The 71,031-nt window shown below is 46.5% G+C and overlaps 1 protein-coding gene across 1 annotated transcript; it reads left to right on the top strand.

The window, feature by feature from the left end:
• The first annotated feature begins 25,342 nt into the window (after positions 1-25,342).
• SLC6A1 (solute carrier family 6 member 1) lies at positions 25,343-69,152 on the top strand. Its single transcript, XM_042026738.1, has 15 exons — positions 25,343-25,630; positions 50,500-50,904; positions 51,857-51,988; positions 53,361-53,461; positions 54,848-54,957; positions 55,067-55,199; positions 56,459-56,593; positions 56,711-56,814; positions 57,030-57,154; positions 59,117-59,229; positions 61,284-61,415; positions 61,895-61,997; positions 63,253-63,353; positions 64,726-64,893; positions 66,770-69,152. The coding sequence occupies exons 2-15, from the start codon at positions 50,670-50,672 to the stop codon at positions 66,872-66,874; spliced, it is 1,797 nt and encodes a 598-aa protein (XP_041882672.1). The 5' UTR covers positions 25,343-25,630; positions 50,500-50,669; the 3' UTR covers positions 66,875-69,152.
• The last annotated feature ends 1,879 nt before the right edge of the window (positions 69,153-71,031 follow it).

Here is a 71,031-nt window from a genome sequence, read left to right as displayed (position 1 = left end):
AGCTGAGATTTACTCCAAATCAAGCAGCAGCTTCCTAAGTGGCAGTGGGATCCACACAGCCCTGGCTTGGAACTGTGACTCTGCTGTGGCATTCCCACGCTGCAGACTGGGATCAGCACAGCAATGAAGGGAGGAAAGGGCTGAGATAAAGATGTTTTCAGAGGTGAAGCAGCAGCTAAGTGCAGAAAAAAGCAGAGGAAGGAGCTCATTGCCTGTGTCCCAGAGGTCTGGCAATTCCCAGGAAAGCAGAGCTCCCTCTTGCACAGTTTTGATTGGGAAGACAAATAGCACAGCTCTGAATGTTTCCCACCCCGTCTCCTCCTTTTCCCCGGCTTTTGTTGCTGAGCATGATGCCCTAGGACATGGAATATCCCTCTGGATAACTGGGATCAGCTGTCCTGGCTCTGCACCCTCCCAGTTTCTCTTGCACCCCCAGTTGCCTTCCTGGAGGGCTCAGAAGCAGAGGCGGCCTTGATGTTCTAGAAGTGCTGTTCACCACTAACTCAATCATCCCTGTGCTGTCAAAACTGGGGCACAAATCCAAAAACCAGGTACTGTGATGAAAATTAACTCCATCTCAGCCAAAAGCAGAACATGGGGAGCAATTACAGCTGCAGGGAAAACATGGGGCAGGCGGAACGGGCTGGAACAAGGCCAGAACAGCGGGGCTTAATGTTCTTCCTCTTGTGAAAGGAAGAACAAAAACCACTTTCACCGCAGCACCAGGCCCTACTTTGGCTTCTTCTGAAGCACAGCACCTCCCATGGCACTGTTGTCAGCATTTTAGTTGCCACAGGCTCCCAGGGAACTGGTCCCTGTTGCCTTCTGGTCTTTATTGCCTTAGGTTTGAAAACGGGGGGGGAAAAGCCAAATCAATTCAGACCCAAACCCTACAGCACACAGGTGATTTTAAGGGACTTGCTGCCAAACTTTAGAGCACAGCACCATTGGAACAGGGGGCTGCTGCCAATCCAGAGCCTGCAGGTGACTTTAGAAGTTGTTTGCACATCCTACCGGAGGAAAAAACAGGCTGGAGAAGGAGTAATAAAAAGAAACATCAAAATATTGGAAATATTGCACCACTGAGCTAGAACTAATTAATTTGCCTAACTATCCTGAACAGACGTGCAAGCACAGCACTGAATGCAGTCAGAGCGCCAGCAGAAAATGCAAAATGCTGGCAGGCTCCTAAAATGGCACAAAGTGCATTAAATGGCTCTGCATACAAAATCGCTGTTAATATTTAAATATTTGTATTTTTGAGCACAATTAAGGCCTGACATTAAGGCCTGACACAGGGATGAGGGTATCCAGTCACCAGAAGACGATGGCGGAACTTCCACTGGGGAAGGGTTTGTCCCAGTAATTCCAATGTAAAGCCTGAATTAAATCTCTGATGGTTTTTAATCTCTTTCCAAACAGATCTGCTGGTGTGTTTGGTTGATAACTGAGGGTATTTTTAGCATTCCTGTGAGTGTCTAGCATTGCTTTGGGTGTTACTCAGTTCTGCTCGTCAACAAGTTCACACAGCACAGCTTATGTGGGTTTTTGGGGAAAAAGCGATTGGCACAGACTTGAGGACTCCCTTTTCAAAGGTCTGTTAAAGGTTTTTGATGTCAGTGATTATTTTAACTTGGGAGCTCGTTAGGAGATAAGGAGGGATGACATTACCTCAATTCTTTGTACACACTGAGAGCCCATTTCTTGTCCTGGTTCAGTTACCCTCCCCTTGCTAGGAGATCTCCTCTGAGCTGGTAACAGAAATGTTCTTTCTCACTTCTCTTATGCACACAGCTCCCCCAAATAGTGCCTCAGTCCCCTGGATTTAGTCCCAAAAATCCCCTTGTCTCAGAAAATCAGGCCCTATGCTCAGATATGTACTTGGGGATCCTCCTTTTCTTCCAGCAAACTGGTGTGAAGCAGAAACTCTTATATTTAGCCTTACTATATCTTTTAAAAAAATAAAAATGCATTTGATGCTTTGAGAGAAGAACTTGATTTCTTTTTTTTGTGGTGATATCCAGCTCCTCGAGGTGTGAAATCTGGAGGCAGATTTGTCAGCCATACATTGAACAAACACCACCTTCATCTGCAAGGTGCACCACAAACTGAGGGCTTGGATGTAGAGAAGTGTTACAGGAGTGAGGGGAGGTTTGCTTTCATCTCCTAGCGAAGAACAAGCTCCTTGACAGAATAAAATGTTGCTTCTTGCATCCTTAAACCTGTTCAAGAGCAGGTGAAGGATGGATCCTGTGCTTCTGCAGTCATCCTTCTGGGGTTTTAATGCTTTATTTCCCCTCTGTGTGATCAAAGAAAGCAAAACTCATTCACACCAGGAAAGCAAACCTCATTCACACCAGGAAAAATATATATATTTATAAATATATATGTGTGTGTGTATATATATATATATATATATACACACACATACAAAGTTTCTGCTCAGCAAATCACACTGCCTGAACACAGCTTGCTATCAGTTGCACAACCAGGAGGAAATGCTGATGAGATTCAATTAAGTGGTACAAAAGAACTCACTCAATTGACTCAGTTCGTTCCTGAGCCCATTTCCCACAGATGAGAGGCAATAAACCCCCAGAGGGCAATAATCAATGAATTGAGTACAAAGCCCTTTGGGTTTCTCCAGTTTTCAGTGTCTGAAACAGCTGGTTCTGAAAGATCTTGGAAAAATAACCTTATAGAAGGGTCTGCACAAGCCCAAATCCTGGCACAAGCACCCTGCAATCAGGAAATCATGTATTTCAAAAGGTGTGTTTTGTGGGAAGAAAGGTCTGAGGTCTCACTGATCCCTTTGTGCTGTTCACTGATAACCTAAGAAGGAATTTAAAGGTGAAAAAATTAAAACCCCTATGTGGAGCTGTGCTCTTCTTCCCATGACTTTGAGGAGTGAGTTCTCCTGGTGCTGTGTCCATGAAGATTTTCTATTTTCCTCCTATGAACAACTTTTATAGATTTTTTAAAGATTTTCTCCCCAGAATTTGTGTGGCACTGGGGCCATGGGACACGTGGCTGCAGCCACCTCTGTGTGACATGCCTTCCTAGACAGCAAAGTCCTCTGGCTTCCAAATAGTGCCCAACACACTATTCTGGCAGGAGGGAAAAAAACCCAACCCCAGCTTGTCCCAAATTAATCTGACACGGTTCGCAGGACGAAAATAATGCTAACTGCATTTGAAAAATAACCTCCTCAGCTGCATCAGTGAGCTGTAGGACCAGTGAGCTGTAGTGTGAGGGGCTGCTTTCAAGCAGAGTGTGCCAGAGGAGGAAATTTTGAAAACTTTTTTGGACAGCAGGAAACGCTGGCCCTGGCACCAGCTCTCCCAGCTATTGTCCCTGATGAAGCTGGCTTTTGCCACTTCCTCAGCCACACAAGGCCTCTATAGTCCCTCTTTTCCCTTGGCTCAAAGCTGTGATGAGAGGTTCAAGTTTTTTGTCCCTGCTATACTTAGTCCCTCTCCTTGATGCAAGTTTTATATCCCCTCCAGATGTTGTCGAAGTCCAATAACTGCTCTTGAGAGCCAAGACAGATGTAAGCTATTTTTTAAAACACAGCTCGAGCCAACTTTCTTTCTTTGAGATGTAAAAATATAACAAAGCCTTATGAATGCCTTTTAATGCTATAGAAATGCAGAAATAAGTGCTGCAATAATCATTAGATTATTTCTCATCATCTCTCAAGGCCAAATCATAGCTCTGACAGAGTCACCGTGGCTGGGCTCCAGTGCAATCATCACCAGGGACCTGCTCCAAACACCATTGTCAAAGTCAACGAGAAACTTTTTCCCACTGAGTTTGGGGTGCTTTGGATCAGGCTCCAAACTGCCCAAGCTTGCAGAGGCTGCCTTTGGTCCTACCAAAGCCAATACAAACACAGAGGGTGGAGATGTTAAAGACAGAGATCTCCTCAGCACTGCCCGGGGACATTTGGGCAACAAGTTCTAGAAAGCAGGTCACTCCTTTCCTTGTTAACTCCTCTGGCTGTGTTCCTTTCTGCATCCCAACCTCAACAGATCCAGTTCTTGCTCTATCCCAGCCCTGAAAGGTGAGGGGAGGCCAATAAATCTTCCTATAAGGGATAAAGAGTACCGATTCCATTGTAACAGCTTCAATACTTCCACATCAAACCCAGCTGTCCCAAAAGCCTTCACTGCTGCCTGACCCTGGGAAACGGGAGCTATGGATAGTGACACACATTCCTGCTGCCTTTAATCAACAGATAATTAAGAGGAAATTACAATCATAATAGCATATTTCATCCCAAAGGCTCCGAGAGCTCTCGATAAAAAGTTGGCCAAATGCTGTGCTTAATTACAAGTCCAGATGAGGGTGAGTGCTCTTTAACCTCTGCAATGCAGCCCCTTCCATGAGGGAACACTGCACCTGAAGGAACATTGGAAAGACTGGACCTGCTCTCCTGAAGTGCTCTGTGCAAGGAGAAGGGCCTGGAGTAAAGACTCTCTGAAAAAATCAATGGAATCACCCAGGAATAATTGGAAATTATTCCTCAGCTGGAACCTGGGTGAGGGGAATGGTCTCTTAGCTGGTACAGACAGCATGGGCAGGGCCTTGCTCACCAGAACCTGGGGATTCACTGGGTCCCCTTCCAACCTTCCCTACAAGCACCTCTCTGCTCAGCCAGCAGTGTCACCTGTGGGCTGACATCCCTTACCCAAGCCCTGGCTGGCCATGACTTCACTGAACTTCTGAGATCTGAGGATGTACAGCCCACGATGACCACAAGTGTTGATAATTTAGCACATTATCAGCAGCAAAGAATCTGCTTGAATCTGGTCCATTATTCAGTGCTCTGAGTAAGTTCCTGTCTGATATCCAGCCATCCAAAGCAGCAATGTCAAAACAACAAAAAGCAAAACCAAGAAACAGCCCGCACTGACCAGGAGGATGTGTTTTCCTTCCGGCAGAAAAAGCAGCTACCTTTTGGGAAGAGATGACACTCTGGAATTGTTTCAGCAGTTGACAAATGGAATGATTGAAGCACCAGTCTGTTTATGTGCCACCTAGAACAGCATCACAAGTACAGCACAGCAGCAGACACAGACAGCAAGGGGTCTTACACCTGCCAGAACCAGTGCTGAGGTGCTTTGTGCTTGTCAGCACCACTGCTGTCCTCCTTCAGGCCTGCGGGGAGCAGCTTCCAGTTTACTCTCATTTTTTGAAAAGATGTCTAGGGTTTCAGCCCTCAAACCCCCAATATTGTCCTTAGGTTGCTAGAACAGTGCCTGGGAAACTTTTCTTGCCAAGACTGTCCAGGTGACACTGAACTGCTGCCTGTAACAGCTCAGTCCTATGAACAGCCCTGCCCCACATGGAGTCTTGGATCTTTTCACAGAACTGACAGCGGGATGCTCCAGACTTCTCTCTCTCTCTCTCATTAGCACCTGCAGCCAAGCCCATGCCACCCCAGAGTGTCCCTGAGGGGAGCCAGCACCCAGTCACACCCCAAAGGAGCCAGGCCTGTGCATCCAGCACCCTCCATCCAACAGATTCCCTGAGAGATGAGCTTCTGACTCACCAGCTTGCCAACACAGCAGGAGAAGCCTGGCACATTTATAAATAATCTGGGGGAAACTCGGGGGAAACCGGAGTTTTCCTCCCTCACAGGAGCTGTTTGCAACAGGAGCTCCTGTTTCTTGGATGTTTTTAAGGAACTCTGCAGCACAGAGAGGCATTCAAATCAGGGTGTTCAGGGGACAGGCAGGGTTCCACCTGCAGGTACCCAGAGCAGCACAAGCCTGTGCTGAAATCCATGCCTTGATCTCGTGGCTTTTAGTCTAAAGGTAGCTTGGACACTTCTCTGCGCCTTCTGAGCCCCCAGATCTCAGAGTTAGGATGGGAGAGCTGCAGATCTTCCTCAAGTCAATGAACTGCAGCATGACACCCAATTGTAAGCAGATCTTCCCACTGGACCATGTCACAGCTCTGCTCTCAGGTGGGGCTTACAGGGAGATTATGGCACTGCCTCCAAAACCCAGCACAGGCTTAGTCCTTTCCAAATTCCCCCTGGCACAACTTGGGACTGTGTCCTCTTGTCCTGTCACTTGGGAAAACAGACTGACTGTACCTCCCTACATTCAGGGAGTTGTGGAGAGAGGTAAGATCTCCCCTGACCCTCCTTTCCTCCAGGCTCACCCACCCCAGCTCCCTCAGCTGCTTCTCCTGTGTCTTGTTCTCCGGTATCAGAACAGGATTATTTTAAATCTTCAAATCTCTCATGGATCAGACCAAGCTGAATTCAGATGATCTTGAAATCTGCTCTCTTAATACAGATCACAGCACTGGCCAGGAGGTCACGAGCAACAATTTGGGACCCACTGTGTTAGGGGTTTGAGGGTTTTGGTCTGCACCTTGGTGGCTGTTAGTGTCATTTATTCCCTTAATTCCCTCACAGAACTGATTCCCTTAATGTCAATTTATTCTGCAAAACTGGAGCTTTCCAGAATGAATACATCTAAGCTAGAGCAGTGCATCAAAAACGTGAGAAGAGCTTCTCCCCATGGCTGCCAATGCCTGGGTCATGTAGTTTTCACCTTTTCCAGCAGTTTTGACCTCTCCACAGTAAATTGCCACAGAGACACAAGACAGCCGACCCCACTGCACTGTCACCAGAGCTCATGGCACATCCAAGCCCAGAGAGAGGCACCTCTCCTGTTCCAGATCCAGCCTCAAGGGAAATGAAGTGTCAAATTCTGAACAACCGAATAGATCCTGTATTTTAAAAAAGCTGGGTCAATCAGCACCAATCCTTAGCCAAAATGCAAGCACAAAGGGACTATGATGAAGACAAGGACTAATCAAGTGCTAATCAGTGGCAAAATCTATAACCTGAAGTAATGATAGAGATGCCAGAGCAGGAGTTGCTCTGCTGTATAAATCAGCTCAAATATCATTAGCTATTGCTTTTTGAAGCCACATAGGCAAAGAAAATTCCTGATTATTATGGTGGATTACAGGGCAATCCAATTATTATTCTCAGCACAAATACTCCTTGTAATTAATGGGCAACAGAGTTAAACTCTGCTGACATGTTTTCTCCATTAAAGCTTGTGAGCAAGTCATTGAAGGTTTCGAGCAATCTGGCAACCTCTGCACCAGTAGCTGGGTTTGGAAATGGTAATTTGTAAGCCTGTTTTATGGGATGAAGCCTCCTGATCCGTATGTTCCTGATAAACGTCAGTGTTTGTGTTGCTGTTGCTGTGCGATTATCATGTGTTAAACACCGGTTCACATATCACCCTTAAATTCGCCCTGAGACATGCAGACATCAAGAAGATAAATATCTGCCACGGGTTCATGATCCACTGATGGCGTAAAAGCCAAAAACTCCTTCAGGCCTGCTGGGGATGGAAAGGAGGAGGCCAGGCCCTCCTGACTCAACAAGTCCTTGACAGTGCAGTTCATGTGGCTGGTTTTGTTACTGATTTGGTGTATTTTAGCACAAAGATTGCGAGTGTCACCTCATGCTCTAGGCTGTGTTTTCATGCAGCGAGACACAGGGCAAGACAAGATTGATTCCATCACTGCGATGGTTGCTTTAATCCTGCCACAAGAGCAACCAGCTTGCAACCCTCTCCAGAGGGTGTTCTGTGGGTTCAGCCCTCTGGGCAGCTGTCCCTGCCTGTGACATTCCGGCTCAGCTCGATGTTTCTTCTCCCTGCTCCTCACCTTCCCTGGGTGTCTGGGCTGGGGCTGTCCTTGGGGTGGCTCAGGTGACCCCACCTACCCCTGTCTGACTTTGGATCTTACTGAGGAAACCCCAAACTGAGCAGGATCCCAGCAACGGGGCCATTCTGGCCACATCTTCCTATGCTTAGGACATTTTTGAGGAGGCTTGGGAACACATCTGCCTCTCTCCACGTTCAAAACACAGCTCTAAGCACTCCTGTTTGAAATAACTTCCAGCTTGGTAGCACACATGACCCAGATCCCATCAGAGAGATCTCAGCCTCCAGCAGCTCTCCAAACCTTGGTCAGCTTTGGTTCACTGGGGCTGAGGGGAAACCAGCAGAGTGGGAACCCATCCCTGGATTGGGTGTGCCCGGCACGATCCTCGAGCCTGCCCGGAGGAGGATGAGGGGCAAGGGGTGAGCTGGTCCCAGGTGTCACCTGGCACTGTGACACGGGGCTCAGCCTGCCACCAGCCCCGAGGGGACCCGCCGGTCCCGAGGGGGATCCATCGGCCCCGAGGGGACCCGCCGGTCCCGAGGGGCGGTCCGGGGGCGGGCGGGGGCGGTGCGGGCCCGGCCCCCAGCCCGCGCGGGCGCTGCCGTGCGGGGAGGGCGCGGCGGAGCGGCGGGCGCCGAGCTTTAAATGAACATTAATATCGCTCGGGGAGGGCAGCGCCGGTGGCTCGGGACGGGCGGCGGCGGCGGCGGCGGCAGCGGCACGTCCTGCTCCTCTTCCTCCTCCTCCTCCTCCTCGGCCGCGGCGGCAGGTAGGCTGTGCGCCTTGGACCGCGGAGTGCAGCCCGTGCCCGAGCCCTGCGGTGCTGCCGTGCCCCGCGGGGGAACCGCGCCGTGCCCGCGCCCTGCGCGCCCGGGACGCTGCGGGATGCAGGGATGCTGCGGGATGCTGCCGGGGCGCAGAGGGGGACGCGGCCGCCTCCGGGGGATGGAGACTGAGGCGGCGTCTCCTCGGAGGGCGGCGGAGCCCCGCGGAGAGGAGCGCGGAGCGGCCGGAGCGGCGGAGCCGGTGGCCGGGGGCGGCCGCCTGTTGCCGGCTGTCGGAGCTCGGGGCTGGCGCTGAGCCGGCCCTCGGGGGCTCGGGCAGCCGTGCCGGGCTCTGCGGAGCTTTCGCCGGCCCCTGTGCGCTCCGTGCGGGCGGCAGAGCCGGCGGTGCGGGCTCCGCGGGGTCCGCGGGCGCTCCCGGCAGCGCGGGGCTCTCGGAGCCGCGGAAAGCTGGACCGGCCTCGCCCCAACAATAAAAGTTATTTGCAGAAGGCGGAGTGGTTTATTTTCTTTCGTTTGCTCCTCAAATCCATCCCGATGCTCCGCTCGCCCGCAGCGGAGCGCGGCTGCGGAAACGCGAAGTGTCAGCCCAGCGCTCCGTTTCTGGCTTGTTGGTAATGGATTTAAAGCCTTAGTTATAATTTCAGTTCATCTGAGAGCCTCGCTCGGTTGCTTTAGAACTCGTTTAAAACTGTATTTTCAACGGAGACGAGTGAACTTTAAAGAAAATCAGGTCAGCCATAGATTCCGGGCATCAAACCCTTTCAGGTCCCAGAAATAGCCACAGAAGTAGCGTGACCAATTCTTTTTTCATGCACAAAGCTCTTTCTTTTTATTTTGGTTGGAATTTCTGACAGATACCGGAGCTCATCAACTGGATATTTTCAGCTTACTTTAATGAAATAACCATGCTTTCTAAGCTTGCTGTTTTAGGCAATTATATTAGTCTCCCTTGACTATACGAGGTTTGAGTTTCTGCTAGAGCTTGTGGTTCGTAAAATAATAAAGTCCGTTTAGCACAAGGTTTTTCTTTGTGCGTTTTTAGGGTTTAGATCTATGGGAAGGTGAGGAAGAAGATGACTGAGAGGGAACATGGATATGAGCTGTTATGGGGTAAAGAATATGCGTGGATATTGATGGAAGAGGTTCAGGGGGAACGTTTTATTTCTAATATTCTGCCCTTGAAACAAAGCTGTTCTGAAGTTGTTGCATCTCTTATAAAGTCTTGAAACCAGGATTGACAAATACTTATCTTGCAGTAAGTGGGTCAGATGATAACATCTTCCACCGGATCTCTTACTTCTGTATTGGACAGCTTTGGTTTCTAAGTAGCTCTGAATTCCTAATCCCAAAGTCAATGATGTCATAATGACGTCATCACATCCTTTCACCTGATTGATTCTCAGAAGAGAACAGTAATGAGATTTGATATACATGTCCCATCTCTTTAATATTCTTCCTCTGCTTCAGGGGATTTCCTGACCTGCCTGGCAAATTCCAATGAATCACACTGAGCTCTAGTAAAAAGACGTTTCTTTTGGAGACGAGGTGGAACATTAAAGGGACAGTGGCCGCTCCTGGTCTTTTCAAAAGCTGAGGAACTTGGCAGCTTGTGTTTCAAATGTGGAGCTCTGGATATGGAGGGCAGTGATTTAAAACTTGGACTTATTAAATTCGCGTGCAGGTGCGAAAGTGGCTCGGGTTTCAAAGAGGATCAAGTCACTTAATGTGTGTGAGTCTGAATGCTGGAGGTGCTGCAGGGGGCACAGAGACAACAGGAGCTGTTTCAGCTGCCAAAATACATTTCAGTTCTAATGGTAAATGCATGAAACCTGTCAGGAGTTGCCATGTTAAGAACGGTATTGAATGGCACTGAAGACAGCTCAGAATTTATTTATCTTTCTAATTAGGCAACATAATTGGTAAGTTTGAAGGATTTTAATAGCAACACTGCCATCACAGGGAACTCCTTGTAAGAGAGTTTTAAATCTTTTGAGTGTGTGGAGTGTGTACAGAATGGATGGGTTTGGTTTCTTCTGAGGTTAAAGGCACAAACGGTGTCGTTTGCTGGTGATCAGCAGGGACTGCCGGTTTTTACAGCTGGTTTGTGTCGTGTGTGTCCATAGGAGCATGGTCTGCGTGAATTTCAGGTGGTCGTTTTCCTCCTAAATAACTCTGTGATCATGAATTTCTTCACAGACAGTGAGTTTGAAAGATTCCAGTGTGTGTTTTAGGCGTGCAAACCTTCCTGCTTCACACGGAAAAGGGGGAAACGAAGCTATTCCCGTTTGTTCTGTGGAACGTGTAGTTTTGTTTGGTGAAGTTAAAAGCTGAGCCTGTCTCGGAGCATTCAGAGGCTGCACAGACCAGCCTCGCTTGTCTGATGGATGTCGTGGGTTGCTTAAACATATTTCAGAAGTAAACAATGATTTGCTGGCGTGGATGAGTTGGTGTTAATGTATTTACTGAAGGCACTGATTGCTGATTTTATTCTGCTAAAGAACTGTGGCGTTGATGGCACTATTAAGTCTAACAGAGTAGTAATTGAACATGAGGAGTGGGAACGAGTGGGAAGGTGGTGGGGGAGGATGTTTTTGGCTGTGTGTTGGAATCTATTCACCCTGTGAGTGCAATCCAAGCTCCAGATGCAAAAGAGAAATTTCTAAATAATCTGTAAGAGTTCTGCACTCCTCGTACTACATGCAGTGACAAATTTCCACAAGCTTTAGATTCTTTCTGGGATGACTCAACTACGAACAAGTGATTTGGAAAAAAAAATATATTATCTCTGAAGAGAATCCTTGGTGACAATTTCTTTTCAAGTTATCTTAGGATTTTCCACTTACCATGATTTCTTCTAACTCATGTCTGCCTTGAACGTGGGAGAGGAGAGATGAATTTGGACTTGGGGATATATCTGTGCCTTTCCAGTGCACGTTAGGGGTCAGCTGTGACATTTGCATGGTTGTGCTCTGAATGTGGTGACACACTTGGTTACATAAAGCAGAGCACCTCAGAGCCTCCCCAGTGCTGGCAGGGCAGGGGTGATGCTGCAGCAGCCCTGACCCTCTGAGCAGGTGACAGGGAGGGACAGGGCCGTGCTCACATCGTGGCAGAGCTCACACACAGCTCCTGCAGGGGCTCAGCAAGGCACGGACCAGACAGCCACGTCTCCTGTTGTGCCAATAGCAATGAGAAATTCAATCTTCAGGCTTTTAAACCAAAATCAATCTGCTTCAGAACCTGACTGAGACGTTTGGTCTCCCTGCTTCCAGTCCTGGTGCTGTCAGGGTGAGGAGAGCCCCAGTTTCTGCTCCTGTCCTCAGCTCTGGGTGAGGACAGAATGAGACACCAACCGGATTACTGGATTTACTCTTTTTCTTTTTAAATGTAGATCCATGAGGGGAAAATAATATCTATAACAGCTTCACAGCACACTTGTGTGAGCCTTTTATAAGGGCAACACCAGCAGTTGGACGTTTGAAATGTGTTTTGTTCAGTCAGCTGGAAAGGTAATGTGATACGTGAATTCATCTGCATGTGGATCTTCTTTATTGATGGGGAAAAATCTGACAGAGCATGGACAGGATTTGTCCCTTATGAACTAGGAAGTAAAATAATTAATAATCCCAGTGACCTGCAGCCATCCCAGTGACCTGCAGCCATCCCAGGGATCTGCAGCAATTCCATCCCAATGATCTGCAGACATCCCAGGGATCTGCAGCAATCCCATCCCAAAGATCTGCAGCAATCTGACCCCAAAGATCTGCAGCAATCCCATCCCAATGATCTGCAGCAATCCCACCCCAAAAATCTGCAGCAATCCCAAAGTTCTGCAGCAATCCCATCCCAAAGAGCTGCAGCAATCCCATCCCAAAGATCTGCAGCAATCCCAGTGAAATAAAACACCCCCTGAAATGAATAAAATCACCCCAGATATTGTAGCTAACATTATCCAGTAGTTATGAAAATTCTTTCTGTTTAAGACATAAATTAAACATCCTGAGGTATCAATTGTTCCAAAATGGTTTTTCCACTCAAAATCGTTTCTGAAAGGATTCGTTGTCCAAAACCAGAAGTTATTTAAAAGTAATTCCTACAGTGAATTGTTAAGATGGAAAATTTTAATTTGATTCCAGTTTTGATCTTTAAGTTATATTTCAAAAGGAAAGTGATGTCAAGAGCAAACTCAGAGCTGATTTTAGTCTGAAGTGCTGTCTTAGAGTAACCTCTGTGTAAATGGAATTTTTCTGTGCAAAATAACAATTATTTTCGTGTTTCATTAGAATGATGTTACAATGAAAAGCACACAGTGAAAAATCAGTACTTTTTATACCAACTGTATTCAGGAGTTTATCAAGCAATGCCTCCACAGCTGAGGTTCATTCTGTAGTGTTACAAAATTGTGTAACAAGACTAAAATCTGAGATGGAAGAAAGGAAGAAAAAGTCCTGTCAGAGGTGCATAAATACATCACAACATTTTCTTCTGAAAAATAGATGCTTTCATTTACCAATCATTGTATTCCTTTCAATACAAACTACAAATTTCTAAGGAAATTACCCCAGTCTCATCCTGAACTCTGCTTGTGCAAGCAATTATGATTTTTCCCTCCCTGCCCTGTCTTTCTGAAGTAAAGCACATAAAACTCAAGATGCAAACTCTTTTCCCAGAGAGGTTTGCTCGGTATTTTCATCCCTTCACAGCAGTGTGTTATGGAAACCCTTTTAATCTGAAATAAGACTTCTAAGGTGCTCTGGAAGGCAGAGGGTACCACCAGCATCCAGTCTGGGATTAGTTACTCTGAGTTCTGTGATAGCTCAGGAAACCACTTTGCTCGTTGGGTGCTTTATTTTGGGGGGTTTTTTCCTGGCTGGGGCACAGTGGAGACTCCTCTGACAACACAGAGTGCCCCAAGAGCAAGCCCTTTGCTCCGCCCAGGTGCTACTGCTGTCTAACACCTCCCTTAATTCCAGCCCCCGCTGCCTCCCCCGGCACCTGTTTGCCCAGAGGAGCCGGGATGAAAGGAGGCAGCTGGTTAAAAACCGGGACCCAGCGATGAAACACGGCCTCCAGTCGCGGCCACAACAAGGGGGGCACTGTTTGGTGTTCTTCTCCTCCTCGGTTGTTTGTACAGGCCAGCGAAAGCCGAAGGAGACGCTCAGACAGTGGCACAGCACAGAGCCCCGCCGCTGCACTGCTGCTGCTGCTGCTGCTGCCGCGCCTCGGTGCGCGAATTTTGCATTCTGCATCCTTGTTGCCTCCTGTAAACGCTACAAATAGCAGGAAGGGATGGATAAAACACACAGATGCTTTAATTATGATTTGATTACAGAGCGAGCAGAGGAGTCTATTCTGAGGAATATGCAATTAGAGAAAATTCTGAGGACTATCTAACCTTCCGAAATTAAAATTAACTGGGATTATTTCAACGGGGTTTGAACATCTCTGAAAAAAGATATCATTCCTCAAGGATCCTGCTGCTCCTGGGTGCTGGATCCTCTCTGGCTTAGCAAATGGGCTTCAGGGTAACACAATGTCATCTTCCTCAGCTGCATGGGCTGCTTCCTTCACCTCCCAATCCCATTTTATTCCCATTTTAGCATCCCTTGCTGGTCACATAAAGGAGGGCAACACAGAGCCTGGATGGAAACAGCCATGTCTGGGTTGAGGAACAAGAAAAGAAGAGCAGTTTAAGCATTCCTGGGTGATCAACAGAGGTTCTCCATCCCATAAGCAGGAAAAATGGAGAGGTGCACACTTGTGATGCACGTTCCAAAGGGAAAGTGTGCATGGAAAATTCCATGCCTTTTCCTCTGGCAAATTATTTAATAGCAGGAACCTATATGATTAAATATGTTAAGCTTCTCTGTGGGCTTAAACGGTACTGAAATGGCCTGAATTTAATTCCATTGATTCCACTGGCTGCCAAACATGAGCAGAATTCCAAATCTGCGCCAGGGCCGACGAGCAGCACGCCTTCAGCCCCAGTGTAAAACCCCTGAAATCTTATGGAAGCTCCATCCTGGCGTGGGAATGATGGCTTTCTTTGTGTCCTGAGCTGGGCTCAGCCAGCTGGGCAGGCAGCAGCAGCCCTGGGGCTGGGGGAGCAGTGGGTCAGCCTGGGCTGGGGGCACGAGCAGGGCACGAGGCTCCGGGGTTGCGAACTGCACCCAGACACGACCCCTGGCAGCAGCTGCAAACCTCTCGTGTTGCATTTGCTTTCCCTCAGTGCTTAACACGTTCATGAGTCAGTGGGAAAAGGGCTTTTTTTGGGTCTTGTTTTCTGCAGAAATTTTCAGTGTTTATCACTTCTGCTTGAAAATGGTGCTGGAAGCGTGGTGTCAGTTCTCCAGCCTGGCAGAGCAGGGCCTGCCAGGACCCCTGCCGGGCTCTGCTTGGGGTGGAATGTTTGCTTTGTGGCTGGTGTGGAAGGGAGGATGGCTCCCACCTCAGCCAGACCTGCTCCTGCACTGGTTGAAACCTGGGAAACTGGGAAATGGGGCTTTGGTGCTGCCTGGCTGCTCTGGGGATGGATGGGGGTGGTGAGAGGGGCACAGCTGCTTCCCTCCACCTCCCTGCTCCCCGTGGGGATGACTGACCTTGCTTTTGACCTTGCTCACCTTCAGCAGACCCCAGAGCTGCCCTGACAGGGAATGTGGCTGGAGCAGCAGAGATGCTGCTCAGGACACTCAGAGAATTCCTGCTCTTCCCAACAGGTGCTGAGCACAATTAAGCTCAACTCAGCACTCTGTCAGTCTCCTTTGTCACTTGTAAGGACATTTTCTGGCATAGTGCCTTATTTATTTATTTTAACATCTCTTTTTAGGAGCCTTCAAACCCTCCATCTTCAAAGCATTTGTGTTCCTACTGACCCATGTGTATTTCCCAGGGATAAACCCCTGGCTGGCAACTTAGGGATGATTTGTCAAGGGTCGCTTTAGTAATTGAGATTATTTATTTTCTGCCTGAAGTTCCCTGGTTGGTGACTAAGAGAAACTTTGTATTAAGCTGTGCAGAGCATAATGAGGCTGCTGTAATGCTTTGATGTGGAAATGCTTAAATGCCAAAAAAAAAAAGGAGAAAAAAGTGGTGTTATTGGTAGAGCTTGCTTAAGGTATCTAGGGACCGTTTACATCAAGCAAATATAGATTATGCTATAAAGATTATAGATTTTGATAATGGCCCTTTAAAACTTTAATAGCAGACATCATAAAAAGGCCAAAATCAAATTATTTTCCTGGGCCCTGCAGCTGGTGGTTACGAGCTGCTGGTGGTTATGTTTTTCAAAATCAAGACCTGTGTGATATCAATTACAGAGGCATTAATGTTACAATAGATGTGCAGGGAGATTTTATTTCCTCACACCTATTACAAAGCCGTTCCTGGTCACCAAACTGGCTGAGCAGGCTGTTAAATTTGTGGAATTAAAAGGCTGGAGTGGGTTTGCAGCACGTTAGTCTCGCCTAATGAAGGTGGTTATGTAAGAGTCCCTTCCTCTCAGCTGCTGGAATTGTATTTCCCATGCCACTTCTTGCTTTCCATGTTGCTGATAGATTAGAAAAACAGACTTTGCTGCATTTTCTTCTCTTCTTCTTGTGTCTGTTCTTGAGGCTTATTAGCACAAAGTAGCTCTGAGCCATGGCTCGGACACCAGAGATTCTGGAAGCCTCAAACAGCCATGATAATGGAGCTGGATGAAGGATGCTGGTTGCCATGGGAACGGTGCATGTGCCACACAAGATAATGTAACTGCTGTAGTGCAGGGATCTGTGCTGAATATTGATTGTGAGATTTCCTGGATTCCTTGGAAGTGCTGGGCTTTGTGCCGGGTGTTCCACCTGGCAAGGGAGAGCAGCTCCTCAGCTGGGCTCGGGCCAGGGAGAATTTCCTCCTCCTCTAAGAGCTGACTTTTGCACAGGATGGGAGAAGAAGGGGCAGGAATTCCTGGGGAGAATTGTCAGGGTCACAGCTTTTCCTTGGGGAGCTCACAGTGTCCTGGGGGTTAAACTGGAGGACTGGCACTGAGGTGCTCCAGGTGAGTGCCCTGACTTGACGTGACAATAAAGTGCCCCAGGAAGCTGAACTTTCACCTGTGTGATGTGTCTTGTGGTGGTTGTCACCTGGACACCTGCACAGTGTCACTGCTCCCCTCTGCACCCCTTCACTGCTCCTCTTGGTAGCACTGAAAAGTTCATTCTTGTCCCAGCTTGTCAAGGATGAGTCTAACTAGTGGCAGAGCTGTGCAAAACAGTGGGATTAGGGAATATCAACTCATTGGCAGCCAAACATTATTATTTTGGCAGTATTGGCCATTTTCCCAAGCTGGGGGAAGGTAAAACATGAAGGTTTTAATCTGGGGGAAGGTAAAACATGAAGGTTTTAAATGGGGCAAGGTAAAACATGAAGGTTTTCACTTGGAGCAATTCTGTGTGAGCAGGATCACACTTGATGCTGTTTTTCGGGTGAGATTGGGATTCTTCCATAAAAATGAATGAAGCAGGACTGGTTCTGCTGTAATTTTGCAGCCTGAAGTTCTGGGTCCTGGAATGACAAAGAAACTCTAGTTATTGCTCCTCTAGCCCAGATCCTCACTGAAATAAACCAGCAAAGCTTCCCCAATGCTTTATTGACTTGGCAAGAGGCAGCTGGGGCCACTGTTGCTCCGCAGGATTGTGCAGATGAGGTAATGCAAATTAAATTCCTGTCCTTCTCATGTTTTCCCCCCAGGCAGGGTGATGCCACAAACTGCCGCTCACCTTCAGCAGGATTGCTGGCAATTGGCCACCTGTTAGAGAAAATGTGTAATTATGGACCTTACCAGGTTTTGGGAGATGATCTCCAGGTTTTGGGAGATTATCTGTGTTGTTTCATACCTGCCTCGTGCCGTTTGGATCTCTGGGTGTTGTGCCTTAGAAGTGCTGGGCCTTTAGGAAAAGTGAATTAGAGAGGGTTGTTTTGGCAGCTCTAATAAGATGCTTATCTTGAGGCAGAGATGGGGAAGTCAAAATGTATCTGAGGTGTTATTTGTCAGAAATGTGTCTGAGAGGACAGAATTAGAAATTCTAGGCTGTTGTGCCCTCTGGGCACGATTTGCAGGTTTGTGTGACTTTGTTCTCCAGTACAGGTCATGTCCAATGTGGTGCTCAGAGAGAAATTTAGTTTATTCTTTACTGCTGATTTTGGGTTTAAATCCTGCCACACATCCCAGCAGAGCTCCTGGTTTTCTTGCCAGTTCCAAATCCTGATTGTACAGCATCCAGCTTCTCTGGGCTTCTGGGGTTTTTGTACAGCCAGGACAAACTGAGACATCATCTAAGACACCTTTTTATAACCAGGACACCTGCTCTGTAATGCACAGAAAGCTGTATTTTAGAGCACTTAAACACAGTAAGGAACTAGTGGACTTTGGTACGTTTAATTAAAACCATTTGGGCTTTTTTGGTTGGTTGGGATTTTTTTGGTTGGTTGGTCTTTTGGGTTTTTTCTGTAATTCTTTAATGTTTTCTGAGTTTATGTAATAATTTTGCAGGTGAAAATCTTAGGGTTTTTTAAACACAAGATATATTTTGAATTCAACAATCGAACCAATGAGTGAACTTGGACATCGGGCATGGCTTTGGATGTTAGTAGGACCTCTGCCTGAGTGAAACCTGACTCTGGTGGTGGAGCACCATGCTCTGTGATCCATCCCTCCACGTGCAGCTGCTGTGCACAGGAGGATTGGCATTCCTGCCAGGTGGCAGGGATCAGCTGGCCAGGTCTGCATGGAAATGTGTAAATCCACCCCCCACCACCACTGGTGTGTGTGAATACGGGGATACTCCACAGCCCTCCCCTTTTTCCTGTGTCAGGGAGGCTCCTGCTCTCACCTGGCAGCGTTGGAGATGATTTCTGGGGTTATGAGGTGCTTCAGTTCAGGTGGAAGTGAACAGTGCCAGCTGGAGCTTTGCTCTGGCCTGTGCTGTGCCATAACGAGGTGACAATGTCCTTCTGAGCCGACCTGCAGCAGTGGCAGGTCACTGATCATCACTCATCGTCACTCGTTTGTCCTTGGGCTCTCTGGGCTAGTCCTGGACCAGCAGCACCTTGAAGAAAGCCCAGCTTTAAGTATGGGGACAAGCAGAACTGTCTGTACCCATGCACAGCAGCCTGGCTGAGTGCCTGTGGGGTTTTATGGGGTTTTATGGGGTTTTATGGGGTTTTATGGGGTTCGTGGCGTTGATGCCTGTCAGCCTATTGCACTGCACCCAGGAATTTTCTGCACCAAAATGGTGCTAAATTCGATAAAATCAGGGGCTGTGATATCTTTTCAGCTGCCATTTTTCTGGAAAAGTGGACTCTGAGGGGATAGATACCAAAGCCATGTGAAAGCCAGGGAATCTGGCACTGCTGTTCCATGGAAAACCATCCAGTCACCCAATTCCCACCTTCCAGGTGACCCCTCAGGTGACCTCTCTTGGCTGCCCTGCCCTGACCCCGGGAGCTGCTGCTGATGGCTGAGGTGTGGTGCACAACATTCTGTAATTCCACCTGGTTCACTGCACTAAAACTGGGATTATAAAGTACAATTAACTCCCTGCGGCTGGCCGGGTTTTAGGAGTGCAGGTGGGAGAAAAAATGTGGCTGTCGCCCCCTCCCCAAACCCACAAAAGCTCTGCTTGCTGGCTTGAACACAGTAATGTTCCCATGATCAGCCTGTGGAGCTGAGAGGGGAATCAGAAGGAATATTTCTGGGAAACCAGCAGGGAAGGGAGCCAAGTGTGTACCTTGGAAAGGGCAGTGGCTTGAACAGACCAACAGGAGCTTTCCCTGGTTGTGAATCTGGCCCTGGTGTGTTGATCCCTCTCCTGAGGAGCACAGGGAGGCTTCTGTTGGATCTCAAACACCAGCAAACGGGACTGGCTGTGGTTTATCACCCAGAATTCCCTTTTTAAGTGTTCTCTGGAGGCAGCTTTGCCTGCCAGTGCACGGACACACGGTAGAATCTCATCTTCAAGGCTGGCTGGAAGAGGAGATTGATGGCTGCGCTCCCCAGCCACACTGGCAGGGCTGTGGGGAAGGAAGATTGTTCTCCCACATTCTCCCTCAGCCACTCCGAGGACATCAATTTCCACTGAGCACGAGGATGATTTTGCTTTTAAACAACAAGAGTTTCCAAGGAGGCACTGGAGTGACAAAAGCTGTTGCCAGGGGTCTCCAAGGGACTTGACAGGTTTATAGAGTGATGATAAACTGCTGGAGTGGTCGCAGTGGAAATTGGGCTTGATAGAAATAATAAAGAATTGGAAGTGCTCAAGGACATTGTTGGAAAGCAATTTGGAGAGGCCGTGGAACATTTGGATTTGTCTCAGTGTGGTCCCTCCCACAGAAGGGAGCTGAGCTGTGACTGGTGGGATTTATTACAGCTTTTTACCTTTTCATATTGAAAATTGAGCTTCAGCATGATAGCCTGCTCCTGTCTTTATGCAGATTACATAAAAATAAATGGGTAGCTGATGGAGGTAATGTCTTGGGGACAGGGAATTTCATTTCCAAATGGAAATTCTCAAAAAACACCTTTTATTTTACAGGAGCCTGTATATCTTAGCCAAAGTGGTTTAGTGATGGACAAATATGCACCTGGAAAATGCCTAGATGGGCCTTTAAAGATGTCCCAGAATTTCCTAGGTAATTTTTTTAAAGCCTATTTGAAACAAACCACACACAGTACTGTGTGCAGCTCACATCTGTGCCAGCACTGACAGTGTTAGAAAGGCAACCCCATCTAGTTTCTTTTGTTCTTTAAATAAGCACTTGCTGCCTCATCTTCTGGGCAACACAAAAGCTGTTTTATTTCCAAGAGACACACACTTGCTGAGTGAACCCTGCAAGAGATTGTTTTCCTCTCATGAGACCACTAAATTTTCCTTTGGCCACTATTTTTGAAGTTGTAGAAAACCTCAACAGAATTCCACTGCCAAGGCAGAGCTGCCTGTGTTGGGATTTGCTTCAAGAGGTTAAAAAAAGGATTACTGAGATATGTGAGTGTCCCTGTACCTGGTGGTTAAAATCCAGGTGTGCAGTGGCTACAGGTGAATTATTTTCATTTATAGATGTGCTGATGTTAGGGGTGAGATGGAGGGGCAGGGGAATCACTGCCTTCTTTAAAGGTGGAGCAGTGTTGTTTGAAATTCTTTGTATTCAGACTCCCTGCAAAGCTCATTTTTGGCCAGGACATATTGTGAGGATTAATTGCATTCATGTCAAAATTAGCTGCATCCTCCTTCCACTCAGACAATATAAAACCACGCTGGTGATGACAAACAGATAGTAAAGCATGCAGAACAAAGGTGGGCAGATTTCTGGGCAGGTTTCTCCCTGGGGGTGACCAAGGTGTGCAGACTGAGGGCAGCTGAGCTGAGGGGAAAGAGCTGAGAGTGCCCAGAGATGTGTCAGTGGCACTTCCCTCGGGGACAGGAACACGTGGAAATAATTAACACTGCAAGGGAACGGCCACAGAGAGGGGAATTCAGAGTTGTCCTGCTTGGGAAGCAGATGGGAACCATCAAGGCCACCCTCCCTGCCTGCCTTGGCTGCTCACAGGAGGTTTTGGCAGCAGTGCAGAAATATTTGCTGCTTGGTCCGGCAGGAGTGGTTGCTCCCTCTTGCATCCTCTGGGATTAAAGAATAGCCGAGGAGCCAAAGCCTGGGTGGTTTTTTGTCCTTGTGCTCCATTTTATTCCACTTGGCCTGCTAATTTTTGGTAGCAAGAAGTTCTGCTCCATGTAATCCAGCTCTCCCCAGCAGGTGCAGGTTTGGGAGCTGGGCCCAAGAGTTTGCAGCTGAAGAGTTTGAACAGCAGCGGGGAAAAACCTCAGCTTGCAGTGCCTCAGTCTGCTCACTGCTTGCTCCTGGATTAGCAGTATAAGCAAGCAAAATATTCTGCAGAATGCTTTAACCATCGAGAAAACCCCAAACAAACCAGGCAAAGAGCAAAACCCTTCTAAGAATTGTTTCAGAAGCAGCCCTGGGACACGAGAGACTGCTTAGCAGCTGGCACGTGTGGCAGCCTAGCTCGTGTGTGAAAGCAAAATATCTGTCTGTCTGCAGCTCGTTGTACTCATCAGGGCTGTATTCATGCATTCCTGCAGAGAATGGTGCTGTAAGGAGATTTGCATGGGTGCCATCCATCCTGCTGTGCTTGTACTACCAGTGATTACGCCGGGATGGTTTCTATGGGAAGCACGTTGCGAGCCAATCTGTGGATCTGCCACATCCCCTTGTCTTTTCTGCTGGGTTGGGCTGGTTAAGACCACACTGCTTTGTTTATTTATTATTTTTTAAAGTTATTTTCTGTGTTTGCATATGAATTGATTGCAAGGGTTTGTTCTAAGCTTTATTCCGAGCTGGAATGGTTGTACAGCAGCTTTTTCTCCATGGTGTTCCTGCCTTCAAGACGGAGAGTTTGCACACAGCTGCTGGAAATGAGAGGAAGCTCTTGGAGTTGAGTTTGGGCAGCTGGAAGAGAGAGGAACGGGGCCTTTGCAGAAAGCCATAGCTCCACTGGCCTGGATGCTCTTACAGCAGTGGACAATGCAGTTCTGTGCATTTAGATGGTTATGGGGAGCATAAAATGTTGACTGGGTGGCAGCTGAGCTGCTGTGACTTTTTGTGTGGGAGGGTCCTTATTTTGCCCAGGAAAGCTGAATTGGTTATTGTTCTCTCTGGAGGATGGGAATCACAAAAGAATGCTGCTTCCATTTATTCTTCTCGCAGTTTTAATTCAGTTCCAGCTACTTCATGTCAGTGCTGCTTCCACAAAATGTTTCCAGTTCTGGAAGAGCAAATTAAAATAATCTCCATCCAATTTAAAACAAGGCTCTATATTTTGTTTGTGTAATGGTGACAGCTTCCTTAAAACCAGAGTGAAATTCCATCACCGGAATCACTCTGAAATACACAGCACACCCCTGAGTGAATTGTGTGTGGGGGTGTCTAAACTTGCAAACAAATGTCTCCACCACCACGGTTTGTTTGTAGGAGCTTTGCTTTGCAGGAGCAGGGTTTCTCTGTGCCATGTAGCAGTCAGGATTCACAGCTTTCCTGCCAGATCTACTACTCCAGGAATAAAGAGTTCCTTTGTTTACAGGAGTTGGGGGGGGGAAAGGCACCCTCCAGGCTGTTGTCTCTGGCTCCTGACATGTGATAGAACACGAGCGCGCCTTCGCCTGTGGGATCTCAGCTTGGCATCCTCGCAGGGAGGGGGGAATCTTCGAGGGGAGCTCGGAGCTGACACTTCGTCATCGTGCCGTGATAAGCCCTAAAAAGAGCTGCTGAACACTGGAGGATGTGGTGCATAACAAAAATCATCATAAAAATGGCATGCTGGGAGAGTTAGACACAGGGGTTTGTATTCAGGAGCTGAATTATGCGAGGTGTGGAGCGCTGTCCTGTGGGGAACACTCGCAGGTAATGGGAATTTCTTTGCTAATAAAAGGCTTCAAGATCTGGTCCAATGGATCCTAAAAATGGCAGTGCTATTTGTGGAAGCGATTGGCAGCTGTAACCCCTCTCCTGCCCCCATCCACATCTTTCCTTCCCTAGTCTGAGCCAGCCATTAGACCAAAACATAATTAAATTTAGTATTTCAGACCCAAACTAGACATTAATCATCCAGCACAGGGGTTTTTAATTTTTCTTGGAAGTCCAAGGGAGACAGGCACCTCCATCCCACTGAAATGCACACGTGTGTATTTTTGGCTCCTTTGAAACTTTCAGCCAAGCTATTCAATATAATCCAATGGTGATCTTTTAGCAACATATTCTTAATGACATATAAATATTTGATATTTGATGTTCCCATTGCCCATATAATGGTTCAAAACAATAATGCTCCCACAGTTGTTTTTTCTGTCTATTTAATTTTACCACGTGATACCCACAAATGCTTCCACAGCTCAAGAGAACCCGACTTTCCTCAGTTTTCTCCTTGTCTCCCATTGAGGTGGGCAGTGAATTGCTGTGGATTGCACAAGTTTTCTTATCCTGAACAAACCTGAAGAAACAGAACACTATAAAAATGTGCAAATAGCGTTGGCCCTGCTCAAGTGTGACAAGGTTTAGCCAGCTTTGCCCTGAGTGTTACCCCTTCAGGATTACAGGGAGAGTTTGATGCTTGTGTTGATAAAACATAAAGGTCCTGTGGTTTGAACAGGATGGGAATGATGGAAGTGCAAAATCTGAATGGTGGGAGGCACTTCAGCCAGTTTACACCAGCAGGAAGCAATATTTGGAGCCTATTTGCTCCATTAAAAAATAATAAATAAATAAATAAAGGCAGGAGGATTTGTTCTGCCCTCCCTGATGGAAAGCTTCATCCACAGCAGCTGCCCCCATGGGCCTGGCTTCCCCCAGGATCTCTGAGCCACCTCTAGAGATGATGGACATCTCCAAAATTTGTGGTGCACCCTCAAGAAAATTTGGGTTGGGAAAAGCCTCTGGAGGTCACCAGGCTCATACACGAGCACTGTGTGAGCTGGGTTTGCTGTGTGTCTGCACTTGCCCAGGTTGCAGAAAAATAACAATAAATCAATAAATTATGCACATCACTCACTTTCTCTGCTTCTTCCAAGCACACAAATGTTTGTAGCCACAGGGAGATGAAGATTCCTCTCCTTACTGCAATAACTTTATACCATGGTGTGCTGTTTGTTTGTTTAGGCTGGTTAAAATTTGCTCTCTTTAGCCAAAAACCCTTTTCCTTCAAAGTGACACGGGCTCCCGGTGGAGGCTGAGGATATTCACTGCTTTCCAGAGCCAAGGCCCCTGTTTGCACAATCCCTGCAGTCTGGCAGGATATTTGGAGTAGGTCCACAGCTGCTTTAGACTGGCTTAGAGCTCAGTCACAGGGGAGAACTCTTCACTCAATCTGTGCCGTGCAGATAAGGACTGTGATTTTTCTGTGGAAAAATCTGACTTGTTTTGTTATTTCGTTGCACTCAGAGGCTAAAGAATGAACTATAACATGTCTTATTCTTGAGGAGTCCCCATTGCCTGGTTAATACCTGGAAGATGCAGCTCCAGAGGAGCTGGGATGTGTTGCTCACACTCAATATTGTGCAATACTGAAAGATTTCTGTTCTTGTGGAGAGCCAAGGAATTGCTCATTGTCTAATAGGCAGAAACAGATTTTTATTTCTACTTCTTTGGAAAAAATGCATTTTGGAAAGGAGGTGACTAGTAAAGAATAAAGAAATGTGGAGCCATATAAAAGATAGCTTTATTATTTCAATCCAGGTTTTGTGGTGTTGGGCTCTGGTAAAAAATGAAAGAACTTTGTGCCTTGGTATGAACAGGTGCAGCAATTGCTTTTGCAATGAGTCCAAGCAAGTAACATTAAGTGCTCATTTTACACCTCAGTGAATGCTGTGCAAAGAGCAGAACTTCCCAGCAGCATAAGCAGATATTATCCCATTGATAGCTTTGGCGCCGGGCCTGTTCACTTAAAGCAGCGGAGTAGTATCTGCTCATGCCTCAGTAAACAAAACCTATTCTATTATATAGGTCAGGATTTGTTTTGGGACAGTCCTCAGCCTTTTGAATGCTTCCCTTTCCAAGGTTAACGCTGCGTTCCCAAAAAGAGCTTCTGTTCCCCCAGCCTCCCGCTCCTGGGGCTGCAGGAACTGTGGGGCCGGCGCTGCCTCCCCTCAGCTGGCCCTGAACAATGGGAGCAGTATTTGGCTTCCAATCCCTCGGAACTTCCCTCCCAGAGTGGAGAGGGAAGGGCTCCCAGGATGGATGGGTGAATGCACTCCTGGGCCCGGAGCCTGAGGAACACTTTTGGCTCCTTTAGAAACACGGCAGCTCTGTGAGACCACAGTGTTCCCAGCTTGAAATCAGGGACAAAAGGGTCAGGGGACCTTCCAAGGCCGAGTGCTGCCGTGGGGAAACATGGACAGCTCTGCTGCTGCTGGGGAGGTGAACGAGCCGCTGGGGAATGGTGTGTGCAGCCGCCTTTAGCTGGTGAATAGAAAAGTAATTTGGAAAAGGAGTCAGGGCAGGGTTCTGCGAACTCGTTGTGGATGGGGCAGAGAGGTGGTTTGGTCCCAAAGCTGTAACAGCCTCTTGTGAATGAGGAGCTGCCTTGGGATTCTCTGTGGCAGGTAAGGAATATACATATTATATATATAACATTCTGCCTGCTCGCTACTTCTCTCCTTCCTTCTCTTCCCAACCAGGAGCCAGGGACAGTGGAGGGAGCAGAAGGGATTTTTCTCCTCTATTCCCTATTCCTGTAGCTCTTCTCCAGGAGCTCTGCATGAGCAGGGCAATGCTGCTCGGTGGTCCTGCCTTAGGCTCAGCATTATTTTCGGAAATGTTGGTACTGAATATTATCTTTTAATTTTTTTGAAAGAATTCATCAAAGTAAGATCGTATTTTGAGTATTTCTCTCAGTGTTCCCAGGCACAGGACCCAGAAAAGTTCAGTGCTCACTGGGGTTCTCTCAGCTGCTGGGAAGCCTTGAGCCAGTTGGGAACATCTCAGCTGCTTTTATATTTTGCTTTTTTTAATGGAAGCATTTGCAGCGAGGCAAAGAAAGGACATTTCCAATAACAGAGCCATCTCCTCCCTGGCAGGTGTCTCATGGAACCATGGCTCAGTGTTTTCCTCCTGCTACTCAGCTATGTTAAACTTCTGGGGTGTTACCTTAATTTCCAGCATCAATCTCACCAGTTTAAAGCAAAGCTTATCCATGGTAGTGTAAAGAAAAAAAAAGCACAGAGGGAAAGCACGTAATTCTCATCAAGTGTTGATTACAGTTTTGAATAAAATACGTTTTTCCTGTGCCATCACTGCTGTAGATTGTTAATAAAAAGAAAAGTAAAGCTCAGCTGTGTTCTCCTGGGGCTGGAGGAGGCAGCAGTTATTTGCTTCCCATTAGGAAGGTGACATTCCCAGAGAGATGGCCTAGAAAATTGTTTCCAGAGAGCAAGAAAAATTAGTCCAGGAGGGTTATTGAGCATCCAGCTCTCTGCTTTGCAACAAATTGCTGGGTACCTGGCAGCACATGGCTCTGTGACAAGTGTTCAGCCTGGGGGGTGGGGATGAGGGAGGAGATGCTCCAAACACCTCTTCCCTTTCACATTCTGGCTGAGCTTGCAGAGCTACAAAATTCCCATGTTTGGGCCTTTTGGGGACATTGATAAGCTGAGCAAGGACATGCCATTGGTGTACAAGAAATATGGGGCCTCATAATAATGCTGGGTTTGGGTTTCTGCTTGTGAAGTGCTTTTGATAGCATGTTGTGCTCATTTTCAAATTGTACTAATTAAATGGACCCTAAGACATAGGATAGAAAGATATTAGGCATTTGTGGGGCTTTCTGTAGCAGTTTCCATGTGTGGTCTGTTTTTTTTTTACCTAGAAGAAGCTGTTCTGCAATTGGCTTTTTGCAAATCAAATTGTTTTGGTTTACTTTCGCTCCTAAATGTGACAGTGCACCTTATAAACCAGTGCAAGGGGGAATAAATCCGAATTCATTATTCCAAAACACATTTCACTCCCCTTCAGATCTGCTTGTCAGCGTTTGGCACTGTCACCCCTGTGCCTGTGGGACTGTCCTTTCAGCCAAGGCTTGGAAACTTTCAAATGGGAAGTAAGTGAGCACTCCCAAGCTGCTGCTGTAGGCTGAGGGAAATGAGGTTTCGTGTGCCATTTGTATTCCCTCTGGGTTTCTGACCAGCATTTCGAAGAGAAAGTGAGGAAGAGATTTACTCCTGTGATCCCTGTTGAGCCCAGCTATTGTGAAGGGATTGTGGGAGCTGAAAAAGAGCACCTCAATACCTGTAGGGACAGATCCATGAGAAATAAGGCTGATAATTATGGTGCTCATTATGAAGTTTGTTCTTTGATTTAGCAGCTTCCTGGAACCTGGGACAGACTCCCAGTCACATCTGGGGTGGAATTCATCAGCTGTTTGTTAGAAAAGAGCTACTATAGGTCCACAGCATGCAATTGCCAAAGCTGACACCTTGCCAGGACTCTGGATTTACTTTTCAGAAAGTGCCAAGGCATCTTTCATAGTCACAGATCACGACTCTCACCTTTGGGATGGGACACGAGGCTGGGCTTGTTGGGAAAAAATGGTTGCAGAAATAATTTGCCCAGTGTATAAACAGCATCTGCATGTGGTTGTGCTCCTCAGGAGAAGAGGGGGAGCCAGCTGAGCTGCCAAGCAGGACAGATAGATTGTATCTGAAAAGGAAAATATTGGTTGCAGGAGGACAGAGGTAATTGGGACCATGTGTTCCAATCTTTTCCTCAACTGAGCAGTCATGTATTGCAGTGCAAAGAGCTGAAACTGCTCCACACTCATCTCTGAGATATTCTGCATGTTCAGTGATGGCCTTGAGTTCTTTGGGGCTGTGCAAGTCCAAAAATCTTGGTTGTTCCCTCTTTCAGCAGGAACCGGTGGCTAAGCTGGAGAAACAAGAGCCAGAGGTGAACTCGGCTGGTGAGGTTTGGGAGCATCAGGGAGCAAACAATGCCTTGGATACTGACATCAAATAGCTGGATAAGGTTTAGAAGTGATGGAAAAAGGGAGCTTCCTTCAGTTCTACAGGAAAGGATGCTGCTCCAAGTTCTCTGTGAAGGGAACAGTGTGGAATGGGACAAGAGGTGGAAATGAGGAATGCTAGAGGTGGCACAGGAGTGTGTGTGGTGCATGTGAGGGACTGTTCAACTGTGCTGTAGAGAGCACATTTGTTCCAGAAAGTTACTTGAGAATGTTGTGCTTTTTAGCAGGAAGCAGGGAATGTTCAGATATGAGCGAGTATTCTGATTTTTCTATGTAAATTTGACCTCTGGCTTTCTGAAGGCCAATGGAGCAGGACTTTGCAAGGCCCAGGAGGCACATTAGCAGTGAGCAGCATCCAAATGACATTTCAAACACTAAATACAGCAACTCCCTCTCCTCTTCTATCCCATCTGTCATTGTTCTGTCTGTCTGGCTAATTTACTGGAGTCTTGTCATATGACAGTTTATTTCTCCTCATCACAGACTTATGTCATGTATCTAAGATTTCCAGTTTGGCTGCAGGGAGGAATATTGCTGCAGTGCAACTCTCCACTTGTCTGAGAGATAAGCTACCAAAATCTCATTGTGCTTTCCTAGAGCAGTGTGGGAGTACCCCAGAGTAGTTCTTGACCCTGTGCCTTATCATTAAAAGCCACAAATCATCTGCCTTCATGATTTGAGAACTGAGAGTCCGTGTTGTAGTAGAGGATCAGTGTTATTTATCCTGCACCTGTCCTGATAAAATGTTGTTCTTTGATGGTCATTGCACATGAGCTCCTAATTTACTTTTGTTGCCTTTCCTTATTTCTTCGTTGCTGTTGTTATTTCATCTCTGTTTCTTGTACATCTTTCCTGCTTGGCTTCATAAAATGAGATTCACAAGGGGCTGGAATGATCCTTCCAGCCTGGGAGAGCGTGGCCAGGGTGGGAGCTGGCTGGGGAGAAGGAGTTGTTTGTGCTGCGTTATCCACTTGGTAGATAATGCAACAGATGCTGCTCCTCCTTGCCTGGAGATCTTTCCAAATCCAGCAAGAAACAGGGACAAGGCAGCACTTCTGAGCAGAGCTAATGGGTGAATAACTACATTCAGAACTGGAAATTCATAATCCAGGGGATTTCCCACACCACAAAACACGCGCTCCTAGTCCAGCCTGTAGTCACCCCTGGCTGTGCTATCCCAGCACGGAGAGGGTGTCTAGGGATGTGTCTCTGCCTCCCAGTATGGCTCTTGCTCCCCTTTTTCCATCACTCCATTTCCCGGCAGCAAGGGGGGTGTGGAATTGCCATCCCACTGTCCCGAGAAGGAGCTAATCCTCTCTCTCCCACTGTGGTGTGTTTGACAAGTGTGAAGTGGAAGCAGGGGAGAGCAGGAGCAGAGTTTCAGCAATGCCTGTTCTGGAGCCTTTTATCAGCGACGTGGGGTTTCCTCTGCTGAGAGAGCCCCCTTTCCATCCCCCAGGCTGCTGAAACGTGACTGTCTGTGGGAGTCTTCTCATGCTGAGCACCGGTGCTGCTCTCAGAGCTGCTTTTTGGGCTTGTCTTTGCCAGGGTTTCTGAGGCAGCCTCTGATCTCTCAGATAGGTCGAGTTTGCCGATGGAAGCTCTGCCTGGGAGCGTTCAAAGTGTGTCTGGCAGTGGCCTTTGAGTCGTAAATAATGAACATTTCCCAGGATAAAGTTTGGAGAAAGTGGGTGGAGGTGAATTTTTTGGCTGGGAGGAGGAGTGTGTGTGGTTTTTTTCTTTGCCTTCTCTGCTTTTTCAGAGCACTGCGCTGCCTAACTGGAAGATATAATGGCTGTATGAATTGCTATTTAATCAGGGATGCTAATTAAGTCTTAGCTCTTTAATGCTTTCATGGGAGAGCTGTATATGATTTGCAGTGGCTGGAATTGCAGTTGCAGGCAATTAAGCTGCTCTTGGCTTTGTAGGACCTGAAAGTGCAATTTTCTGAGGGATATTCAGCACTTGGAGAGATCCTGTCACCTTTAACATTTCCCTTGGTCTGAGGGTAGGAGATGTTTGGAAAAGGAAATACTCTCAAGCAGTGAGGCAATGAAACAATACAATTTTGGATTTTAAGTAGCTTTTTTTCAGTGCATAATGACAGTAGTACATCCACTTTTATGGCACAGTTAATATAATTGAAGGTTAACTATAAAGCCCATCCCAAAAAGGAAATCTCACTTGTTTTTTTTCAGCATTGCTTGTTTTATATTGCAAATGAGAAAGGTTCTGAGCTGGGGCTATCTGCTGCCTTATCAGATGGCACCAAAGAGTTCCCACTTCTGGATCTGAGCAATCTTTTCCAAATGAGTGGGTCCCACCAGCAAGTGAGCGGAGAAATTTAAAGAGTGGGGCAAAAAGTGTGGAACACTTGTCAGGCTTATGTAGAACAATCAAAACCAACCCAGGAGCTAAATTTTCAACTGAGAGCAAGCAGGTCTATTTGGGATTAAGAACAGGCTGGGATTTTTAGGGTTTGAGGAGTTTTAAACCCCCAAACATTATATCTTGGTAGCTGATATCAGTGATACCGTGTTGTGGTCACCATAATTTTGATCCTCTAGGAGCTGTTTCAGTAATCATGTCCTAGCCTGTCATCCAATAGTATGCCACTTCTGCATGGCAAAAGGGACAGAAGGGAGAAGAAAAATGAAGAAAAATATTCATATTTCTCTTTTTTGATCTGAATGCTTCTTGGAAAGGCAGTCTGCCCTTAAGAGAAGGGTAATTCAGAGAGATTTCAGGTACTTGAGGCCGGAGAAACAGAGCACAAAATGGACTTTTTAGGTTGAAAGTGTGGTCCATAATCACAGCTCCTGGGATGAGAGGGGTGTTTCACTTTGTCTTTGGCAGAGTCCCCTCAGCAGCCACTCCTCAGCAGGGAAGATGGAAATGCAAAGGTGAGGAATGGGAACAATGATGTCCTCACCAACAGTGTCACATCTCCCTGAGCAAAGGTTGGTCTTTGCCCACTCCCTGCAGGCTGGGCAGGTTCCCTTTCCCTTGGCTCAGTGTGCTGCTGCGCTGCTCTGTCATTTCTCAGCCCCAGTGCACCACTGAATCATTTTACACCCCAGCCCTGCGACGATAAACTGGCAAATACTGATCGAGGGAACCAATCCCACAGACTGTGGCCGTGCAAATGGGGCTGAAACTCCCCATGCCAGTGTAGCCAAGCAAATCCCCGAGCTCAGCAAGTCAGCTGGGGCACTGGAAATGCTCCAGTGGGTGAGCTGATGAGCTTATTCAACAGGGCTGTGTGTGGCAGCTGAGCTGGCGTTTTCCGAGCCTTTTTAACTGCCTGCCTGCTGGAATGCTCTGCTTGGTGCTGATTTTGGGACACGTGGGATCTTTCCACTAGCACTCTGGGCTTTCTTTGTGAAGAATTTGAAGCACTACCATCCTGCCTTCGGTCTGCCCTGAAGTATTTTCAATACATACCTCAAATAAATGGTAGAAAGGCAGAAATGGTGATTGACACAGCTGATAACCAAAGGAGGCTCTTCCTGCTTTGCATTTGAGACCCATTCCAGAGCTGGGATTAGCTGTGTCCTTCCAGGTTCATTCTCTGCAAAGCATTTCCTACACACTGATTTGATTTTTTGCTTATTTCTAGCCTGCCCCTCTTTTGACAAACTCCACAGGCGTGTAGAAGTTGTTCATGGCCCAGATAGTCAGACTTCAGGAGCTAAAACCTCCCCGAGGATCTGGATACCAAATTGCTACTGAAGGGCTCATACCAAAACGTGGGAATTGGTGAAACAAATCCTTTGGATGCTGCAAATTGCACTCTGATTTTGAGAGGGGAAGAGGACAGGCATTATGAGAGCTATTCTTAAATTCATGGTGACCTTTGGAAGCTTGAATGATCCCCACCACAGGAGCTTTGTGTGGGAGAGGCTGCACTTGAAGGTGTTTGCAGCCACCTGATCCTCCAGAGCCTGCTGGGTGATGTGGAAAACTTTGTGCTTCCTGAAGAGGAGCAGGTTCCCATTCCAGGTTCCTGTTCCAGCTCAATCAGTTCCTGTTAAATGGCTGTGGCCATTCCATCTTTCTTTTTGCACCTTTGCTGTAAAACAGACAAATGTTCCTCTATTGATTTTTGCCCTCTGGGAGCTGCTCTGTGTAACGCCCTGGCAGGAAGGAATCGCTGCTGCCGAGAGAACTCGCAGGCATCATGTGAGATCAATACCTCCCTCATTTGTTCCAACGTGAAAACACATGTTTTCCTAAGATCTGTTCCATGTATTTACCTGGAAATCCGCTCTTTTTTGGAAAGGTTGTCTGGGCAGCCCTGAGATGCTGATGGAAGTCGAATGCATCGATCCCAAGGAGCCCCTGTGGTGGGACAAAGTGACATCCATGAAGGGGAAAGCATGGAGTAGAACATGTACTATGGTGTGGCAGCAAAGGAACAGTTGCTAATCCATCCTAAATGACCCTGGATGCCTGCTGATGGATAACTTTCCTCACCTATTATCCAAAAGCAGCACATTTTCCTGATTGCCCAAAAAAATACAGCCGTCCCCATTTTGAGGCTGCTTTCTCAGATAAATTAAGGAAGGTTTTTATTGCATCTGTGAGGGCCTCAGGGCACTCCTCTCACATCTCCACTGGAGAAACTCTGGCACGATAATCTAATTTGGACTCCCTGAGAATAAGGGTCATTTGCAATACTTGAATGGCAGGAGTGTGCTCCGTGGTGGATTTGTACATTCCCTTTTCCAGTGAGGACCCTCTCTGCCAGCTCAGGGTCACGGGCAGATTTTACAGGTGGCCAGGGGTAGGATTGCCAGATGTGCTTCAGGAAACGGAATTTTTCCTGATAGACTTCATTATCAGCTACAGACCTGGCCCAAAGCCATGTCAGTAGAGAGAACTGAGTGTTGCTGTTGGGTCAAATTGGGTTTTTTGTTTATTTTCATACAAATGTCCTTTAATCTGAGCCGGAATATAGGGAGCTTGAGGAATTTTAAAGAGAAACACTAAGAAATGTGGCTTCTTGAGTGAATCTAAAGCACTGATTGATAAGTAGAGGGTTTATTGCTCTTCCTGTTGTGCGGCCTTAACCCCAAAGTGGGTCCAGCTGGAGATCTTGGAGGAGCCCAGCTGTGGGGGAAGGTTTGATCTGTGCTTTTATTACTGCTAATTTCATTAATAAGAGAGCTGCTGTCCAGGAAGAGACTGAATTCCTGAACCAGAAACATGCTCAGGCTTTAAATGCTTCAATTGCAAAGTGGTTTTGTTTACTCTGAGAATGTATTCCCCACCAAAGCTGCTGTTTCAGATATTTTAATGTTGGTTTTATATGTGCTCGCAGTTATTAGTCTGCAAATGATGATTGAATTAGCAAATTAGATTCCTTCACCCTTGGCAAGTGCCACGAACCTTGCAATTGGAAGGCTGTGGAAGTCTGAGGGGGAGAAAAAGCAGTTCCCAAAAAACAGGGGTGGGGGAGAAAGCACCAAACCAAATTATCTGCTGCAGCAAATAAGGTTTTATCTGATGTAACTAAATGCATATAACTGGGTTGGCCTTTTTTTTCTGTAGAGTCAAATGAGATTAAAGTGGTGTCGGTATGAATGTTCAAATCCTCAAGTGTGGATCTGGAAAAATGTTTCCTGATATTCTCTGTCAGAGCAGGCAGATGAAATTAAAGCTGTCAGTCCTGCAGACTGCTGCAGACTCATCCATTTTGAGAGCAAGGCAAGCAGTGTGTGTGCACTCTTACCTGATAGGAAAACACATTTTTCCTCCTTAAACTTCTTGCTGATGAACTGTGTACCTTTGGAAAAAAGGCAAGCTCAACCTAATCTCCTCCAGGGGAAAAAAAATCATACCTCCCATGTGTCATATTTTTGCTCAAGTGGTTTATTATTCAAACAAATGGTGTGGGGGGAAGGTAACTCTGTCCTTTGCCTCCTCAAGGAAGGTGTTGTCCTCCTAAGGCTTCCTACTGAAAAATATGCCCGAGAGATCATGGAAAATGTGTTTTGTAGTGGCTGAGAGTAAAGAATTCAATTTCTGCCTTTGAATGAGCAGTGGTCCCCTCAGAACAGGGATGGTCAATGGGTTCAAACAGGATTTAACACTTCCCTTGGGACAGGACCTGCCGTGTCACCAGCAGGGTGAACCTCTGCTGTCCCTCAGAACATTTGTCTGGCCCTTGTCAGGAATATACCTGGTGCTGAACTTCCCCTGTTTTGTCTGGGACCTGCAGGTTTTCTCCTCCTGCTTGCTGGTCTGGGCTCCTGATTGATTTTCCCAGTGAGTTCTGGTCCAGTGTGGCCTCAGCATCACTGCCAGAGGAGTTCCAGAACTCCAAGCACTGCTTCTGGGGCACAGGCTGAGGGGAAAATTGTCCCAGCTGTTGACAGTGGCTCCCAGGTTGCAGAACTAACCTTTGCTTCCAGATTGTCTTGAGTTCTCCTTGAAGCCTTGACGTTCACCAGATGGTGCCTTAACTTTCTGTTTGATAAAAGCAGCAGGCTTTGAGTCATGACAGAAGCCAGCATTTGGTGCTGTGTGCCTCCATGACCCTTTCAGCTGGTTGGCAGTTCTGAGCAATGTCACTGCTGGTACGTGGATATCTGCTGGTAAGTTTGTTGAAAATAAAAAAAAAACCCCACAAAGCAATTCCTTCATGAGGCAGGGAATTGTTAATCTGTGTTTATATTGCAGCGAGTAAAGTGGATATTTTGTCTTATATTAGAAATGACTGACTTGTGTGAGAGCCAGACATTTGTAATGGTCCCAAGCAGGGGACCATTAGTTAGTTGGCACTCAAGGGATGCCTGAGGAGATTGTTCCATATATTTATTTTGACCAAAGCAGCAAAACTTTGAAGCTTCTTTACTTCTTTGAAGCTACAGACAGGTCAAACCAAAATTCTAGTGATGGTTTTCAGTGCGTGCCCTCCACACTGGAAATCCGTGTAGGATACTTCAATACATTCAAAATAAACCTATTTAAACCACCACAGTAGTCAGAAGGTAAAAACCACGCAGGTGCACTTTTAACCTCCCAAATAAAATGCCACACCACAGATATGACTGCCCTGGAGCAAAGGATCCCTCCAGGAAGGGATCCCAAGTCCCCTCACCCAGGGCCTGACAGGTCCAGGGAAAGGTGCATGAGCAGGGGCTGCATCCAGAGCCTCTCACCTGACAAATCCAAATCTGAGCCCCAGAGCCAAGCAAAGACTTCCTGCCGTGAGGGTGTGAGAATTCAGGAGAAGGTTTGCATCTCTGAAAGGCCAATTAGTTACAGGAAGTTGATCTGAGGTGCTGCTGAGTTGTTGTTATGGGAATTAGGGCTGGGATTCACAGCTCCAAAATCCCCCCAAATGCATTTGTGTTCCATTCAGAGCGATGCCAAGGTTTTAGAACAGACTGACCCCAATGCTTGTCTTCAAGGGAGGCTGGAAATCCTTTGGGACAGGCGTGAAGCCTTGCCCTGCTGGTATTGCCATGCAATTGAGCCATCAGCCAAAACCAGCAAGGACTGGTTTTCATGCATTGACCACTTGCAAAATGCTCGAATTTATCTTAAGCTTTTTATTTTTATTATTTTTATGTTTCCTTTTTTTTTCAACTGAAAAGAAAACAAATTGTTCTATTTATCTCCTACCTTCAGAGTGAGTGCCCTGATTGTTTGTCCATATCACTTCAAGCCAGAAAGTTTTATAGATTTGCAAAGCACCTCGATATTGCAGCTTCAAATTCCTGATTTGGCAGGAGGGGTGGGGGGAAAAGAATTCGTTGTTTCCATTTAAACTGCTTTTAGTTCAGACTGAAATCCCATTTAAACTTGAAGGTTTGGATTGAAGTTTGAGGATCAAAGAAAACAGAACAGATAGAAAATGTGGCTTTAGCTTGGAGCTATATCTGAAAAGGGTAACCTCAGATTCAGGTCTTTTCTTCTCTATACTGCACCCCCTCCAAAATGGGCTGATTTTTCCAGTTTCTCCTGCCAAGAGTCTTAACTGCATTAACATGTGCATGTGCCTGCAGCCTTTTTTTGTTTGCTTTGCTCTATATGATAGCTGCATGTAAGAATCACCAATGTAAAGTCTTCTCTTATTCAGAAGGGAGGGCTATTTAAAAGAAGCCACGAGCTAAAACGTAGAGGCAGCCCCAAAATTAGAATCCTTTGGATTAGCAGTGTTGGCAGCTGCTGTTGTCAGTCGAGAGGCTTTGTAAACCAGGAAACAGCATCTGCCAGAGCTTCCTCCTCTCCACCAGGCTTGGGGAAGTGCAGGCCTTGTGTTGGGCTAAAATTGGCAAAGGAGTTTTGTGGGAGTTGTGGGGGGAAGAAAAAAGAATTGCAACAAAATGATAGAAACTGAAAGAAGCTCATCTTGCACAAAGGTGGCACAGCCAGCCTCTAAAAAAGGGGATAAATTAGCTCTCTGTCAAAATGTGTTTCTAGCCCTCACTCGAATGCTCGGAGCTCCGTGGAGCCTGCCTGGTGGGTGGGTCTGGCAGCTTCAGACCACGGTCCCCTCTGGATGTCACCCAAAGTGACTTGCCCAGTCACACAGAAAAAATCTGATCTCAAATGTGCCAAGATGTCATCCCATTAAAATAACTCAGCCCTGGCACTTTCAGGCAGCATTTTCAGGTTTATGAGGAACTCAAATATCCCCAAAATCAGAAGCACTCACTGGAGGTGGCAGGAGGAGCACAGGGGAGACATCCAGAACAAAAATGCTTTATTTTTGTGGCCCAAATTCTGTTGGTTTTATTAATACTTTTGAAGCTTTACTTGAGTTTGAATTGATCTTCAAAGCTCGAATTTTTCTTCATCACCACTTTACAGAAATTGTTTTTCTAGTCCTTGTGGCTTCCTACTTAAGCATGAAATTGAATCTTGGGTCATATTTTTAAGGCTAATAAAGAGAAGTGTTAAAACTTTGTTTCCCTCTCTCCACCCCACCCACTGCAATGGTGAAGGTGCACCTTTTCAAGCATTAAGAATCAACATCCTTTTCCGATTAGAGATCCATTTGAAGACAGTATCTGGTCTAAATTTGGCCTGATTGGGCACTGGGAGTTACACAGGAATTTAGAGGCTGAGGAACACCGAGTATCTGGTGAAAATCTGGGTGTTTTGGTCAAATTCTGTACATTTTGGCCTTGCAGTCTTGGTCAAATCAGTGTTGGCTGCTGCTCCTCTTCAGCACTGGGCTCTTGTAGTGGTGCAATGTGGGGAATGACACAAAACAGGTGCCATTCACAGGCTGCTGATCAACAGTCAGTGTTTGCTTTAAATATGAGAAACTCAGGCTGGAATGATGCTCTTTCTGCTGCATTCCGACATGTGGTTCTACCTACTCTTACCCAAAACAATAACACCTCCAAAAAATGACACAGTGACAGATGGGAGCTGCCTCCAGTCCTCAAACAAACCCACATCCCAGGGGGCTGGAGCAGCACGTACAGAAGGCAGGCAGAGGGTTTGATATCATGTTTTCACATCATGTTTTCACCAAAGGAAGTGTTTTACTTTGGGGATGTGGCAGCTCCAAATAATTTAGGCAATGTTTTGGTTTTCATAGGCTTCCAACACCACTGGTGACCCTGATGTGCTGAGTGCCCAGGCCTGGCTCTGGCAGATTTGGGCTCTGGTCTGGCAGAGCAGCTTCAGGGCAGCAGGAGCACCTTCTCCATCTCCTTTCCCTCATGAAACACCTCCTGCCAGCAATTTTGGCTATGGCATCCCAGGGCATTCTCTTCTCAGCTTAGAGATTGGTAAAAATTAAATAACAAACACCACCCCCAATTACTTACGCTGAGGTTTATTTTCTTCCCCAGTGACCGTGATCCTTGCTGGAGCTTTTGTGTGCTTTTATTTGCCTTTATTTGCTTCCACGAGGCAAAAAGTCTTTCATACTTAGTCATTTGTACATGCTGGAGATGAAAAGAGGCTGTTAGGAGAGTGTAGCAGCATTATTATTGAAGGTTAAGGGATTGCACTGGCACGCAAAGAAACTCTGCTCTAAATTCTGCTCCAGCCTCCTGCTTGGGCAAATTACTTTGCCTTTCTGAGTACTTGCTGCTCCCTTTTTCTGTCCTGGCTTCCTGCATTGGTGTGTCTCCAAGGTCGGGCTTTGTGCAGCTCCCTGGGCCAGCAGAGGCTCAATGCCCCTAAGGCAGGAAGTCAGAACTGCCCAACTCCTGCCCGCAGCAGCTCCCCGGGGCTGCTCCGGCCACGGCACGGACCGGGGGGCAGCTGTTCCACAAACGCCAAAAAAAGGGGCTAAACAGCAGGAAAAAGGGCTGGGTGAGCTGTTTATCACCCTCATCTCCTCCCAGGCAAGGGGGTGGGAGAAGGGGAGCGAATCTTGGGGTTGGTGGTACCTGTGGGTTGGCACCTTTGATGTCTGCAGTGCAGCGCAGGACAGTAAATCCACCGCTCCTCTGACCTCGTGTCTGGCTTGTTTCTGTGGCCAAGGTGGACCAGGAATGTTGGGTTATTTCCTGGGTGTCAGGTGGGATGGATGATGGAACCCGTTGTAGCATCAACCCCGATGCCGCCAGCTCTGACCTTTTTGAGCCTCTCCGTGTTCCCCAGCTGTTGCATTTCCTCCCCTTCCAACCAGTGTGCGCTCTCAGGGAAGGCCTTGGGGTCTGCACAGCAACAATTAACACCGATCAGGGCTAAAGAATGGCACCCAACTAATGTAAAAACAATGGGCAAACCCATTTTTATGCAGCAGTAACTTGTGCTATCAACCTGCTCCATCAAACTTCAGATGGATGGGAGAACAACCAAGAGTCCAAATAAATATGGGAATGCTGTCCTTGCTTTGCTAAAGCACATCTTAGTTACTGTGTGGGAGCTAGAAGTGAGTGTGTGCTTGCAGTAGATGGTGATTATTATCTTTTATTATATTTAGTATTTTTACTATATTTACTTATTTATTATATTTATTTATTTATTATATTTATTATATTTAATCAGCCTAGGAGGTCAAATTAGAAATTGTGGCAAAGACCTTATTGCAAAGAAATACAACAGTGCAAAGAGCAAAGGAAACACTGCTCCAGAAGGTGGGAATCACCAAAGCAGGCAGGTACCCCAGAGCCATTTGGTTCTTCTGTAAATTGCTGGAAATCCGTCTGGTTTGGCCCAAAATGTTGTGATGTGTAAATATAAAGTAGTAGGAGAAGATTGTGCTAATGCGAGTTGAGGAAAAATCCACCCACAATAGTTTATGGGTGCCCCCAGCCTTGTTGGAGCTACTGGGATTGATTGGGAAGTGGTGGCAATCAGTATGAAAGCTTTGCAAGGGACTGGTTATCTGTTAATTTTGATATGATTCCATGATGAGTGGAAAAAGCTTCTCTCTCCTTGCATCTCCCTCCAACATCCATTGTCTGGTTTAAACAAAAATCTTACAGGGTCCAGAAGGGAATATCATTACATGGTTATGAGAAAATGTTGTAGATTTTGCAATGGGCCTCAAGCAGACTCCCAGGGTTGTCAGGATAATTTTGCACTTGTGGTATAAGTGTGTTTTGCTGTATCCTGACCCTTATGCTAGCAGGAAGAACAAAATCCATTGTCTTTCAGAAATAACCTTGCTCTGGGCTTCGTGGCCAGCACTTTTCATGATTTTGCATCTTGCATTTCTGTTTTGTTTCTCTTTTTGTTAATTTTACTGGGGTTTTTTTCAGACTGATTGCAGAATCCCGTAAAACTGCACAGGTATACATTGGCTAGTCAATTCTTCAGAAATATGAAACTCTGGTTTCTGAGGATTAAGTGATTAATATTTATTTAAGGAACTGACCAGAATATGTCCTTGATGGCAACACTGTATAAGAGACAAGCTCTCACTGCAGGTTAGAGCTTTGTCTCTTTGCACCAAGAGGGAATTTCATACCAGGAGAGCTACAGAAAGCAGTTGTGAATCTCATCACTGAACTGAAGCTGGACTTGGGGAGTAGATACCTGTTCTTTGGGCTCTAAATTACACAGGCCTCTCCTCAGGAATACCAACATGTGAGCAGTTCTGGTCACTTTTTGTGGCTTTTGGTTTTCATCTTTATTTCTGGAGTGCTGAGTTATCCTTGCACGTGAAGATTGGAAAACTACAAAGCAGCTGCTTTTCCTTCCTGGTGGTGGTGGGCTTGTTTCCAAGCCATGGTTAAATATGGCATCCTTATCATTTCTTTGGGTTCTTGTGGCAATTTGTGCATCTCAAGAGAGACAGATAAGTGCTATAAGAAGGCTGGTACACTTTAGGGAGAGGCAAGACAGGCTATTTTCAGGAAACTATTGTCTTTCTTCCCTTCATATGCAGACTCTGCTGTGTAGCTCAAGAGGAAATTTGTTTCCTTAGAGGCAGCTAGAACTGGGAGCAAGCAGATGAGTTTTCATGGCATGTCTTAGGGCCTGAAGGAAAACTGCCTGGCAGGAAGGGCCCTGGGGGTGCTGGGGACAGTGGCTGGACACGAGCCAGGGGTGCCCAGGGGGGCAAGAGGCCAACGGCCCCTGGGCTGTGCCAGCCATGGTGAGGCCACAGGAGCAGGGCAGGGATTGTCCCCTGTGCTGGCACTGCTGAGGCACCACCCCAAATCCTGGGGCACTTCTGGGCTCCTCAGGACAAGAAGGACACTGAGGGGCTGGAGTGTGTCCAGGGCAGGGAATGGAGCTGGGAAGGGGCTGGAGCCCCAGGAGAGGCTGAGGGAGCTGGAAAGGGGCTCAGCCTGGAGCAAAGGAGGCTCAGGGGGGACCTTGTGGCTCTGCACAAGTCCCTGACAGGAGGGGGCAGCCGGGGGGGTCGGGCTCTGCTCGCAGGGAACAAGGACAGGAGGAGAGGGAACGGCCTCAGGCTGGGCCAGGGGAGGCTCAGGGTGGATATTGGGGAAATTCCTTCATGGAAAGGGCGCTCAGGCCTTGGCACAGCTGCCCAGGGAGGTTTGGAGTGCCCACCCCTGGGAGTGCTCCAACACTTGTGGCTGTGGCATGGGCGGACGTGGTCAGTGGTGGCCGTGGTGGTGCTGGTTGCACTCAGTGATCTCCGAGGTCTTTTCCAACCTTGATTCCGCTCTCAAGGCAGCCCCACGGAGGAGCAGCACAAAAGGCAGCCCCAGGCTGCGAGCGGAGGGTTCAGAACACGCTGCGGCAGCAGGAACGAAGCTCTGCAGGATGAAACTGAAAAGCGAGGAAATGCCGGGCTCTGTGAAAGGGAACAACTGAGAGAGCCACAAACGAGCCACCAAACTTCTCACAGGGGACACCACCACCAGCACAGGTGTGAAGGGACTTTTTTTTGCCCCAGAATTGTGAATCCGCAGCCCAAGCCACGTGCACACACTGCAGATGTGTAGTTTTACTCCCAGCAAGCACTTGGGAATAAAAAAACTTCAGCCCCAAAGCTTGATATCTAAACAGCAACACAGAAGTTATAAAACAGCTGTCGAGAGAAACAAAACACAGCAAAAACAAAGCAGAAAGGGAGCAAAAACTTGTCACGCTGGCCGTGTTTCCGAGAGTGACAGGTTCTGCTGTGCTGGGAATGCAGCACAGAACACAAAAATCCTACTGCAACTCATGGATCCCACAGCAGGAAGGACATGGAGAGTCCCAGTGGGAATCAGGGATGCAGGACTCGGCTGTGCTGCCATCACTCCCTCAGGAACAGCCAGGTTTAGCTCATTCTGTCTGCCCAGAGAGGGGGGATTTGCTCCTGGATCCCCTGGAATGTTCCAGGCCAGGCTGGACTTTGGGGCTGGGAGCAGCCTGGGATAGTGGGAAGTGTGCTTGCCCGTGGCAGCGGTAGCACTGGATGAGCTTTAAGGTCCTTCCAACCCCAAATCATTCTGTGAGTCTTAGAGCCCTGAAATTCTCATTACAGAGGTGGAACTGGAAGAGCTCAAGGTCCCTTCCCAAAAAAAACCCATTTCATGACTCTGCAGCTTCTGGAGCCCTAGGTCCATGGAAATGGTGTTTTGGGGAGAGCAGAGTGGCTGGAATAGAGGAACAGGAACAGTCTCCTCGAGCAAGCCCTTGTGTCTCAGGGAGCGGGATCGGCTCGCTCCTAACGCACCTGGTGATTCCCAGAGCGGGGGATGGAAATGCAGCCCTGGTCTGAAAGAAACCCTGCCCAGGAAGGCGGGCTGGGATTGGGAGCTGGCTGCGGGAGCTCGCTGTTAAAGGCGATCTTTTGGCTGTAAAGGTGCGCCTTTGTCTCTCTGCGAAGCACCCGGCCGTAGCGCCCTTTGTGCTGCTGTCTCCTGATTTCCTTAAACTTTTATTAAACTGTCCCTTTTCTTCAACTTTCCTTCAAATTTTACAAAGAGTGAAGCTGGTTTTTGCCAGCTGCGCATGCGCTGATCCCTGTGCGGGCACTGATCCCTGTGCGGGCGCTGATCCCTGTGCAGGTGCTGATCCCTGTGCGGGCACTGATCCTTGAGCAGGCGCTGATCCCTCCGCGGGCGCTGATCCCTGTGCAGGCACTGATCCCTGTGCGGGCACTGATCCCTGTGCGGGCGCTGATCCCTGTGCAGGTGCTGATCCCTGTGCGGGCGCTGATCCCTGTGCGGGCGCTGATCCCTGTGCAGGTGCTGATCCCTGTGTGGGCGCTGATCCCTGTGCAGGTGCTGATCCCTGTGCGGGCACTGATCCCTGTGCGGGCGCTGATCCCTCCGCGGGCACTGATCCCTGTGCGGGCGCTGATCCCTGTTCAGGCGCTGATCTCTCCCTGGGCGCTGATCCCTGTGCGGGCACTGATCCCTGTGCGGGCGCTGATCCCTGTGCGGGCGCTGATCCCTGTGCGGGCACTTATCCCTGTGCGGGCGCTGATCCCTGTGCAGGTGCTGATCCCTGTGCGGGCGCTGATCCCTCCATGGGCGCTGATCTCTCCCTGGGCGCTGATCCCTGTGCGGGCGCTGATCCCTGTGCAGGCGCTGATCCCTCCGCGGGCCAGGACCGCATCACAAATAGTCCCTCTGGCGGATCACTCCGCGGGCGGGCGCCATTACCGCTAATACAAGTACTTATAAATTCAAAAGAACTCGTTAACACAGAAGAAAGCAACTATGCTTCATGCTGGGTGGGAAACACAGAGTCTAAGGGCACAACTCCCTGACAGGAGGGGGCAGCCGGGGCGCTCGGGCTCTGCTCCCAGGGAACAGGGACAGGAGGAGAGGGAACGGCCTCAGGCTGGGCCAGGGCAGATTTAGATTGGAGATTTGGAAAAATTTCTTAATCAAAAGGGTTGTCATGCATCAGAAGAGGCTGCCCAGGAGAGTGGCTGAGTCACCATCCTTGGAGGGATTTAAAAGATGTGTAGATGTGGCACTTGGGGACAGGGGTTCACGGTGGGCTTGGCAGTGCTGGGTTAATTAGGGATGGACCAGATGATCTTACAGGGCTTTCCCAACCTAGATGATTCCATGACAGTCCTGTCATCTCTCAACATGTTCCTGTATTTTCCCCCTGTTGTGCCAAGCACCGTGTGGGGAAGGAGGCAGAGAGGGAAATCCACTGGCCTGTTGTGTTCTTACTGTCCAGGCTTTGTCTCAACCCTTTGTGAAAAACGAGGTTCACTCTCCTGTGAGAATTTAAAGTGTTTAATATAAAGACAATAAGAGACACATAAAATAAAGCAAAGGGATAATGGCCGGGTGCCTTGGCGCTCTGCCAAGAGCACACCCGATGCTCGAGGTGAGTCCTTTTTATACCATTTTTACTGTCTGTTCTCTATTCATATTAAAACTTTTCCCGGAGCTGTTCTGCATGGCCACTCCTTGGTTCCGCCTTTTTAGAGCATGCGTACTCTTCTGCCTTGTGGTTTTATTTCTTTTGATTCTTGGGGTTGGGCCCGCTAGGTGAGAGTCGATGGTAGGGTGGATCTCTTAATTCTCCAGACAGTCAGGGCTGATTGCAGCTTTGGGCCTCTTTGCCCCCCGGGCAGAGCGGTGATAGCGGCTCTCGGACCCTCCTGGCCGCCCGTTCTCCGAGCGGAGCAGCCTTTGGGCCCTTTTGTTCCCTGGACAAAGTGTTGATCAGCAGCTTCTCGGGCCTCATCCTCTGCTCGCTTGAAGGTTCTCTTACTTGCTCACACTTGCTAACATTCTTGCTAAAAAGAGAGAAAACTACATCCACACAGCAAAAGCATTTCTAACATTATATAATATCTACCTTAATAGTTGCGAGAAGCCAATATTATAATATATAACACCTTGTTTGACCCCAACTCTGCCTCCCCACTCCAGCGGCTCCTTCCTTGGAAAAGCTGCTGCTCAAAACACCAAATTTCCTCTGGCCTGGGGCTGAGCCCTTCTCTCCTCCCCACAGCAGGAATTGCCTCAGGAATGGTCCCCTCAGTGCCCTGCTGGCTCTGGGCAGCCCCAGCAGCTGGATCAGCCCCCGCTGGGGCAGACGGAGCCTCCAGCTGCTGCCGGGGCCCTGCCTTGGTTCCACCTCAGTTGCCATCCTGACCTCAACACTGGCCCCTTGCTCCGAGTCCAGGGCTCATTTTGGTTTCTCTGGCTGCCTGGTGAAGATGCTTTTTGGAGGATTTAGAGAGCAGGCTGGGAAGGAAGTACAGCCCATAATCCTAGGAAGGACGGGATCTGATTTAACACCTTCTCAGTGGGGAGCTCAGCTAGAAACATCAGAAAAGTTGCAAAATGTGAAACCTGAACACGGGCTCCCCTCTGCCAGGCTTGAAACTGAGCCAGATCCTCCCTCTGTGTCCTTCTTGTGCTGCTCTTTGCAGCACCAGATTACACTGAGGAACTGGGCTCAGGTGGGAACGCATTCTCCACATCAATGCAAAGTTTGTTTTAAATAAAAATGTTTGCTGGACAGAGCTTGGTTCTGCCACCCTGCTTGAGCTGTGCTCTCCTGTTGGAATTGGCTGAGAGCTTTGGCCTGTCTGTAGAAGCTGAAGGAAACCATGAATTAATCTGGAACGTGAATATGCAGAAGCAGCAGGACAGGTTATAATTCGTACTGGAATGGCAAAACTTCTCCAAGTTGGTCCAATACCTCCTTTCTGTTGGAGCCTTCCCTACTTTTAGTGCGTCTTGTGTGGAGAAGGGCAAAGATGCCTTGGAACTGTCAGGGTTTTGATCAGTGGAGAATTAATGGAGGTGAGCCTTCTCTGCTGCTCAAACCATGGTGGTGCCTTCTCCTGGTGGATATTTGGCCACCAATCACCAGCATTTTTGCCTGTGACACTGAGCCCTCCCCAAGCCCAGCCCTGATGCCCTGTTAGGCACCTTTCTGCAGGGCTTGGGGCAGGGATGTGCACAGGCATCTGGTTTTGAGGTTCTGATGCCTTTTCTGTCAGCACAGCTGGGTTAAAGATCTGTGCCAGAAGAGAGAAGGCTTTCCCAGGTTTAGCTCTGCAGTTCTGGTTATTTCATAAATGTGTACAGTTGGGAGTTTGCTGAGGTGAGGTTTTACAGGTGACTTTGAAACCAGTGAGGTGGGATTTCCAGAAGTGGGCACTGGATCCCTGTTCTTCAGAAGTTTCAGGCATCCAAAGCGGAGAATTCTGCTTTGCTCAACACTAACATTTACACAGACATGTTAAAAATCCTTTTCCATGTCCTACTTTAGGCACCACACTCTGGAGAGTTCATCTGCTGCATTTCCCTCTACTCTGCCCCACTTCCTGGCCTGGTCCTGAGCAGAAGTGTTTGCACAGCTGCTCGTGCACAAATAGAGATTTTCCTGCTTTGTGCTGCCACAAGCAAGAAAACTTGTGAAAGATGACAGCAATATTGCTGTTCACTTTCATTTTCCACAGCCAGCCCTAAACTCCTCCAATCCACTTTTGTGCAGTCCAGGAGAGAGAAAAATGCTTTTGTGCAGTGGCCCTGTCTTTGTTGCAGTTTCCCTGGTAGTGCCCATGCCCTTGGCCGCTATGTGAGCTTGGCTCTCCCAGGCCATTCTTCTCCAGCGTGGTGGTGCTGCGGGACAACCAGCTGGGATCCAACCCCTGATCCAGAGGGCTTTCAGCCCTTGGCTCAGCAACCCTAGTAACTGAAGTCAAGGAAGCTCTTTTGTGCCCTGAGGAATGTGGTGGGAAGCTGCTGTGCCCTTCCTAGCACACTCAGGGTTGGTGTGGAGGGAGCGGGGGAGCAAAGCCCGAGTTATTTAATGGATCTCTCCATCTCCTTCCCACAAAGCCAGCGCTGGAGAGCGAGTGCCGTACCTGCTCTGCTGCCTGACAGGTGCAATTTGTATTTCCCTCTGCCCAGGCCAACCCACAGAGCTTACATAAGTGTCTTTTTGTCCCATTCCATGTCAGAGCAATTTTAGATTTAAATCCCAGTGCTGTGGGATATTGCCTAATCTGATTAGAGAGCGTGTACCCAGGATCTTTGCTGCTGCACTGCCACTTCTTCTGGGTTGTTGTGTGCGAGTCAGAAAGCACTGCAGTGTATGGAGAGTGTGCACTGGAGATCAGACTCTACTTCTGTTGTCATTTATTATCATTATTTCCTAGGCTTGGGGGAAAGTTACTTCTCATAGTTTGGAAAAATCCCTACTTTCAAAACTGTGGAACTGAAGTATTTCTTCATTGTCTGATGCTCATTTGCTATAGGACCATAAATGCACAAATGTCCATGCACGGGTGCCAGTGCCAGTAAAACCTCCAGCATGGTTTCCAGATGGAATAATGGCACCAGCAGTGGTGGGTAAGAAGCAAATTGATCAATCCCCACCTCCATCCTCTCAAAAGGAGCCTCTGCTGAGTCTGGGCTTACCACTGGTGAGGTTTTGGATACTTGTGGTATATGCAGTGGTTGTGCTGTGTCATAAAATTAAGCACATCCCCACAGGTGATTGTTTGAACCACTGTTTACAATGTCTTTTAATATAAAAAGGCTGCTTGCCAGCCCCACCTCGCCCTCAGTAGAGATGTGCTGGGGTGTCTTGGGAAGTTTCAGCATTACAGAGGTACTGAAACAGGTCTGGGCTCCTTCCTCCAGGAGGTTCCTTGCTTTATTCCTGTGATTTCCTAACTAACCCTCTGGTTTCTCTTTGTCACGGAGTCTTGAATTTCTCTCAGCATTCAGCAGAGGCTTTAATGCCCACCAGGCTCTGCAGGGCCTGGGAGGGCTGGAGCAGCAAGGACAGGCTCCACACCCAGCACTCACCGGCAGAGCCTGTTTGTAGATCTGAGGGGCTGAATCCCTGCTCCTCTCAACCCCTGCTCCTCTCAATCCCTGCTCCTCTCAATCCCTGCTCCTCTCAATCCATGTTCCTCTCAATCCCTGCTCCTCTCAGTCCATGTTCCTCTCAATCCCTGCTCCTCTCAATCCCTTCTCCTCTCAATCCATGTTCCTCCTGGTTTGGTTGCTCCCTTCTGACTCAGCCCAGATCCCTGGTGCCAGCTGGGAGCAGGAATTTCTCCTTCATTATGAACCAAACAAGATGTACATATAGATCTCTCCCTGCACTGTTGGGTTGTTGGAGGGGGATTTTATGGTGGTTTGGGTTTGGTTTTTTTTTCCACTCATCCTGAACACACTCAGCCTCTTCCAATACTTGGAAGCTCTGCTGATGACAAAGCCCAACCCAAACACCAATTGCAACAACAACAACAAATCTAATCTAGTGCAGGACTGTTTGTGAAGTACCAGGACACCCTGATGGGTTTTTTTCCATCCAGGCTGCGCTGGCTGAGAAGAGCCACGTTCAGTTCTGGCTGCTGAGCAGCAGATGGAGCTGGCAAACTGCACATCTGGAGTTGCACCCTGGAGCTGGCTCCAACCACCCATGGATGGCCCTGCAGCTGGGCAGGTCCCAGTTCTGGGGTCCTCCCAGTTCAGCCTCCCAACAGGAGCCCCCTTTTGCCATCACAATTATCCCTGTTTCCTCCTGCATCAGGGAGTGCACTGCCCGGACTGCCTGGAACGCTGAGCACAGCCAGGAAGGGTGGGTTTGGTACAGGAGATTGGACAGGCTTGCGTTGGGATGTGGAAAACTCGGTCCACTGCTTTGTGAAGGGAGGTATTTGCTCACAGAAGGACTTGTGAGGGTGTAGGCAGAGATGGATTTTCCCTCTCTGAGTCCCATCTTGAAGTGGAACGGAGAGGAAGGAAGGTTACAAGCACCATCCTTGTTCTCTCCTCACCCCAACCACACCTACAGCCGATTCTTCTACAGCTTCCAACCAAAAGCTTTCTTTTTAATAGTTGGATGTGGCTTTTTAATAAGCACTATGATCATGCAGTGATCTAAAATGAGAAGTTGAAGAAAAGCACAGCCTTTACACATTTTATGTTTATTTATATTATTATATTCATTATATAATTCAATTGTAATTTTATTTATATTATTTTATATAATTTTCCATTAGAAGTGAATGGCTAATAACCCCAATCCTCTTTTATACAAGTCTGTAAATAGAATTATTGTTGATCTCTGCCTGACCTCGTGCCCGGTGCTACCAGCACAGGGTGCAGCTTCACCCTGGCAAGTGTTTCATGTGTTGGAGCCTCTGGTTTGAGCACTGGTCTGATGTGTGGTAAAAGGAGTTATCAAGGGAAAATAGACAATAAATTGATTGTGGATGGGTCACAGAAGACATGAAAAGCATTATTTCAGTGTGTTTTTTCCAGCTGAAGCAGAGCTGTGGAAGTTTGTGGCAGCCACAAGCACTTCAGAGTTGGCTGAAACACACCAGGTCATTTTTCATAATCCATATTGCTTCCTTGATGATTCTTTCATTTAGATTTTGAAACTGTACATAGTGAGAAAAATGGTCTTTTAAAAAGGCCACGAGTGGTTGGAAACAGGAACTGAGGGGTGATCCTTGCAGGCTGTCATCTTACTGTGCTTATCATTTCAGCTTCGTGAAACATTCGTCTTACATTAACAGCTAATTATAACTGCATGCAAAACTTGACATCATTACCCAGGATTAAGTCCCATTGCTTGATCTGGTTTATTGTTTAATTCCTTTGGGAGCACTTGAGAGAAAGGTGTTTTAGATAAGAACTTTCTAAATTTACTATTAATCCACTATTAAAGGTGGCAACTGCTATTCCTTGATTTATTTTTTTTTAATTTCTTTCCGTAGTCCTCTGTAGAGGTCTGTAGGGACAAAATGTAATCAGTGTGTCTTGGAGATTGTTTTGGTTTATACTGAACATTCCAAATTTAGTATTAATCCACTATTAAAGGTGGCAACTGCTATTCCTTGATTTATTTTTTTTAATTCTTTCTGGAGACTCAGATCTATAGGGAAAAGTATCATAAGTGGGTCTTGGAGATTGTTTTGGTTAGTAGAGAACATTTTAAATTCAGTATTAATCCACTATAAAAGGTGGCAACTGCAATTTCTTGGTTGGTTTTTCTTAAATTCTTTTTTGTGTAGACTCATAAGAGATCTATAGGGACAAAATATAATAAGTGGGTCTCGGAGATTGTTTTGGATTAATAGTGAACTTTCTAAATTCACTGTGAAGCCACTATTAAAGGTGGCAACTGCTACTTCTTGATTGGTGCTTATTTCAATTCTTTTTTGTGCGGACTCATAGGAGATCTGTAGGAAAGATGATAATAGGTGAGTCTTGGAGATTGTTTTGGTTAATAGTGAGCGTTCTAAATTCAGTATTAATCCACTATTAAAGGTGGCAACTGCTATTGATTTTTTTTTTTTTAATTCTTTCTGTAGACTCATAAGAGGTCTATAGGGAAAATTATATGAAGTGGATCTTGGAGATTGTTTTGGTTAACAGTGAACATTCTAAATTTAGTATTAATCCACTATTAAAAGTGGCAACTGCTATTTCTTGATTTTTTTTTTAAAATCTTTTCTCTGTAGACTCATTAGAGATCTACAGGGGAAAAATATAATCAGCGGATCTTAGAGATTGTTTTGGAGGGACTGTGCTGTTGCAATTATTAAAGGATCAGGGGCATGGATCATTGACAGAATTATGGGATCAATAAAAGAACTGTAGCAATAGGCCTGTAAGCAAAAGGCCTGTGCGTGAGAAAAACTCTCCATGAGAAAATTCTTGTGTGAAGAAAAAACAGGGCTGGGAACAAAGAGGGAGTTTGAAGATTTGCAGCTGTTCAGATAAGACCCAGAGAAGGGGAGGTAAACTCTGAATTCTTTTAATCATAACATAACTGTAGAAGCTTGCCAATGTAAGTCCAATTAGGTAGAAGTAGAAATTCGCCTTGAAAAGTTTTAAGCCACTTAAGAGTTAACAAGCTGGTTTGCTATATAAGTGCCTCTGGATTGCTAATAAACGGAGTTTTGCTCTTATCAACCACATTGGTTTTGGACTGCAATTTGCTGCCCCCGCCGGAGCCACGGGGCCTTTCCTCTTTTTACAATTCCAACACTGTGCTGATTCTACCCTGCTTCGTGTTGGGTCAAGAACAAATCCCTAGAGCAGAGCCAAGCCCTTCCACGAGGCCTCGGCTTGGTGGGAGTGTCTGAGGTGTCCCCGTGTCTCGCAGGTGGCTCCGGTCCCCGCTGAGGCTCCGTGTCCCGGCTCTCGGGGCTGTCCCTGCCGTCGCCGTCGCTCCCGCGTGGATCGCCACGAGCCGCAAAGCTGCTGTCCACGTGGACTGGTGCTGAAATCTCCCGCCCGGCCGCCGCCAGAGCCTCGCCAGCCAAGCCCAGAGACATGGCCACCAACGGCACCAAAGTGGCGGACGGCCAGATCTCCACCGAGGTCGACGCCTCCATCACCAACGACAAGCCCAAAACCTTGGTAGTAAAAGTGCAGAAGAAGAAGACGGACCTTCCAGACCGAGACACGTGGAAAGGGAAATTTGACTTTCTTATGTCCTGTGTAGGTTATGCCATTGGCTTAGGGAATGTGTGGAGATTTCCGTACCTGTGTGGCAAGAACGGTGGAGGTACGTTTGCTGTGTCCTTATGGCTCGGTTGGTGTGTTGAGTCACCAGAAAATGACCAACAAATCAAAACTTGGCTTTAATAGCTTTTTCATACATATAGCTGGTTTTGGTTGGGGGTTTTTTGTTGGTTTTTTGGGGGGTTGGGTTTTTTTTTTTTTAGGGTTTTTTGGTTTTTTTTGGTTTTTTCCTTTTTGTTGGTTGGTTTGGTTTGGTTTGGTTTGGTTTTGGAGGGATTTTGGGGTTTTGTTTTTTGTTTGTTTGCTGTGGTGTTTTTGGTTTGGGGTTTTTTTTCCAATTTTTGGTTTGGTTTTTGGGGGGATTTTGTTGTTGTTGGTTTTGTTTGGTTTTTTTGGTTTCTCAGTTTTTTGGAGGTTTTTTTTTTGTTTTCCACTTTTCCAGGAGGTTCAGAGCCATTTTGGAGTGGGGAGCTCTGCTTTGAGCTCTGCCCTGAAGTTTATTCTAACTCCTAGCTGGCAGTTGAACTTAAAAGACCATAAAGTATCAGAGCAGAACTAAAGCACCATGCCCTTCATCCAACCCTGCAGATCCCTCTCTTTTGGGCTGAGTTTTGAGAGGATTTCATAGGGTTTGCAACTGACTCTGAGCTCCCCACAAAAGGCTGGCTCCAGCTGGAAAGCAGCCAGGGCTGGTTCAAGCCTTTGTGCTCTCCATGAGAGATGAAGGCAACAAAGCCCACAGGTTTCTGGATCTCAGCTTTTTACTTCAACAGAAAATATTTAAACGATGGGGAGATAAGTTTTTCCTCCTATTTTCACCTCTTGGGCTGCTGGTTCAGAAGTGCTCGTGTGATTTCCACTAATATTTTTTCAAAGTTACATCTGAGAGAAAAAAAATCTGTGGGTTTCTTTTCGTGTGTGACAGGGATGGAAACAGTGGAAATTCAGCCGTGTTTTTCCCCGCTGTAACAGACTTTTTAAAAACTTCTTTTTAGGTGCATTCCTGATTCCCTATTTTCTAACTTTAATTTTTGCTGGAGTTCCACTGTTCCTTTTGGAGTGTTCCCTTGGTCAGTATACATCTATAGGAGGCCTTGGAGTGTGGAAGCTTGCTCCAATGTTCAAAGGTACAGTATGGATTCAAATTATTCCTCACCTGTTCCCATATTGCAGAAGTTCCACAAAGTGCCGGGGCAAGAATGTTTCTTGATGCCTTTCACTTATATTTAAACCATGATTTTTCTAGGGAAAACACTGATTTTCTGAGGTGTAACTGATGATTTTGAAACATGCTGGGCTATATATTTTATTCTTCATTAAAAATAGCAACATTTAGGCATTAGAATCTCAACAAACTTATTTTTGAACTGCAAAAACTTTTAGGGTTTTTTTTGTAGAAATGTATAAAGACTGTTGAAAATAGCATATCCAGCAGCAGTTGTGTGAGCAGGTATGGAACTGTTCACAGAAATTTGGTGAACTTTGGTAAATTTGTCTGAGCTCAGAGAGGTTGGTATCTCCTGGTTTTTTTTAAAAAAACTGAAACTCAAAAGCCAGACACCTTTGGCAATTTCATGCTGAATTCCTTAAGACAAGCTCACTCCACACTCAGACTTTGAGTTTGAGGTCTGATTGCCAGAACCCCGGGGTTTTAATCCCGATTCTGCACAGATCCACAAACCTTTCAAACGATGCTTTTCACCCTTCTAATCCCAAATCCTTTGACACTCCCAAGATCCCGAGCTGAGTTCTGGCCCAGCAGAGCTGCACATGGTGTTACAAATCACCTCACACAGTAGGGCTGGCAATTAGCACAGGGTGAGCTGAAAGTTTGTTGGGATTGAATTTTGCTCTGGGAGATTTAGCATTGGGAAAACCCAGAGAGATTAAATTGTCTCTCACAGAGAAGGGTTTGTGCTCGAGTTGCTGCTGTTGGTAGGGGTTGGTACAACCTTGCTCTGCATTTTGCTGGTTATTGTGAGCACTTCCTCCCGCTCAGGGCTGTGGAACAACTGTCCTGGATAGTTTAGAACACCCCTGGAGTGTCCATGTGGAGCAGAAGATGAGGCATCCTCATCATTCAACCCTGACGTTCCTTTAGTCTGTCATAACAGCCCTGTGCTGAGCACCAGGCACTCTGACCCGTGTCCTAAATGCCTCTGAACACATTCTCACTGTGTGTGCATCTGCCACGAGGTCCTGTGGGGCTGATGTTGCAGAGAATGAGCTGATTTGGCTCTTTATCCTGCAAGTTAAACATGCCAGGGAACTCTCAGCAGCAGCAGCAGCAGGTGGGACTGCACCACACAGGGAGCTGAACACTGGCAGTGAATTCATGGGTGACTGAGCCATCACCCAAATAATGACCTTTGTGTACTGGCCCTTCTGAAATCCTCACTTCTACAACATTTCCTGAGTGGTGCCTGCCCCATGTGTTGTGTTTGCCCTGAACTGCAGCTGAAAGTTCCCTTGTTTCATTTCTCTTTGTTTTCCTTACAGGTGTGGGACTGGCTGCTGCAGTCCTGTCCTTTTGGCTAAATATTTACTACATTGTGATTATTTCGTGGGCCATATACTACCTGTATAATTCCTTTACCACTGTAAGTGTGTGTCAGGGGATGGGGAATTGTTTGTTGAGTGTATAGCCAAGTAAAATATGGATAAGTCACTAATCTGCCTCAGTGTAGATGTGTGAGGTTAACACAGCATGCACAGTGGGATAAGCCATCCTTACTGAAGAAAAACTATTTCGTAAAAATCCCTTTTAATTTTTCTTTTTCTCCACAAGAGATTTAGAACAGAAAACTGTGAGCCTACAGGCCAGTCACTCCCCCAAGAAAAATTCTAGTGTACAACTAATTATCATTTTTCTTCAATAGCAGCCACACAAACATGAGTTCTTTGGGAAATAATATCATTTATCAATGTGGTTTAATGATGGAGGATTAAAAAAATACCCATGGAATGGAAGGTCTCTGATTTGATTAGCTCTGAACTTCCATTCATTGTTGTTATTTTTGCTTTGTTTTCTTTCCTGTTTACTTTATTTTTAGCTGCCTTTTTTCCCCCCTCAAGGGTGATTCATCAGCTGAGTAAGTCTCGTCTGATTTGTGGGGCTTGGCCATCTGAAGAAGCATCCTTACATAAGTCTCAATAATTAATGCATCATTGTTCAATTGTCTCTTCTATACATTTTGTTTATGTTGGCTTGTTCTTGGCTTTAAAGAATTTTCCCTCGACCAAATTTGCATTAATTAGTCTGGGAGTGACTTGACCATTTCTTCTTTGTTATCCTCAGAATTGTCATTGATGTGAAAGGTCAGGCAGAGTCTGGAAGTGTTTTCTGTGGCCCATGTTAAATGAATATTGACTTCTAATTCCCTTGAAGCCTCTCATCCTTGTGTATAAAGCAGGCAGCGCCCTGATACAACAGTTCTGTGAGAGGATTTTCCAACAATTGTCATGGGAAGGATCTCTAAGTTGTATGCAAATGAGGCTCATTCTAATGAGTATCATCAGAAACAGGTTCTGCTCTTCAGAACTTCTGAAAGATGTAGTGGACACATGCAGAACATGCACGTAGCAAACAGAAGTGTTACTTTTTTCTAATTACTTTCCCCTGACCTGAGGGGAAAATGAAAATCTCTGATCAATAACCATCACAAGTTTATTATATCGTGTTCAACAAGAGGTACCAGGACCTCCAGGAGGTCCTTTCTGTGTTTCAGTATACTCTCATGGTGAGTGTATTGAATGCAGAGCATTTGGGCTGCTATGTTAAAGAAAAGGAGGAATATTTCCACATCTGCCTCCCACAGCTGATAGGAAGTTAAATAACTTTTACCCCAGGGAGATCAATGTCTGCAGAGCTCCAGGTGCTTTAGTTCTGCACTCAGCTGTCAGTTCTAGCAAAGAGAGCAATACCTGAGGTCAAGATTGCTTAAAAAGTGTTTGACTTCGGGTTTTTGGTTCTGTTCCTTCACCAGACCCTCCCTTGGAAACACTGTGAGAACCCCTGGAACACCGACCGCTGCTTCTCCAACTACACCTTAGCAAACACCACCAACATGACAAGTGCCGTGGTGGAATTCTGGGAGTAAGCTCAGCATTTTCCTCTCTCCTTCCCGTGCATGCTCAAGGATCACCTTGTTACCCTTCCTGTTTTATCTCCTGAATGCCAAATGCCCCGTTCTGGCTCGTTGCAGACGCAACATGCACCAAATGACCGACGGCTTGGAAAAGCCGGGGCAAATCCGATGGCCACTGGCAATCACCCTGGCAATTGCCTGGATTCTGGTGTATTTTTGTATCTGGAAGGGGGTAGGCTGGACTGGAAAGGTAAGATTAAAAAGTACTGTAAATCCCTTTCAATTAAAAATGCCCATTTTGCTCAAATATTCTGAAAATTCCTGAGGTAAGAGGCACTGGGGGCAGTTTGGCTGGCACAGTGCTGTGAAGTGTTTTATTTGTGTTTCCTCGGATTGGTGCAGCCCCATGCTTTTGAAAGAGCTGGCTCCTCTGTAGCCAGGTCAGACCACAGCCTTAAAGGCTTCACTTACAGGCTTCTTGGCTTGGCCAGGTATAAAATCAGCTAAAAATATTCCTGCTTGTTCCTGGGGTGAATATTTCATCTGGTTTGGACAGCAATAGGGTGAGGATGAAGTGGTTTGGCTCCAGCAAGAATTGTGCATTTATTGCACAGCTCTTGCTGGGCTTGGATGCATAAGGAAGTGTTGGGAAGAGCTGCTCCCTCCTCCCCTCACGCTGAGTGGGAAACATTTGAGGTTCTCCCAGAGGATTTCATGCCGTGCTTCCTGGGATCTGGCTGGTTGTGAGTGCAAATTAGGATTTCCTACTCGATTAAAGGAAATTATTGAGAGACCTTTCTGAATGAAAGGGCAGCAACACTTGGCATTGGCTCGTGCCTTTCCCTCTTGGAAGAAATCCTAGGGAAATGAAAAGCCACAGCAACAGGGCTTGGTGTCAGCTGAAGGGTTGGGTTAGAAGACCTCAGGTCTGGTGCCGGGGGCTGGGATTTCTTCACACTGAAGGAATGGATTGTTAGCTTTTGACAAGAGGTTGTAGCTATGACCCACTTCAAACTGTGTGTTGAACAGGGCTTAGCTGAGCTCAGAGCAAACCATTTTATTTCTCCTGCCTCCAAAGTACGTGGCAAGAAGAGGGCTGAGTCTGACTTCAGAATGGGTTTTTTATGGGACTTTTGGAAAGGCAAGAAATAGGAGCCTGTAATACAGAGGAGGAGAGAGTGGGAAAAATAAACTGCCAGATGTTTTATGAGCAGGATCCTGGTGCCATGATCCTTGTGCTTTTGGGACTTCCCTGTGTTAAATACAAAAAAAAAAATGTGTGAAAATATCCTACTCCACTCTATTCCCTTTGCAGAAAAATAGGCAACAGCCACCTGCCTTCAGACCTGGAGTTTAGGGAATTCTGCTGTAGAATTCCCCAAGCTTTGCCATTGATAAATGCCTCAATTTTAAGAGCCATCCTCAGTTGCTGCTAGAGTATTTTCAGGGAGCAAATATTTTTGATCATTCTTCCTTTCCCACTTACACTGTCTTGTTTCTTCACATCAGGTGGTATATTTCTCTGCTACTTATCCCTATGTTATGCTGCTTATCTTGTTCTTCCGTGGTGTAACACTGCCTGGAGCAAAGGAAGGCATTTTATTCTATATAACTCCCAACTTCAGTAAGCTTTCAGACTCTGAGGTAAATATTCCATCCTGGTAAACAAAAGTTTCACTCCTAACTGTTCCCCTTTCAGACATATCACCTGCTCCTCAAGTGCAGAAACAGATTTTTAAAAAAATTGTTTCCTGCAATCAGGTTTGGCTGGATGCTGCCACACAGATTTTCTTCTCCTACGGTTTGGGTCTTGGTTCACTGATTGCCCTTGGAAGTTACAACCCTTTCCACAATAATGTTTACAGGTAAGCAGATGACTGCACATATTGCAGTGGCACTTGCCTGTCTCAGCTGGAGCTGAGCTCTGTCTGTGTGTACAGATAATTGAAATAAAGTTTAGTGTTGAATATTAGCTGTTCTATCTGGCTGGGGGTGAGATGTGTAACTGCATTTACACCAGTGGGACAAAGGATGAACATTTGTTTTCCCTGCTGCTTAAAGCCCCTTCCCTTTGTTTCAGGGACTCCATCATAGTGTGCTGCATAAACTCATGCACGAGCATGTTTGCTGGCTTTGTCATCTTCTCCATTGTGGGATTCATGGCTAATGTCACAAAGAGGCCTATTGCAGATGTTGCAGCATCAGGTATCCGATATCTTTTCCTCTAAGCTGTGCATCAGTTATTTTTTGCTTGTAGGTTGTTCCTGCAGCTGCTCAAAACCCCTCCTCAGAGCTCCTCAGCTCCCTGTCCCTTCAGCCTCCGAAAGGGAGAGCGTTGTCCCAAGCCTCTCCAGGCAGAGCAGGAGGAATGCTGGTCACTATAGATCATTATGGGGTGTTTTTTAGTTAATATTTCCCAATTCAGTTGGGTTTTTAATTCCTTCTCCCATTTCTTGAGGTTAAGCCCCTCGAGGCAGAACCATTTCTCACCTGTTCAGACCTACACCTATTTCAGGTGACCCTCTATCATGAAAGTCATTTTATTTAGGGCAGGGAGATGTCCATGGGAGGATTCTGTTATTCCTTGCAGTTTCTTGTCTGCCTTCCAGATGAAAAAGCTCAAAGCAGCAGAGCAGATGGTTGCCCTAACCCAGCTGGTGCACCAGATACTCACTTAGCAGTTCTGGCCACAGGGAGGGATCTCATAACTCAAAGCTTGGTTGGAACTCACTGGTGGACAAAATCTGGATAACTGTATTAGCAAACACAACCCACTGAGGTATTTCCTTAGTTAGAAAAGTGGGGAATTTAAGCCCTAAAGTTAATCTCCAATAAATTGCGCATACAAAGAGATTGGGTGCAAAAGGATGACGGCAGGCACTGCTGTTAAAAGCTGCTCTGGAAAGGCAGTGGGGTGTGAAATAAGCTTTTAGGATTTATGTGTTTGATATGGATAGAGTTATGTAAAGGCTACACCTGCAAACAGGACAATATTTTTACATCATAATAAGTACATTTGATAAGAGACCTCTGAAAGATGCCCATGGCTGCTAATTGCAAAGGAAATTTGAAAATTTGACCTTTTAATTAAGGCTTTTATTTCTCCTAGCAAGCTTGGAGGCTGGTGCTAGATTTTACCACCATGAGAGGTTTTTTTGCCATCTTTTATACAGCTTTATAAAACAAATGGAATTATTAAAAAGTGTAGCTGCATTTCTGTGGAATGTGTAACAGGGTAAAATTAACATATTTATCTGAGGTTTATTTTGCTTTTAGCACTGCTATTTGGAATGCTTTCTGAACTGCTTTCCAATCATAGCTGCTCTTGCTAGCAATTAATAGCTTCAAAATCCTCATTAGGCTTTGACAACCCAGGTGTTGATGCCAGCCCTTGCTCCACTGGTTTGAGAGCTGTGACCAAGCACTTGTCACTGACAGAATGTTAATGAAAACTGAAAAGTCAGGGCCACTCCTTAGGTGAAGCACATGAGCTTTATTTCTGTGTTTATTAAAGTTCCTGCAGTTTTCCCTCTGACCTTGACATCCAGCTATGCCATGAGAACAAAAAAACCTCCTTTAAATAAGAATTAATATCCTCCTTCCAACACCATGCCCCCCCATCAGCAGTTAGCAAGAAGAAAAAAGAGTTTGGCTGTCCACAACTTCGGAGTTTATTAAAAGGTGTTATTTTGGGAGAATGAATGGAAGGGACCAGCAAATGTGAATGCTGGAAATGCTGGGAAGTGTCTTCTCCCTTTCTGAGCTGTCTCTGTTTCTCCTCTGAACGGCACCAAGCAGAGGATGGCAGCTGTCAATAACTGCTTGAGGGGAGAGAGAGCTGAGCAGCGCCTGCAGACGTAACCCTAGCCAAGGATAACATTCCTGCCTTGGCTATGCCAAGGGGTCTCTCAGGAGCAGCTTCTCAGCTGCACACAGAATTCTGGTTGGTTGGGTTTGGGGGCTTTTGGGGTGATTTTTTGCTTTTGGCTGGTTCATTTTAAAAACCAGGTCCTTGCAGTGCCCTCGTGGTCAGCAAGCGCTGAACAGCTGAAATCCCTGCTCGGATGCTGCATCCAGAGCTGTCCAAACCAACCTCAAACCGCAGCAGCAGAGAATCCCAGCCCTGAACCACCCCACTGATGTTTTGTCTCCTGTTTGCCCTCCCAGGCCCTGGACTGGCATTTCTGGCGTACCCAGAAGCGGTGACACAGTTGCCCATCTCCCCTTTGTGGGCAATACTCTTCTTCTCCATGCTGCTCATGCTGGGCATTGACAGTCAGGTAAAACTGTGCTGAAAACAAAGGAAAATACAGATTTTCTGCCATGGTGTGGAACGAGGTTGGGCTCTCCCTGTGCTCTCCACTGCCAGCTGGAAGTGGTGCAGGATGGTGCCTGAGGAAGAATAAGAGGCACTGAGGAAAGACTGAGTTAAAAACTGATGCTAAGACACTTTTGCTCTTTCATGAGCTGTTGGAAGTGCATGAAAAATGGGCAGAAAATTTATTTTGCAGGCAAAAAGGAGCTCACCTTCGAAATATTCCCTGTTAAATCACAATATTGAAAATATCTGTGCAACGCTCAGCTGTGTAGAAGACACTGGGATAAGTTTCGCAAGGTTTAGATGCCACAGGTATTTCTGAAAGGTGATTTCAGGACTCACCACTGGAGTGAAAAGATGCACCACACATTTCATTTTAGTATCTGGAGTAAATTCAGGGGGCAGTGGGATCATTACTGAGGACATTCTGTGTCTTGGTGTGTTCTGAAATCACTTCTCAAGGGAAAGGATCACAGCTTTATTGGATCAGGCCTTACCTAAGCTCTGGGTGGTGTCTGACAACTGGAAACGATTGAGGAGGCTCCACCCCGGGGTTTTGCAAATCCCAGTAAGATATTCTCTGTCTAGGTAAAACAATTAAATAATTAAGACACGGAATAATTAGAAATGGTTATTGTGACACAAATAAAAAAGCACACGGCACAGGATAAAACCCTTCAGTAATAACTATGTCCAAAAAAAGCTTTTGCTAATCAGCACTGATTTTAATACAGAGAACAACCACACTGCCAGCGCTGAGGAGAACACCCTGCCTGATTTTTGCAAGGAATACTCGGAGGGCTTGGTCAGGGAAATCCCTCCTGCCTGCTGAAATGTGGGATCATTTTTGTGGGACCTGTCCTAGGCAGATGTGTTAATTCACTTGCAATCAGCTGCAGCTGGCAAACCAGCAGCTCCCAGTTCCTAGCACAGCCTTCCCAGCACGTAAAGGAGTGTGGGATGTATTGGCTTAGCACTGTACCAGTCTTGCAGGAGAGAAAATCCATCATTTTCTATAAATCCAAGCTGACTTCAGCCTGTGAACACAAAAACACCAAGAGGGCGTTTTATCCCGGGAGATGAAAGAAAGTTGAAAATTTACACTTTCTATTTCTTTGTTTTTCAGTGAGCTTCAGGCTTGACATTAAAACCTATTGCTCAACCTGGGGGCAAACTGCTGTGAAATTAATTGGGTCAAAAATATTCTTGAAAGCACTTGTCTCTAGGCAACTAACAGCTGAGGAAGGTGGTCTAATATTATTAAAAAGAATATATATCTACAGGCTGTCATGCTTTCTGCATTTTCTGTCTGTCACGGGAACATTTCATACACTGTAATTTACGGGAGCTGTAACCATTGGCTGAATTCTGATTGCACTGCTGAAAATTAATAAAACTTTACCCACCTTCTGGTTTTCACTATTGCAGCCACCATAATGACAGCATTTATCTGAATACATGCTCGCAGAAGGATTCTGGAGTGTGGCTGTGATTTCCATTTGGAGGACACGGCCTCAGCTAGAATGTTTTCTGGGGATGCAAAAGAGATTTGATTTATTCCATATGAGAATCATATGAGAATCTTTAACCTTCTCCACGAAGCACTAATCTGGTTAGACTTTCTCTGTGTGTTGGCTTTCATGTATGTGAGTAAATCACATAAAAAAGAAGCATATTTTGTAGGATTGAGGGATCAAAGCCCTCAACTGTAGGTTTATCATCTTTATTACAAAAAAAGAGCAATTTCTGCTGACAGAGTGAAGGCTACAGTTCATAGCTTAGAATTTTGAGTGTTCCTCGAGCTGGAAATCTTTTTGCACAGATCTTTTTAGACAGAAACAAGGATATTCAGGAGCAGAGCTTCCACTGCAGTCAAGTGAATTTTCATTTCTCGTCGAACGGCTGCAGCCTTAGGCCAGTGAAGGGTCCAGCAGCAAACTGCTCCCCAAAACTCCACCTTGCCATGGCAGGGCTCTGCACTGTGCTGTTGTGGTTTATGTTTCCCTTCCCTTGCAGTTCTGCACCGTGGAAGGCTTCATCACAGCCCTGGTGGACGAGTTCCCCAAGCTGCTGCGCAACCGCCGGGAGATCTTCATCGCACTCGTGTGCATTGTGTCCTACGTGATAGGGCTGTCCAACATCACTCAGGTACTGCTGGCAGGGGGGATCTGTGCCTGGCACCTGCATCTTCCCTGCCTCTCCCTTCCCCAACCCAGCCAGGAATCACTGAAGTGTCAGGGATCAACGCTGTCCAAGATTTTGGCAGCTCAAGTGTAGAACCCCTGTGGTCCCTGGGTGCAAAAATGCACAGCAACACACCCTTACAGTCCAAAGAGTGGCAGCTGGGGATGGATGTTGGCATTGCAAACTCTTTGAGGGAGATGATTAATGATTAAATTATGATTAAATTGTTAAACAAAGAGCAAAAAGTGAAATTAAACTTTTCAGTTTGAGCAGCAGCAATCTTGATTTTGTCAGCAATGACCTCAAGCCTTAAAAGACTTTAACCACTTTAATTAATTTGCACTAATAGGCCCCTAACCTATCCACCACCGCTAGTTTGTGTCTTACATTCTGAAGCTGGAGGCCTGGCACTATTTTCAATGCTTCCTTCCTCTCTGTTTTAGGGTGGAATCTATGTGTTTAAGCTTTTTGACTACTACTCTGCCAGCGGAATGAGTCTCTTGTTCCTCGTATTCTTTGAGTGCATCTCGATATCCTGGTGCTATGGTAAACAGCATGTTTGGCTTTTTCCCTAAGTTTTACCCAACCTGAGGATAATTCCTCCTCTGATCTCCAGTTGAATATGCACGTGCTGGGGGTGGAACTGGAAGTGGCCTTGGTTTCTATGGATATAATTCCAAGCTGGTTTGTGGAAGGTGCTGCTGCCTTTTAAACACCCTGCCCCAAGGCCTGGGAGTCTTGAGGTGTTTCAGGAATACTAAAAATGTGAAATTTCATCTCTTTTCCTGTCCCTCTTCCCTGGAAAGCGTGGATCTTCAGAGGTGTTGGGTACATAATGCTTTATGGCTCTGGGGCGTTGTAATATTTTGTTTTTCCAGAAATTCCCTCACTCCAGGATCCTGCAGTGAGCCAGGCTCCTCAGTCAGTTAGGGAATAATCCCCCTAAAATATCCAGAAGCCTGGACTAGCAGTCTGTGGCTCTAAGGATTAATGGATCAGTGGGATATTCACAGAGCTGTGTCAGCTCCTCTGAGGAGCTGCTCCCACCATCACCAAGGCACTCCAGCTGCTCCAGAGCTGGAGAACTGGGGCCTTCCTGCTGGTTTTAGTGGGGCTGAGCGGATGGAGCAGCCTTTGACAGGGGAGAGGCACTGCTGGTGAATCCAGCAAATGGAAAAATACACCAAAACTACCACAGAAATCACAGACCAGTCTGAGCTGGAAAGGACCCACAGGATCTGAAATGAATGGTCCATACAGGGCTTGAGCCACACCTTGGAATTATCAGCTCCAGGCTGTGACCAGGAGGAAATCAGAGCTATAAATGCGTGACAGACACAGCTTTGGGAAGCTGATGGAGAGCAGCAGCAGCACGAGGGCCTCTCTGGTGTCAGATCCACTTCTGCATGGTGTGCACTGCAATGAAGCTGGTTAATGCTGGGCTGGGTTGGGGTTTTTATAACTGTGAAATACACCCTAAATTTCTCATTCTAATTCGACTTGGAGTTGAAATCGATCAAGGGTGTTTCTTGCATCTGACCTTCACATCTGCAAGTTCCTCATCTTGCATGGGAATAAGTTTGCTGGTCTCTAATTAATTAATTATGATGTGGAAGAGTGAGAACAGGAGATTTTTGGTGCTTCTGAGCTTGCACATTTTATCCCATGCAGACAGGTGAAAAGTTATCTTGGGATCTTCGTGGAGATTCCAAATACATTGATAATTTATGACAATATCTCTCAGAACCACTGAGCTTCCAGCTGATTCCATTTCTCTGCTGTTTCTTATTTCTCTGTCCAGGTGTTAATAGATTTTATGACAACATCCAAGAGATGGTGGGATACAGACCCTGCATCTGGTGGAAACTCTGCTGGTCCTTTTTCACTCCTATCATTGTGGCAGTAAGGAGCAAACTTTTATTCTCTGGTTGAAAGGATGTAAATGAGGTTGCCTGGGTGCTGCAGCCCTGGCATTTCCACCCTCACAGGTTCATAGTAGCTCTGACCTCACTCCCTTTTTAAGGATTTGAGCAATCCCATTGAAGGCAATAAACAAAAAGCAGTGTCATTAGAGGAAGTTTGTGCCCCAAAAAGAGGAGCCAGGATTTTTATTAGACCTCTGGAAATGCTCAAGAGTTTGATTGGCAAAGTTAGAAAACTGCAAGGAACAAATTTTGACTATCTTTTTGTATTCTTAAATAGAATGTAGTGATCTAAAATCTAAATTTTCCACATACACAAAAATGCCAACATTCTGTAAACTGAATTCCTTCTGGTAACACAGCATGGTTCTAAACCCATGTTCTCTCCTGGGATTCTGTGGCATGTCTTAATCATTTTATACTGCATTGCTGTGGGTTTTCTGGCAAACTCTGCAAGGAATTTGTACTGGAAACCACAGGACAGCCTTTTCCTGATCCTAAACTTTATCCAGTTAATCCCATTCAGTACCTTGTGAAGGAATAAGCAAAGAAATGTAAATTTACTGCACGTACACTGAACCCAGATGCAATAGAACAAACTAATCAAACAGTACATGACCCAGTATTTAACCAGAGAAAAGCAAATGAGGAGCACTAAAGAGACACAGAAGTGTCTTCAAGTTGAGGGTTCCTCAAGTCATCCCTTCCCAGATCAAGGCAGCTTTCATTTTTCTGAAAACAAGTGTTCAGGAAGGCATGAGAAATTCATTTTATTTTAGTGGCACAGGAGGAAGAAACCCAACATTGTAAAACTGGTCAGATTTGTCAGGTCCTCAGCAGAATGTGCTGGCCAGTCTGGATTAGTGTAAAATCTGCCTCTGCATCCTCCTCTGGGAATCTGTCTTTAGCCTGGCACCAGAACGAGCCTTCCTCTCTCCTGGTTCACTGTAGCAACTTTTCCTGGCTGGTTTAGACATTAGAGATAGGCCAGGACAGGAGTTTTCCCTGGGAATGCTGTATGGAACACCACGTCTGCAGGTCACCATTGGAGAACGTCCCAAAAACAATGTGTGGGTGCTGCTGCTCAGTGGCACCATGTACATGCCCACAGCTATTCCCAGGATCCCCATTTTCCCCAGCAGCCCCCTTCCCTCTGGCCCTGTGCAGGTTATCCAAGGAATTTACTGCTACCAGTAGCACACTTGAATGATCTGAGGTGTAAGTTTATATGTGAAAATACAGAGTTAAAAACATTCATTTCAGTGAGAAGCATCTTTGGAAGCTCCAGAAAAACTCTTGAAGCCAGAACACTCTGGGAATCTCATCCAAAACCTTCCCTTCTGCTTTTGCAGGGAGTGTTCATCTTCAGTGCTGTGCAGATGACCCCGCTGACGATGGGGAGTTACGTGTTCCCAAAATGGGGCCAGGGGGTTGGCTGGTTCATGGCCCTGTCCTCTATGGTGCTGATACCAGGCTACATGGCATACATGTTCCTAACCCTGAAAGGCTCCCTAAAGCAGGTAAGTCTGGCTGTCCCCACCACCTTGAGGCCCGTGCAACCAAAGATTGCTGGGCACTTCTGTTCCATCATCTGTTTCCCCCTCAGTCATTTTGCTTTGAGCAAAAAGAACCCTAAAAGCACCAGCCCAAAGACACGAGACTGTCAGAGCCATCTGTTGCTGAACAGATTCCTCACCTTCCATGGGGTCCTCATCTCTGCTCTGGCAGCTCTTGGCATTCCAGCTCCTCACACCTAGAAAACAGAGGAGCAGTTCACAAAATATGGAAATCTGTCCTGGTTCATGCCAGACACGCGGCCGTGGATGGAGGCAGGGGATGCTCTGGGGGAGCTGGAACCAAACTCAGGGAATAATCCACCCAGCTCTGGGTTTGCAGGAGTCTGCTCAGTGGCCCTGTCCTGCATCTCCCTCATGGCATCCAAGGCTTGAGCTCCTGCATGTCACCTGCTCAGAGTCAGCCCTGTCCTGCTCTGCTGCAGCTGGGAGGAAGGACATGAAAAATCTTGGGGGGCCTTCCCTTTAGCCTTTATTTAAGGGATTTCTGTGAGCAGTCACTTCATGAAGAACATTAGGGGCTTTTTTCTCATGGCTCTCAGCCTCTCCCTGATTCCTCATCCCATTTTTAAAAAGGAGGTGACAATTCTCATGGAAAAGATTCAGTTTTTATTTCAGTCAGGTTTTATTTCAGTCAGGTTTTATTTCAGTCAGGTTTTATTTCAGTCAGTTCTGAGGGCCTCAGTGATGTGCTGCTAAAGGAGTGGGAAATACTGACCAGGTTATTGTCCCACACACTGTTCAGGAACCACCTGCAATCACCACACCTCTTTTTAAGTCTGGGTGGTTCCTCAGTTTTCCCTCCCCAGCTCCCCCTGTACATCACAGCCAGTTCTCCAGCCCAAGTACTGAAACACTCTGTGATTGTGGGAACCAAAGACTGTCAAAAAGAATTTGTTGGAACTTCTGGAATATTCTGAAATCAGCTGACAGAGCCATCTTTGCGAAAGGCTGGATGATCTTAAGCAGAATTGACGAGTGATGCCTCATGAAATGCTCAGATCTTGATCCAAATATTTGTCTTCAGCAAATTTTGAAAGACTCAGTGAGGCTTCAAAGAAGTCTGCAAAAAATTTCTGTGTTTTGGCCTTTTTTTTTGTTTCCCCCTGCCTGTTCTGAGCTCCAACACTTTGAATAGATTTCCCCTGGTCTTATGAAAACTTTTAGGTGCAAAAGGAGAACCTTTGCCCTAAAATACAGCTGCTTCTTGGGCAGAGTTGTGTGAGACCGTGGTAAAAGTTCCTCATCTCAGCCTTGCTGTGGATTAAGGTTTTATTTTTGAAAGGCATTAAGAAATAATGATTAGGTGATGGGAGGAGCCTGCACCAGCGAGAGGCTCTGAGGAGCCAAACTGGGATCTCTTTTGAGATGTGAACGTGAGCTGGGCAGAGAAGCTGCAGGAACAGAGAGGACCAAAGGACGAGGACAGACAGGATGGGAATAAAACACTCTTAAACACAGATCTGTTTCACCTGTTTCATCCTTGGAGGAACTCTCTAGCTCCTGTGTTCCCATTACTCTGGTGTCCAGCTGCCCACTGCAGCCCCTGTGCTGGACCATGGGCTCACAGCAGGGCCTCTCCTCATTTCTTTTCCCCAGGAAAGCTCCCTGTTGGCATCCAGCTTTTGGCACAGGGTCTTTCAGCTCCTCCCGTCACGTTCAGGACAGAGCTGAAGTCTGTTCAGTGGACGTGGCTCACCGCTGGTCCCTGGGGAGACAGGCACTTGTAAAGTATTGTCTTTAAATAATAATAATTTTAAAAAAGAGTGAGGTTAACAGCAGTTTTTTGGCTGCCTCACGTTTGTTGTTGTCCTTTGAACAGCGCATCCAAGTGATGATTCAGCCAAGTGAAGACATCACCCACCCTGAGAACGGGCCAGACCAGGCCCAACAGAGCAACTCCGCCAACAAAGAAGCCTACATCTAAACTCCTCCATCGTCCCAGTACCGCTCCTTCTCCAGAAAAACAAAAAATATGGTTGAATATGACCACAAATTCATGTCTGAGAATATAATTACCTACCTCTAGTGGCAAAAAAAAAAAAATATGTAAAAAAAAAAAGAAAAAAAAAGCAACAAGGTCATCTCCACTCCGAGGGAATCGCCATGGGTTCGATCCAGCCGTCGCGAGCTCAGATGTTTGACAGCGTTTTGTGTTCTCCGGCAATCCACGGACTGTTAATGTTTTTATCCTTTCACAATGATAGTTGCATACCTTGGAATTTGTAAATTGATGTGCCAAGACCTTTTTAATCTACCTTTTAGCACGACTATTTGAAGTTTTGTGCTGCTGATTTTTAGTAGTTGATCACTATTTCTTACCGCTGAATCCCAAGACTGTTATTTCTGACTTTGCAGGAGTAAAATTAAGTTTGGAGATGTTTTGTACAAAAAGAATGAAGTATTTTGTAAACAAGTGGTTTCCAGTGCAAAAGTCTGCCCTTAAAATTTGTTCCAGCTGAGGCCATTTGAGGGGGGAAGAGACTCTTCCTTCAGTTAACATCAGGCACAGCCTTCATAAACATTCCTAGCGCAAAAATCGAGTTGTTTGTGGCAGAGCAGCCCAGGCCATACACACTGGCTGTGCTCAGCCTTTCAGGGTGACTTTCAAACAAGGTCATAAATTTCTTTAAAACTGCATATGTTGCTTCTTATGAAAAGAAGATATCTTTGTGAATCAATGTTAGAGGCATGAATATGAATATTTTAACTTTTTTAGCAAAGTAATAGCCAAGAGCTCCTAAAGATTCCCAGGAGTAAAACACAAAGTATTTGCCATTCAAGCTCAGAGTACCCTGAGCTTTTATTATGCTGTTACCACTCTACTATTATCACATTGCCACCAAAATAGAAACCAAAACAACGGCTTAAAGATCGCAGCTTCTCCTTGTAAGTTCCAATTTAGGGCTCAATTGAACTTTGACAGTTCCCAATCACACACTCCGCATGGTTAGCACTTTGAGAGCAGCGGGATTCCCATTTCCAGGGGCTGGGTGGTGATGAGGGCACAGGGAGAGCTCTTTCATCCCGATGCAATCCCGCTCTGGGCGCCGTCCTGCGTTTGCCGCACAGCCAGAGAGCCCGGCCAGCCCCTGGAAGTTTTCCCTGTGTAGGGAATGCAGCGGGAGCCCCGGCTGGCATTTCTCGTTTGGCAGCTATAAGACAGGCACGGAGGCTTTTTGGGAGGGTGATGTTTGATTGTAAATGACTGTGACAGAACTGTGCAATGAAAACATGCTTTTCAGCCAACTTTTTGTGCACCGTACAATGTTAGATAGCACAATTTATGTAGAACTACTACGTGAAAAAAAAAAAACATGTTACCTGTGAATGTTGGGTTTTTCGTTGTTCTCGTCTGAAGGTGACAAACATGTTCTTGCAATAAGGTATTATTCTCAGAATGTCAAGCACATTATGTAGAAATAATATATATATATAATACACATGTATTTCAAACTACATCCTAAACTCTCAGAGTATGTTGGGTAGGTTCTAAACTGTTTCATACCTAGGTCAACTGTAAAATACTACGAGATCTAAGCTCCATCCTAAACGGCCATAGCTGAGATGCAAACGTCCTGTAAGTCTTTGGGATTTAGAGGAACCCCTACATCCTACACAGGCATCACACATGATACATCATACTTGTGGATTTCATTAGACTAAGGATAAAAACTCCAACTTTCTCTTTATTGTTTAATGTAACCGAGTCCCATGTTGTTCTAAGGAAAATGCAGTATTTAATGTTTGATTGTAAACAATTATGACAGATGTTTGACAGACCTGCTCTTTAGCAAAAAGCTGTACAAACGTTATCACATAGCACAAACTAGTGTTGTAGAACTACTGTGTGTAAACTGTGAATAGCTGTATCTTTTTTGTAGTACTTGCCCTGAAAAAGAAAGATTATTGTATGATCATATATGCTTTTTGCAATAAGGAAACTATCCAACACCGAGCAAATCTATCTCTATATAAAAATATATATGTAATATATACATATTCAAAAATATATACAGAGCCTGTTTAAAAGAGTACAGTATTATTTAGTAAATTGCAACCTGTTCTATGGACCAAATGTAAAATATTTATAAATTAAGATGCATTTTAAATGTCTATAAACGGTGTCATAATTAAAGCACGATTGTTATGTAAGTTTCCAAGAGTTTAGAGGAAAAAGAATAAAGGTTATATTATACATTAAATTCAGAATTTTGCCGTCTTTCATTGGACAAAGCCAATCTGTGCTATTTGCAAGCTCCAAATGTGTCATTTATGTAAAAATATCCTTTAAATATTACACACTTGTGATGTGTATAATTAATCCGTGCTATTCCTACGATGTAATTAGTATGTGCATACATTATACAGGGAGCTTAAGAGGTGACAGTTAATAGTCCTTCCTGGCATCCTGCTGCTTTAATTCTCCTGTGGGAAGATGGCAGAGTGAGCCCTGGGAGAAGGAAAAAATGGATTTTGGGATGACCGTTCCTCGGCTGCACTTCTGCTGATGCTTTGGGGTGTGAGCTGCAGCACCTCCCTGGTTTTGGAGCCATCCCAGCATGGATACTCCACAGGCAGATGATCCATTGCTCCAAAAGATCCCTGCTCCTGTCAGCTGCCCTGGCAGGGTGGGAAGATGCGGAGAAGATGCGGAGAAGAAGTCGCGGCACAGCTGCAACGCCGCTCCTGGGCTCGGGATTTAATTATCTGCCTGCAAAATTGGAGCAGGACTTCATGCTGGGGAAGAGCCTGAGCAATTTAGAGGACCTGATTAGAATGGAAAACGCTCCTGAGAGAGGCGTCTGGAACCATAGACTTCAACTGCCAAGTGCTGACCTTCGGGAGCAGCGCTCGGGTGCGCACGGCGAGGGCACGGCGGGGAGGGGAGAGCCCAGATTGTTCTGGAAAGGGGGAAGGAGAAACTCTGGGAATATGGAGGGAAATGAGAACTGTGTTCATGGGCTTTAGGTGCTGTAAGGAAGAGGCTGAGGGCTGTCAGTGCAGGCTGGGGGAGGCTGGGAGGGCAGGGGGCAGCAGGGGCTGAGGAGCAGGAAGCTACTTGGAGGATATTGCGTTAGCGCTGTGATATTTCCATGCTCTCCTGGAGGAATTTGCTCTTGCTGTGCTGCAGAAATCCCAACAGCAATTCAACAAGAAAAATGCAAATAAGGTCACTTCTTCCCTACAGGACTGCAGGATGCCCCGGGAGAAATCCATGTCCTTGCTCGTCAGGAGTATTAGTTCAGCTACATGTGCTTTTATTCTAAAATAACACTGTGTTGCTTTTGGGGGTTTTTTGTTTGTTTTAAGCCTGATTATTTCTGTTTTGTTCTGCTCAGGCCACAATAACACTACAATTAACTATTAGAATTGCTCAGCCCCCGCTGCTGGCTGGTTCTCGGGGGCTGGAACCCAAAGGCAGGGTGATCCCATGGCACAGGGCAGCAGCTCCTGCTGCCAACACCCCTCCACAGGCACAGCCTCCTCTGGCAGCTCCGCTGGGCCCAGCAGGGAGCAGCAAAAAGGGGCTGCACTAAAGGACATCCACCTCTCGATCCCTTTCCCTCCAGGATGGATTCACTCCAGTCCCAGGAAGAGGAGCCCGTGAGATGTTGCACAGCAGCAGCAAACACCCGCAGACAGACACGGCGAGGGAGCGGCAACACCAAATCCTCACTCCCAGCAACCTCCAAGGATCAGCTCAGAGCGGCAGCAGCTGCCAGCCGCTGTTTGTGACTCTGCCAAAGCACCACAGTTACCCAGTTTCACTGCTCAGGGAGGAAAGCACCAGCCTTTACATCCTAAAGGCTCTGTTTACTCCCCCCTCACTCTTCTTTCCCAGCTTCTCGCCCTGCTCAGGGTGTTTAAAATAAACCCAATAAAAATGAGGTGGGAGGGAGGGATATACCCATACACAATTTTTTCTGCAAACTATATCTGCCTGATTTCCTCTCTCCTTCCTGTGAAGTTAAAAAAAAAATGAAAAAATAATTAAAAAAAAAAGATTACAGCATAAATGGGGGAAAGTGAAACAAAATATTCATCCCTCCACAGAGCTTGGTATTCTTAAGAAGCTGATCC

Source organism: Corvus kubaryi, unplaced genomic scaffold, assembly GCF_017639235.1.
Source record: "Corvus kubaryi isolate FWS band 111438036 unplaced genomic scaffold, C.kubaryi_AGA036_p1.0 37285, whole genome shotgun sequence".
NCBI classification, from domain to species: domain Eukaryota; kingdom Metazoa; phylum Chordata; class Aves; order Passeriformes; family Corvidae; genus Corvus; species Corvus kubaryi.
The sequence above is the reverse complement of the archived record's forward strand: the minus strand, read 5'-3'. Positions and strand labels throughout refer to the sequence as shown.

Coding starts and splice junctions, on each gene's coding strand:
- SLC6A1 (XM_042026738.1), top strand. CDS start 50,670: ATGGCCACCAACGGCACCAAAGTGGCGGACGGCCAGATCTCCACCGAG. Junction 54,958..55,066: donor GCCGTGGTGGAATTCTGGGA/GTAAGCTCAGCA, acceptor GGCTCGTTGCAG/ACGCAACATGCACCAAATGA. Junction 59,230..61,283: donor TGCTGGGCATTGACAGTCAG/GTAAAACTGTGC, acceptor CTTCCCTTGCAG/TTCTGCACCGTGGAAGGCTT.